The sequence below is a fragment of the Aythya marila genome (genome assembly GCF_965140915.1).
Source record: "Aythya marila genome assembly, chromosome: 4".
Taxonomy (NCBI): Eukaryota; Metazoa; Chordata; class Aves; order Anseriformes; family Anatidae; genus Aythya; species Aythya marila.
Window position 1 is genome coordinate 67,712,542 of NC_139045.1, and position 72,089 is coordinate 67,784,630.

The following is a 72,089-nucleotide window of genomic DNA, read 5'->3' on the forward strand; positions in this document are numbered from 1 at the left end:
AATTCTGTTTTTGTCCTGACCAGGTTCCTGAACTGCCTCCTGCCCAGATGCCAGGAAGTCAGTGCTGGTGCAGAAGCAAAGGTAGGGTTACGGGGGTACACATGTGAGGGAGGGCACATCCATGCTACATGGGTACAAGTGTGAGGGAGGGCACATCCATGCCCTGCGTACTAGACAGGGCTGCTGAACTACAGCATCAAGGGAAATCTAAAAAAGCTCTTTTAGACATTTTAGACATGAAAAACTTGTCTGTCGTTGGTAACTCTTACCCGTTTGTTTTACAGCATTACAGGTACAACAATGGGTACAATAATAGGAACCACATAGTGTTGTTAGTTTTGGTGTTTGCAATATTTAAGATGGGTGTGGCCCCTCTTAATGACCAAGACAGGCTCATTACTTGTAGCTTTGCCTTTGCTGTGTGCATGTCTGCTTACTGGGCCATAAAAACAAAAGAAAACAAAAAAACAGAAAAATAACACCACGTATTTACAGGCAGTACAGCATTCCCACCAGAAGTATCAGAACGTGGTACTGGTTGTGTGGTACAGACTTAGCAGTTGCTGATTCCTCTGCAGCCTGTTGTTACCCCTAGCAGCCTCAGGTATTAGCAGTGCAAGACTACAGCGGGTCATCCAGTCTAAAATAAAAAAAAATCAATGCAATTGTATTGATTTACAAGTTATTTTGGTTTGGCGTTACTAGGTATCAGAAAAATAATACTGCAGTTATTTCCGTGCAGCTCTTCACCTTGGCATTAGCACTCCTTGATGCTCAAACCACTAACCTGTGAGAAGCATGGTACTTGGTTGATGTCACCCATCTGGCATTTATTTGTTCCTTTATGTGGGGTGCAGCCCTTCCATGGAAGCAGTCTTAGGTTGGTTTTCTTACCCATAAAGTGGGAGTGATAGTATCAAAATCTATCCTTCCTTCTTGGCCTGCCTGAATTATTCATTTCTGCCAGTCATTTTGGGGCAGGGCTTGCCTACTCTGGTTACTGGTTTTCATCTCATGCAGACCTTTTACCACAGTTCCTGGACAAAGGTCCGGTTCCTCTGAATAAGCAATGCTTGGATGTGAATTCATTGTGATTTTTTTCAAGGGCCTTCAAAAGAAAGCCTTAATCTTGAAACTTATTTGAGAGACGCTGGCAAAGTGAAAGGCAGTCCCTGCTCAGCCATGCAAGACCTGAAGCAGAGGTCAGGTGGCCATAGACAAACACCAATTACCTTTGCAAAACACCCCAAGAGCTGCCCTTGAAGGGCGTTCAGTCTCACTGACATGTGGGACTCTTCTGGTGCTGGTACAAGTGAGCCTCTGCACACGTAACATTACTACTGAAAAGCTTAGGGGGAATTTTTCTTATAAACTCCTGAGCTTAAATGCCTTTTAAAAAATGATTTCAGCTGTGTAGAGCAGTATTAATAATATGTCATGGCTTATGTGTGGTTTTACTAAAGTTGGTCACTGTAGGTAAGCTTATGCCAAAAGCACTATTAGAAAGTTTATTTTTGTCCTGGCTGCAATTCTGCTCTTTATAGGAGGGAGTTTAGTTTTACTCATTTATGTAAGGAAGGAGAATTTTCCTGAGGATTTGAAAATGGAAACAATCTTTAAGGTGTATATATATACCTGAGAAACATTTGATGGAACAACTACATAGAGAAAGAAAAATGTGTTCTGGTCTACTTTCATCTCCTTCCACAACCAAACAAAATCACATCAGAGGTTTACTGGAACTGAAAAATAAAAACCAGAACTGAAGCACCAGATGGGGAAAAGGCGGAGCAGCCAGATTTTTCATACAACCTATTAAACTGAGAGGCCCAAGTTGGTCTTAAGTTTGAAAAAATATTGACTTTCTATTCAGGGTGGAATAGGAGAATGTTTATACACTATTCAGATTAAATATAAATCTATCCTTGTGGTTCAAGCTAGTTAATAACAGTTTGTGTTATTGCACAAGCTTCTTAATACCACTTGTGTGATAACAAAAGAGAAGGGAGTAAAGGTACAGCGACTGTTTTAGCTAAAAGGAAAGCAAGCAAGCAGCTTTCTCTTTTAATAATGCTACAACACTCTTTACAGAGGTCTGTGTTTGTTTTTCCAAAATGCTTTTCCAAGTAAAGCTGAGTCTTTTAATTGCAATGTCTCTTTACTGCATAAGCATCACATACCTTACACAGACATACGTTCATTACGGGTTGCTTCTATACTAATTCTAGCGTTACTAACACTGCTGAGGTTCTTTTTAGTTACTCTGTCATACACTAGTAGCAGAAGTGCCACTAACAGAAGCTATTCCTTCTGAAGAGCTAGTACCTAAAAACAGACCAAGGAGAATAAAACAAAGAAAGGACCAAAAAAAAAAAAAAAAGATAACAGGGCAAGTTCAAAGTAATGAAAAGGGCTTAGAAACATGAGAAAATTATTTTAAATTATTAGTTAATTATTCTTATTATATACAGGAGAAAATTAATCTTGGAAGAAGCTTTGTAATGTTAGAATAACACATTTTGAATTCCTTTGTATCCCATTTAATTTCCAAAAGGCACATTCTCAGCAGCATCCCCACGGTTAGGGTGCGGCTGGCATTTACTTGGAAAAATGAGTATGAATGCTAGCGCAATGTAAATCAAAGCACAGCAGAATCACTGAGGCCCAAAACAGACAGCTTGGGAGCCCACACCTGAAACATGTTCCCTTATTTGTCCTGTAGGAAAGCCCTGTTCCCATAGAATAGACTATTCTTTTTTCTGTGCTCTTGGGGTATCCTGAAGGCTCGCTACTGGCCTTCAATTGCAAAACTCTGGCCATGCCAAAAAGCTTGCAAGGTCAGAATTTAAGTGCACGTTGGCCTTCCACTACAGGAACCAGCTGGATTCAGGTTGTACACCGAGGGAGTTAATATGATGTGGCTGGTAAAAAGTGAAGCACTCACTCAAACAAGGGTTAGACACCTTTTTTCATCTTCCCATATATGTCCAGAGATCTAATCCTACAGACAATAATTACTGTCATTTTTGTACAAAATAACTTTGAGTTATGTGGAAGTAAAACTACATTAAAAACAATTCTTGCGTGGCCATGCATGTCATAAACCTGAGAGACTGGATTAATTGCTTCCCTAGTAAATATATCCTAAGGAATGAGGTACAGATAGGAGATAGCAATGACTATCCTGCATTTAAGATACAGGAGTGGAAATCCTGGGGGAGTGGATCTGGGGGTTGACTGTGCTACAAGACTTGCTACAGACTCTAAGCTCACTGATCTTTAATATTTGGCAAACTGAAGTGCTAAAGTGAACTCAAATGCTATCTAGTCTGTGATAGTTTTAATAGCATTTATTATTTGGTATTTATTTATTGTTTGGTAAATTGAGGTTTGTTTGTTTGTTTGTTTCATACAAGAACCTATTTAAGAGGCTGTAATCGTGGTCATCTCAAGTGCTCCTATTGCTCAAAAAAAATTACTGTAAGAAGTTGGCTGCTTAGTAAGATACAAACTATTACATCACACACTTTGCTGCTGCTAGGTGAAGTATTTAATGTTCAGAACAACTCTTCACTGCCTCATGATGCCAAGAATTTAAGTGCTCAGATGTCTAACATTATGTAAATTCTACCTCAAAGTAGGTTTTTTAAGAGTAATTTAAACACAGGAATATAAAATACAATTAATTTTGTCATCATCAAGATTAAAAGACATTCAGATGAGTAATTTTGCTAAAGAACATTGCTACGTATGTAAGAAACATGAGCCAAAAGATGTCTTAAGCTTCAAAGACCTGGCTCATCAAGTTTTTGCCTGAAGTTAAGGTTTAATCTCTAGCTTCTATCCAAAGTCATTTAGGAATGATTTCTACCCGACTGCCTTCTATACGCATTTTGTAGCTGTATTCCTGGTGCTGGGGCTGCTGCACGGAACAGGCTGACCAGCAGATGTCACCAAATTCAAACTAATTACACTCAAAGCTTCGGAAATCTTCAGTCCTCTGGAACTTCCCCAAAGCATGAGGAACCCGAGGGCACGAATACTCCCATTGCTTATTTACATGCCTGTACGAACTGTTACGTTCTGAGCTAGGAGATGGGTGCCAAGCTGCTGACACAGAGCAGCAGGATGTAGCACCTGCATTTTCATAGGAAAATTCTCGATACCAGATTCCCTTTTTTTGTCCCTATGATTATGCTACATTGATTGCCAGTTCCTTGTTTAAAACTGTATTTTCCAAACCACATTAATTTTTTCCCCTAGAAAAGTAACTCCTCCGCAATTACCACTTAAAAAGCTTTATTGGAAGTTTAGATGGAAAAGGCAAGACTTTTTCTAAAACTAGTATAAACTATTTCAACTTGCGTGTTACCAAACTCACAAACTGCATTTCTTGGCATGACCAACTACCGCTTTGATGCTCCTCCGCAAACCATTTTAAAGATATGGAGCTTGCAATGTGTGTGTGTATGTGTGTGTATAGATATATATTTTATATATATATATATATATATATATATATATGCAAGAAGCTGATTTGTGGTGTAGAAAAGAGGCAAAACAGGCTAATAAGAAGTAATGGAGACAGACCCTGAGTCACGTGCTCTAGCTGTGCTTTTCCTTCCTACAAACACCAGAAACTTCATCTAATTCTTCACAAAACGGACTAGAAAAATATGTAGGAGCAAAAGGATTCAGAAGAGAGCATAAGTGATTTCAGATTTGTTTGGAACTCTTCTAACCAGTATCTGGAAGGATGCAGGAATAATCTAATATGTCCCTACCTACCTGTACTGCCTACCTTGGATTCTGGAGATAGCAGAGACATTTGTGAACAGAAGGGCTGTTAGGTGCTGGGAAATGGGAAGGCCCTCTTCTCCCCAGCAAGCTGCTGAGGAAGTCCTTTGAAAACTGTTCCTCTGCGACGCTTTTTTTTTTTTTTTTTTTTTTTTTTTAAAAAAAAAAAAAAAAAGTGCAGGTCGTACCTGCACTTTGTGTCCATAGATAAAATGAATGATAAACGGCTAATTTCCACCCCCAGCCACACTGATGACCAGAATGCCCCATTTCTCGTAGTGTTGCTTGCACAAAGAATTGTTTCAAGAGGGCTGAAAACAAATTCTCTTCTGTTTACCACAATTACAAGCAAGAATATTAGAACACATACCCGTGAAGTTCAATGAGACTGCACAAAACCAGGTGAATTGGCATTAGAAGTTTATCCACTTCAGAAATACATACGTTTGTATAAAAAAGGAAATTAACATTTACATATTTGCAAGTCTTCTATTATACAGGTAAAGAAAGTGTTATGTTTTATATGTACTGGATTACATAGGTATTTTTACAGTTGAAAAATCTTGAGAGTATCTGATTGCAAAAAAAATTTAAATACCTGAATCAGGACCCAAAGATATCATTATGACTGTCACAACACAGTGAAGTCAGTTATTCCCAGAAAGAGAACAATTTACTCTGTAAACAGTACTTACAAATACTGTAAGAAACTAGAACTTGCCTAAAATACAGTTATACACATTTTAAAAAGCCAACATTTTTTATGTGCTTTGTAGGCTGAGCTTACTTTACAGAATGGATCACATCAGAGCAGTGAACCACAGGGATACTCATTGAATAGAACTACAAATTATAAATATCCAATGATCTGAAATTTAAGTACTGCACATTCTTTAATTGATGCTCACAAAACCTATTATCGTGGGAGCAGAAATCATACGACTGATATCGTGTATGTCTGTCTCAGACAAAAGATAGGAACCAAGGCAACAACTGCTGGCTCTGTGTATCCTACTATTACATCTTATTACAAAAAATCCCTTAGGGATTAAATCCTATTTTATTGTTTTCATAAACAAAAAGTCGGTAAAAATTTTATGTTTTTTAAGCTGTGACCTTTTAATTTTAACGAGATCAAAACTGCCTTGTATAGACTTTGTAAAGGTAACAGAAAAGTGAATTTTATGCATCTGGATTCAGACTGACAGAAACCAGATAACTTCTCCTGTTTTATGATTTACAGCATTTTTTAAAGCAAGTCTCAAACTTGCTTTATTTAGAAATAAGATCATTTTTACAATCCTTTTGAATTAACAAAGTTATTTTCACAGGTCATTAAAACAGCTTTCTCCTCTTTATTAAAATTCAGGAGTAGGGCAATTTCAGCATGACTATCAAGCTTTGTTTTTAAGACCACCTGTCCCCAGAGTATTGGGGAATTAAAATTACAAGCACCCTGCTAACACCTATCACTTGATAGTGCTGATAGCAAGTTAAAAACTTTTATTTTTCCACACAATTACAAACTGCTGAGTGATATTTTCTCTCTCTCACAGCCATATTATGCATCTTCCTTTCTGGTTCAGATGTAAGGAATGGGACTCCCATAAAGCTAAATCAATATTATTCCAAGCCTATCTCAAGTGTTCACAATTAAGTAGGAAGTGGGATACCATAAGCATATCAGTTGGACAGTTTCCCAATTGATTACTGCAGACACTGTAATCAGAAGTTACATTTAGGTTTGAGGTGGCTTAAATAAAGCCGCATGCATTTCTTGATCATCTTTACCTGTAGTAAACCAAATTATTTGCACAAAAGACTCGTTATTTACACATCAACTATACAAGTAATACAAAAAAAACCTCTCAGTTAAGCACCGATGCTGACTTAAGGAATAATACCTTCAAGTCAGAATATTAGTATTCCCCGTCACAAATGAATTCTGATGTACTTTCAGAAGTTTCTTGTTTCCACATGGGTTGCGTTCACAACACTTCTTTGTTCGTGTGGACATTGTTCTCCTCCACATTCCAAGAAGATTAGTAATAGCAGCAGTTTTAGAAAAAATTTACGAGTCCCGGACAGATTTCACAGAAAAGTCAGTTGAGATCTTTCTCAAAGTGGTCATCAAATCCACTGATCTGGATTGCAAAGTTTTATAGAGTTCATTAAATGGAGTCCTAGTTCACATGAGAACAAGTGGTTGAAACGGACTCAGTTTTTGTGTGCAAACAACAGGAAGTCCAGAAGTGGTAGGAGCCCACACTTAATTCAAGGGCGGTAAGGAACCTGGTTTTCCTCTGCATCAGTGAATTACACCAGCTGCATCACCTTGGTTTAGAGTAACCGTAAGGACACCGAAGAATCAGGCTGTCGTGACTAGGTAAGACGTGAGTGCTGTAGTATTCAACCAGACTCCCCATGTTCAGAAACATGATGTCTGCATCCAGGTAAAACTTGCTTTCCTGTTGTACAACAAAAACATATGCAGTCATTAGCAGTAGTTTCCTATTCAATGGTAAAAACAAACAAACAAACAAAAACAGCCACCACCACCACCAAAAAATCATTATCAGAACTTCGTTCAGACAAGCTGCTGCTTTGCAAGCTTGTCACTTAAACAAATAAGTCCAAATTAAACTCAATAATTTAGTAGTAATTCCTTTAGAATTTGACAAGCTGAAGTTTAGATTTGGACATCTGCAGCTACTTTGTCTTTTGTACAGTATGGCAATTGGAAGGCCCAGATCTGAGTACTCAAACTCTCACCGTAAAACAAATATTTGTAGATCAGCTTATTTTTACTTTTAGGAATGGGAAGAAGTTTCACCTTTGACTTGCTATACACGTACACACACGAGATTCATACGTAGATACACATACTCAAGAAGTGCATTTTTAGCGGAGCTACAAACCTTTTCAAATATTCTGTAGTTTCTCACTTTTTCTGCTGATTGATCCCATACAACCAATACCTTAAAGAAAAATGCAAGATAATCAGTTCTGCTGATAATCTCTTCCAAGTCAATGCATTATTAAGGAATAAAAAATTCACTCAAGTTATGACAGAGTCTCAGATTTTCCTTCATTAAGGAAAGAGCATATCTAAGTTGTTAAGTGCTTTCACCATATAAAAGATACTGCATCTCTAACTCAAAAAAAAGCTTTTAGAGGGTAGATTCAGCAATTGCAAGTTACCTTTCCAGCCTTTGTAGATGAGTTTCTAATGCAGTATAATCCATTTTGTGGCTGTCCCCTTGGGCTAGTAGCTTTGAATGTCCTAAAAATAATACAGCAATTACGTATGTTAGCATTTTCTGAATCAGATAATTAAGGTGTGTAGTTCTTGTAATTCTTATTGAAAATCTCTGTTTTCAGTTATAATAATTCGTAGTATATCATATCTGATAGAATTTTACTGTTCTAGCATCTGAATCAGTAAAGCAGCACAGACGAAAGTGTTTCTGTGCTTTCTGTCCCATTCATCCTGGCAGAACAGCCATTTCCAGATGGAATAAAATCATTTTGCAATTACTCTGTATTCTCAACTGATACATGAGGACTGACCTAACTCCCCCAGAAAGTAATTTCCATATTAAAGTAATTCAAATACTTTTCCTGTGTTTTAAACAGAAGTTACAGATCTCAAAGTTATTTTTGGACTACTGTTCAGTGCAGGATTTGTAGGACTTTAGGCAAGTGTTTTAAAAATCACATCTACCTTTCAACTTCGAAGGATTCAGAGGTATTAAGAAATACTGAAGTAGGCAGCCCAACCTGTAGGAAAATACAAAGAAAGTAAATCTCCACACAGGCCAATGAAAATACAAAATACTAACAACACACTATGCAGATAAGCTACAGCCATCAGTATCTGAATTAGTTAATGGTGCTTTAATCTTTACTTTATGCTTCTTACTCCTTTACATCAAATATTAGAATGCAGAATTTATCAAGGCATTCCTTAAAGCTGAGAACCAAGCAGCATTGTGTTTTCAGAAGGCTCTTTTTTCTCCTGAAATATGCCCCAAGCCACCCCAAAGAAAGCAAGAAAATCAGCCTTTTGAGAACGGATTGTCTGCTTGATCTTACTTTTTCGTAGTCGCCATCAGAATCATCACTCGCTTGATTTGGCTTGGAGGGCACTGCTGGCTTTTCAAATGAGAAGCTTCTAAAACTCTGCCCATCTGGTGGTGATCTCCTGGCAGAAACAAAACCAAAACTGAAGGACACCTCCTCAGGAAAGCAGAACAAATATACACAAAACTGAGGGGCTAATAAAACTAGAGCTAAAGAGGAAATTTCAGTTTAGGACTTGCCAGCCCTAGAATTACAGAATAATTTAGGTGTAAGGGACATCTTTCAACCTAAATTGTATCATTTAGTCCAAGCTCTTGTTCAAAGCAGGTCCAAATAGCTCACTGTATCCAGTCAGGTATCTCCAAGGTTGGAAATTGCACAGCCTCTCCAAGTTGACCATCCACAAGGTGAAAAGCTTTTCCTGATATCTACCTAATTTCCCATGATTTTTGTCTGTTGCCTCTTATCCTATCCCTGCAGATCTCTGAGGTCTTGCTCTGTCTTCTCCATCCCCCCATTAAGTAGTTGTAGAGAGCAGTGACACCTTCCTAAAGGTTGAACTCAGCAAGTTCTCTCAGCCTCTCCTCACATATTACGGGCTACAGCCCATCAGACATCTTGGTGGCTGGAGCCACTCTATTAAATCAATCTCTTTCTTGTGCTGCCTTTAAAGAGTTTTGTTTTGTTTTTAATTATTTTTCATTTCTTTTTTAAAGGTGAATGATCCAATGGGCAAAAATATTTCCATCTGCCTCAGCACCATAGCCAGTCCCACATCCCTTGCACTAAAGATGACCTTAATATGAGATGAAACATTTCCTGTCTCCAAAGAAGCCTAAAATTGTTTTTGTGGTTCAGTGACAGTGACATGAAGGTTTCTTATTCATTGTGATCAAAGGCTTTTAAGTCTAAAGCACACCTCAAAGCAGACTACAAAGATTCGTGTAATTTAAAAAAAAAATTGTCAACTGTTTCTTTCTGAATAATTTCAGAAGTGAAATTCAGTGCAAAGTTTCCAGATAGCAAATACCTAGGCAAACAAGCGTGCCACTGAGGAAAACAGGGATGGTGCTGGGAAGAACAACATGCATTGACAAGAATCTGACAAGTAAACTCAGTGGAAACTTTGATACTAGGTTCTATTTTTGTACTTACTGTAACTGGGGGCCTGAAGGCTTCTCTGGCCTCGGTTTGAATCCAGGATGCTGGTGGCCTGGCACAGGTGGCTTTGGAAGCACTGGTGGCACAAACAGTCCAGGTTTACTGTGTTCTTTTGGCACCTTGCTCTCTGCTGTTCTTTCAGTTAACTGGGACAACTTGGGTTTACTGCTTGGCACTGGAGGAGGAGTTCGTGGTGAAAGGTTTAGAGTTTTTAGCTTCTCGCATCCTTCTGGAGTGTTGAGAATGTGCGATAGAGGCAGAGGTTCTGGAGGCAGCGAGCAAGATTCTTTGCTACACGCAGGCTTTTTGAAAAGAGGTAAAGGGGGCACAGGGGGTGGCTGTTCACTTGGTCTCCAGTTTGAGGATTGAATCTTTAGATTACATTCAGCTCGGGGTTCTCTCGCACTGAAGAAATCCTCTGGTTTGATGTCAGGTAGGCTTCTTTTAGGAGGTGGTGGCGGTGCTGGTCCAGCAGATTTGCCGGCAAAAGATTGTGATCTTGATTCAGAGTAGGCAGCTTTTCTGACATGAGGAACTGGTGGAGGTGGGTAGGCTGGGGGCAGGACCAAGATATCTGCACAAAGAAACATCCAGAAAATGTGGCATGTTGAGGGGAAATAAAACGTGTCAAGAAACTAGGCTCTTCAGGTTTATTTATGTGATTTAATATTATGTTATTAACACCTGATCTGACAGTTCCTGAAATGCTGGATAAACATTCAGCTTTCAGCGTAACTGAAACGTTGCATGTAGTGAACACCTGCAATTTTATTCAGGCATGGCTTATGTCAACTTGGCACAGATTTTTTCCTTTCTTAAAAATAAAGAACAAACCACGCTAACAGCATTACCCCTCTTCCTGACTGATGACCTTAGAAAGGTCCTTCCACGGCAGGAGACTTGCCAGAAACCATGCCCTAAAAGGCACATAACACTTTCTGTATATTGTTACTCCTACTACTAGGCCCTTTTGACCTCTCAAAACGTCAAAAGTATCTTTAATCTCTCTCAAGATTAGATACCTACACATTACTTTGGTTATTTTACCACCTGCATTGCTTTAGATACGACTAAAACCACAACCTGGCATTCCACATGAATATTACCTTCGCTGCAGGCCTTTTGTGGGGCCTTCGATGAAGGGAATAAAGAAATCACTTACCATCTTTCACTATGTCAGAAGTATCTGGTTGCAAGTAAGACTCTTCCTCTTCCTCCTGGTCATAATCTGCAGACAAAATTCAGTGTGTCAGACTCTGACAAGTACTACTGGAACCAAGTAAGAATATTTATTGCTTTCTAACAACTATTTTTCATTAAAAAATGTGGAAAAAAATGGGAAAAAAGTCTACCTCTCTCACATATTACATTTTCCTCCATCTTTCAAATTAAAGTACATTTTCTGGTGAAACTTTCTAGTGGCATAGCCTTCCTCAGAAAAAAATCACATTGGTTACAGAGGCACAGCTGCAAACTGACATACTGGGAAAACTAATTGGAAGAGTAAAAACACAACAATCCAAAAGCAACCCTATCACAAAAACATTTATGATGTTGCAACATGGATGCCTAAGCAAGCCTCATGATCTACAAAACAAGTAGTTGTTTTGCCTTAATCTGGCAACAGAAAGATGCATCACAACAAATAAATTATTTCAGTGCTGCCTTTAACTGGAAGGCAGGATAATCAAGACATAAAAAGCATGCTACTTCTAGGCAGTAATTTCTCATCATTGGCTATGAGAGGAGCCTTAAGGACAATGCATAGTACTTCCCCAAAGAAAAAAAAAAAAAAAAAAAAGAGAGGTTCTGATAAAATCAGTTAGCTGTTCTAATTTTCCTTATTTGAAGCCCTTCTGAGCTTCTTCAAATGTGATTCCCATCGTATACATCCCTTCCATCCCGTAAACACTGAAGTCCTAAACCACAACTCTATACAAAATGCTGATGAGTCTGTTTTCCTCTGCTTTGCAACAATCAAACCGGATTTCCTAAAGAATCAAGCTCCCACTTTTTTTTTTTGTCCTAGTCAGGAAAAAGGGCCAGGAAATTCCTTTCAGGAAACGGGACTACTTGCTCCAATCATCCCTGCCCTTGGGGCAGAAATTTAAGAGAGCAGATGGGAAAACGCCTACTTAAAGGGACTATCTGAACCATGAGGCAAGTCTTCTCATGCTGGATTTTACTGTGTTTCCTGGCTAAGAAGGTAATTGTTGAAATACGCTGGGAATACCTATCTGACAGGCTTCCTATAATAACCTCATCTCTAATTACAAAATAAACACACTCAGCCAGAATTGTTTACTGTGAAGCAGCTCCAGCAACAACCAGGTATCAAACAGAATTGAAAACAGACTCTGCTAAGAATGAGATTCTTGGAGCTTTTCTTCAAAGAGTTACTCAGTTTGAAAGTCTTTAAAGAATGTTATCCTATGCACTTCACGTAGACCATTTGTATGCCTAATGTGAGATCTTCCTGAACTGGGAGGGTAAGCCATTCTCTTTCATACTAAGCAGACTACAACACAAATGAAACAACATCCCGATGTGAATTACTGCTTCTTTTGCAGGACAGGTGAATCAACTTTACAGACAATATGGGAGGCAGCTAGCTCCAAAAGGTCTTACCACATTGTCAAAAGATGTTCTTAGGACATACTTTTAAGTGACTAACATCCTACTATTATAATTATATTAAATTATTGTCAATAATATTCAATTAGCATCAATTATAGCAAAGACTTCCACTACAACCTACGGACGTACTCAAATATCTCATCTTTTTGCTAGATCTACAGACTTTCCAGCATGCAGTCTTAATAGAAAATTAAGATAAAAAAAAAGATTGTATTAATATGGGGTCAGACACCTTGCAAGGCCTGAATTTCTGTAGTCACCCTTTATTTTTTACTACTGGTTTTGATATTAAATTACAGCAATTCTATGCACCGTGTAAAAATAAGAATTCATAGTTCCTGGATGCAAACTGGATCAGATAGTGTGTTTAAGCTACTGGAATGGTATGGGATACTGCAGAATCCACAAGAAAAATCAAACAGCGCTTATAAGTGTCTAAAATTGTCACCTTCATTATCTGCTGAGTGGTGAGAATACTTGATATCAATGGGACGTTCTACTGAGCCGTAGAAACTGTCTGCATCAGAACCAGAGTCACTGCAAAAGAAAAGACAATCCCTTTTGCATCACTGTTATAGGTCTTGAAAAAATTAAGACATCCCTTAGCAGGACTGCAAAGTAACACTGGAAATGCAGAAGCAATCTAATGCTGTAGCAACAGCCAAATATGTTGCTGCTGTTATTTTTATTTTACGCATTTTAATTTCTCTTAGCAAAAAGATTGATGTTCCTATTGGGACTCTTTCAACTCTTCACTAGGTAGGCCTTTCGTTCTTGGGGCCTATTGCACCCATTATTATTTGGCAGTAAATAATTTGTAGGTGCAAAAGCCAAAACCAACAAAATCAAGAGCTAGCGTGAAAGGGAGAAAAAAAGCATATAAGGATTAAGGCTTCATACCTGAATTCTGTTATTGTTTCTTTCTTATCATGGTAGTGATCGATTTCCCTCCTCAGGGATAGCATCCAATTCTAAATAAACAAAACCACAATGTTTAACACATCATTCTTTAAATCATTACACAAAGATGCACAGTATCTTTCCTCTGCATGGCCAGAGTGGCTGTGCAAGTGAAATATTTATGACTTTATAGAGCTATTGAGAGGACTTGCTAGTCAAAATGTTTTGACCATTTAAGATCCTGTATGAATGTATTAAAATATTGAAGTTTTGATTTGTGAATTTAAAGCTTTTACTCCTAAACCCGTGTACTTGCTCATAGTCTGCTTATGGGTAGGAGACTTCACTGAACAGTTTTCATATTTCATCAAAGGTTTACAACACAAATACTCATTCATTAGCTAAAAGTAAAACCAGGAATGTGAAGAAAACTGTGACATCTAGTATGCCACTTTTAGCCATTCCCTAAATTACCACTGGAATTCTCACTCAGTTAAAATTTCAGACATGATTTTCAGATGAGTCCAAAGAACTAGAAATACAGATTCAGGTTACAGCTGCATGTCCAGTTCATATAGATTTTAGGGAAGTCAGGATTCGCTTTCTTCTTTTATGCTTTAATTTTCCTTGAAGTAGAAAGGTACCTTTCTTTCATCTTCAGATGAAGCAGAAAAAAACCACGTCCTGTGCTTCTTGCTAATGTGAACTAACTTGAAAGGAAACACGTTGCTTGATGTTGTCTCCTCAGCTGCCCGCATAACCCTGAGAAATAGAATAACCAATATATTAGCGTCTGAATCTGTAAAGTTAATTCTGCTGTGCAAGTCACAAAGCTCAGAAAGCAGTTTTACCTGCCAGTTATGGCTGAAAATAAGTCCCAAGCCCAAGAAAACACCACCAAAATGCTAATATGTGCATTTGTAGTACTTTTCAAAGTGGTATAAAGGATAACGCAAGAGTGCTGACAGGAAAAAAAGGCTAAACCACCAGACAGACATATAAACAGATGTTTTGACTGGTTCAGTGAACAGTTTTAATGACCTGTGTTAATTTACAAGCTTCACACCATGTCTGTGATCCATATTTCAGAAAGGCAGAGAAGAAATGACAACACGGGTTTTCCAAGAAAACAAAGAGAGCTAATATTAAAATTTAACTTAATTTTTCCACTTCTGGCTTATAAGTACTACCTTACAACACTAGATCAATGCACGTGCTTAAAATTAATATTTTTTTAAAGTTTAATTCAACCTCTTCCACAAACTATGTTAGGTAAATTTTTTTTTTTTTTAATCTTTTCCCCCAAGGATGCTCAAATGAGAAAATTCTGCTCTATCCTCGCAGACACAAAAAACTATTTGGAAATGCATGCTATAAAGCTTTAGAAAAAAAATTAGGAGACTAAAGTATTAAGACTGTGGACAATCTGAAAGTACTCAGCACAAGCCATAGAGAAATCTGATCTAGGTTTTTACAATCATTATTGGAACTTTCCTTCTGTTTCCTAAATTTTTTAACTTGCTGATTTCCTTACATAATACAAGATTTCTGTAAGTCCTAAAGAAGGTGGTTTGTAAACCTACAAAAATTAAAAAGACAGTTGACTTTTGGTTAGGTACCAAATCAAAATAAACATGATTTTGGAAAGAAATTAATAAATAAATAAAATCCCATCAACACTGTAGATGGCACTAAGAGCAAAATTCTTTCAGAATTAGCTATTGCATCTTTTTAGAACCCCAACCCCAATTTGAAATTGCATGCTGTAGTTTTCTGCATTTGTCCAGCCTGAAACAAATCTGCAAAAGGAACTACAAGTTATTTCACTTGCTAATTTAAGACTAACAGGGATGTTAATACAGGAAATACCCATCCTACAGCTGGGAGGGACAGCAATGCTTCCCACATTCTGAGTCACTGGACAACTCAGCACTCTCTCACCTGCTGTCCACTCTTAACATTTAAAGGCTATTGAATGAAACATCCAAAATACAAGTTTAGGGAACCTTAGGGCAATTTGTTTTCACATAGCCTCAATGCAACCACCCAGTCCAATAAATGAGTTTCTTTCATTTCTTTTTCAATAATGTTTATGTCTGTGCATAACACTAACCACGACCTGGTCCCAATTCCAACCAAGGACTCTACAGGTTGCTAAAACATAGATACGTAAAAAGAAATGAGCAAGTCTCTAGCATTCACAAATTCCTTCTCATTTTGTATATAAACATGATTACAGAAGCTAGTATCGTGGCCAAGTTATAGTATAGGTTGCTTAAACAATTTCATCTTTACTTTTTCTTAGCCATAATATCCTAAGCATCATTCCCAGAAAATATGTCGTGCTCACGTAAAAGCCCTCCCATTCTAACAAGAGACTTCTTTATTCCACAAGTTTGAGAACATCATGCAGTGCAAGGATAACATACGTGTATGTAAATACAATAAAACTGCAGGACCAATAACGTGGTATTTCTCTACATTCTGTATCTGATCATTCCTTTCTTAGCATCAGTTGCAACAGCAGTTTCCTAAGGTTCCCATGGCAGGTAGGCTTCCTGTACTCAGGAACATCCTGAGGGTACCAGTTAACTTGAAAGCCATGTATTTGTCTTCAAGTCAAGAAGCAAATATTAAAATTTAGTGTGGAATGCGTGGAATTTAGTAGTGGAATGAGTCAGACATTTTTGCACATGCATTCTCTCATTTGTCACTCCTGTAGCTGATTCAATTTTGACACCAATTAGTGTCATGGAATCAGGAGATCTGTAAGTGTTCCTTTCTGATTCCTTTCTGGTTTTTTTGATGATTATTGAATCATGAGAGAACAAAGATCATTTGTCTTGAAGAATCCACATCTACCTGTCTGTGCAAAGCCTGCATTAAATAAGGAACAAGCACAAACCCATTCCAATGGTTGCAAATTTAACAGCATTACTAGAGAAATTACAAAGGATTAAGGGTATACACTTGCAAAGTACAGAAAACATCATATATGCAGTTTGAAAGACACAGATCTCTTGGAATCTGAGACCACTGCTTAATCCAAACAACAGCCACAATTGAATTTACCTGTTCAAAACGAAAGGCAGCCCCCACCCCGTTAAGAAAAAGGCCCTTAGGTGTTAAGGAAGTTCTTTGGAACTCACCTGTTGTAACCATTCAAAGAAAATGCACCCTGTGGAGATGCAGATGTGCTGCTCTTAAAGTAGTAAATACATCCCTCGTGGATAATCACGAATCTCAGTGGCCCTGAAAAGATAAAGAAAAAAGTGAGCAAGATACAAATTCAAAGGCAGTACTTTACTCAATTCTTACACAGTAACCCTCCCCAAGTTAAGAGGTCCTAATTACTTCTATAAATCTTTACAAAAGGGCACAAGCTATTTGAGTGGCAGCTGGCTGGTGACCAGTCGCATGCAGCACTCCATGCAGAGTTTCAGGACTGAGGGCAGTATTTGCTTCCCTCATTTGAGAGGCAGCTGGTCAAACAGTTTCAAAAGAAACCCAAAAGATGGCAAGGCTGACTTCCACCTGGGCTTTTTTTTTTTTTTTTTTACTGAAGGAACAAGCTAACATAAGAGTGCAGCCCAAAACAAGATGGGAGGAACGTAGCCACAGGCTACAAATACATATTTATGTTCACCCCAAAATCATAATAGCATCTCTTTATTCTCAAAGGTGGCAATACATACATACATAAAGCTGGCAATAAAATGGTTGTTTTTCTTTGTTAAAGCTAGATGAGTGCCAACACTTCTCCTCCTTTTATCAGACAGTAATCTTTGCCCTTAGTTGTATAAACACAGTTCAGTTGTAAACAGGTATAGCAAATGAACAGAATATAAATAAATCCAAAGTCTTAACTTTTCTCCAAGTAAATGGGTTCTGATTCCAGAAGTAATTCCTGCTATTAAGTACAGCCTAATCTCGGCAGTGAGAAAATTTCCACTTCACAATGTCAGTACAAGATAGGGATATTTTTCTAGTATCAAATAATCAACTGTAGGAAAAGCTCAGCACTAATTTCCTTCAGAAAAGAGTATTCTAAATTGATAAATATCCCATGTTTCTGTCTTAAAATCTTACTTCTGAAGGCCTTGACAATAGATTAAACCAAACCCAACAAACTCAACCACAGTATTTATAATCTAAGATTTACAATTCCAAAATAATTTGAGCAAATTCTTTCAATACACATCTTTCATACAAATACTCCAATAAAATTATAATCCAATACAAAGCAAGATGAAGACTGCCTTCATAAAAGAGCTCGTTAACAGGAAATGTGTTTATGGCCCCAAAGGCAAGGATTTAAAACATTTAATTTAGTTAATACCTCGTTCAACTTACATTTCAAGATCTGCAGCTGGGTGCCTCCTTTTTTATGAAGATATCCTGATTTGGTCACTCCTCCAGGCATCGTCAAAAGGTTTTGTGCTCCAATTGCCTTCATTGGCACTGGCCAGACCTGTTCTTCTGAGGCCATCGTTCTGCAATTTACATTAATTAAGAACAGTTTCAAATTTAGATTTTACTTTAGGAAATGAGTACTGAGAACCAAAGCTTATTTCCTTAAGCAAGTTTTCCAAACGACTAACATGGTTCAGCAGTCAAGTATGCACCACAGACGGGGGTGTTCATAGATTCCAGGAAGTTTGCGAGGTATAAAAAACACGGCGCAGAAAGTCCCGATTTATTTTTATGCAGTTCTCAAAAGTGATTGACGGGCGTTGAAACAATAGAAGAGTGTTCAGTAAATATTACTGAGGTATTTATATTTTAAAGTGCCCCAGATGATAACAGAATTAATTGAGGCAAGTGGCTAGAAAAAAAAAAATCAACTTCTCTAAGATTCTCTACCACCACGTGTGGACACAGAATATAATTTTCTGGACAGCGAGGGAATCAACAGTCAGATTTTACTAACTGTGGCATGCAATACTCCTTACCCCTCACACTTACATGTTTTATTCTACATGACAGCATTAGAATATTATCTTATACTGAACGTCTTACGTGACCACATCCAGTGCAAATCAAGTTCATCTCAGATTGCTGCAAACAACCACTTAATTTATATATCAGTGATCAATGCCATACTCCACCAAGCACTTTTGCAGTTACCGCTCTTTCTGCTATCATCTTACAAAAGTTACCAAGAACACTATTTTTTTAAGCAGCAGTTTCTTCTCTCTGATATATCACTGAGCCCCTTCTTCAGCTGGCAAAGGAACTGGGCTAAAAATCCAACTGTGTAATAAATAAAAACATGCACGAACTGAACGGACAGAGTGACCCAGACATAAAATGGTCTCTTATGCTCAGGTGCAGGGCTATAGACCTCTGCTGGTAAGGGGCAAACTAATGAAATTCCTTTGTGAATAAAACCAGTTAATTAGTCCTTAAGAAATTAATGGTTTAGAACTGAAGAGCTTCAAGTGAATCCTGTTTGCTTCTCCTTTCCTGGTAAGGGACAGTAACTGAGGTCATCAGCATAGCTCGGTGCAGGAACCTAAGAGCCAGCAGTAAAGTACACAACCACTGCATAAGCGTCACAAAAGACTGATGTGCAAGTCGATTGACCTTTCAATGGATCAACCTAGGATTTAGTATGATCCTCTCATCCCTTGCTGACAATGCACACGTGGGGAGGGGTGGAAATTACTAACAATTTATACCAGGGGAGTTCAAACTCCATGAAATTCTTTAGGCAGCCTAAAAACTTAAATCACAAACATTAGGTTTTAGTCCCCCAGTTCTATAAAACAGGGTCAAGTGGAAAAGACAGGATGCAAGACTCCAGAAAGGTTCTCACACCTAACACGATGGCTTCCTAGTGTTCCTCCAGTACCTTCCTACTCACCAAGAGTTGTTACCTTTGCTGTATTCAGCTATATCCTTCCTTCTGCTAGAGCTCTTCCCCCTCCCTGGTTTTATTACACAATTGAGATCTTTCCAAGCTGCGTTATGCCTTCCTCCTCCTTGCAGCAGTGTATTAACGGGCCCAAGAAGTGGCTACACACAGCTTTTAAGAATTAATAAAATAGTTAAAGAAAAAAGAAAACTCTAAAACTCTAAAAGGAAAAAAGTCAAAAAGAAAAAAAACCACAAGGAATCCTTCAAATTATTTACTCATATATTGTAGAAGAGTCAAAGTGAGGAAAATAGCATTAATCAGCTGGCTGCTGTCATCAAACAACACTGCAGTGCTGCTAAGAGTGATTTCCTTCAAATGAGGAAGACAAAGGCAAGTCCCGAGCTCCATTTTTCTTTTAAGAGCTGGCACAGCAACATCCAAACATATGAAATTAATTTACAATTAAGTGATTTCAGTTTGTTTCTAGTTACATGCAGAAAAAAAAAAAAAAAAAAAAAAAAAGATTAAGCAAAAATGGAAACTTTTTATTCAGCCAGATACACTCTGAGCTCAGTTTTCTTGCTCTAACCCTAGCATTAGTCTCAATGCCATCCAACAGTTTTGAGATCATTTCAAGATCGTTGTGGGTTTTCAAATGCTGTGTGCTTGTTCTACAAAGAACAAGAAAAGCCTTAGGACTTAGTGTTTGGAATGAAACACTAATCCCTGTGTTATTGTACTTAGGTTGAAAACACATCAGAAAAGGAAGAGTTAAATACCTCGGGGAGGTTATCCAAAACAACCAGCAAGCTGAGATTTCTAGGACCCGATGACAAACACTGGGGACAAGGGTATCCCTCCCTAGGTAAATACAGAAAGCACAAATATTTGAGTAGGTCATGGTGGCCTTCTGCACGGGTAGCTACTCACTGAACTGTGCCTCGGTGCTGCACTTTCTTCACCTGCTGAAAAGCCTGAATATCAGGAAGACAAAAAAATAAATCATGGAAGCAGAGAAACAAAGGCGTAAAGAATCCAGTTCTACGGTGTGATTACAGGATTTAACTGAGCGGGAAGGACGGCAGAATATCAGGTTCTGCTTCCTCTATTCACAATCGTTTTTTTGTTTCTGACTACTTACAAGAAAACGGCTCTGAGAACAGAGACCAAACCTTAACACTTCCCCCTCCCAACTGTGTGAACAAAAAGGTGTGGCTGAACCCCATGCAGGCAAGGACATGTTTTATGAGTTTAAGAGACCACCAAATACCAGGTTTTCCAATGGGTTTAGGGGCAGCTGTGCATAAAAGCATATTTTCTGGGTCTCATTGTGGCTTTTACCACTTCTCATCACATGTGTAGGCTCCTCAAGCACTTTCAGACCAAAATTACACACATGCAGGGAGGACACTGGTATTCAGGATTGAAACATCTTAATTTGGTCAAAGATTGTCTTTTTTTTTTCCTCTTCTCCTCTCCACCCCCACCTTTTTTTTCTAACAATACAGAACTATCCTAGAAGGACAGTAGATGCTGTTTTCCATCATTCTGCTGGGACAAAGCTGTCAGAACCATCTATCCACAGGATCTTTGTTGTAGGGGTGGGATGAAGGAAGAATGGATGCTCTTAAAGATTTTTCTGATCTTAGCATCGCTACTAAGGTCGTCTTTAGCTCTCTGAAATGGCTCCTTCCACTCTTAACTTCCTGTTATAAAAGTTTTTAAAATCTACTGCATGAGGAGCGGATCAATGTCCCATTATGAGCTGCACTAAACAGCAAGCACTGAAGTCGTTGCTGTAGAGCCTGTGCGTTCTGTGGTCATTCAGAACAGAAAGATATTTCCAAGATGTGTTTTTTATCCTGTTACATTCTCGCCCTACAAGCCAAAGACCCCATTACCTATTTGCAGCCCAGGTGCCTAAGCAAAGCCTCTTCCACTGAGCAGACACCAAAGACAACAGAAAGCCCACTACGTGCCATCGGGGCCAAGCCATGTTCTCTGATGCCAGTCCTGTTAACTGACACAAGGTAACATCACTCCTGTTTTGTGCAAGCCTCATTCAACAGCCACCTACTTGATTCTTATTCCCACTCTTGTCACCAAGGGACTAGATGCATAGTTTTAAACTGAGTTTTCCATTAAGTCCCCAATGCATTAGAAATGACTATTAAAAATACCTTCTCCCCCCTGCCCCCCCCCCCCAAAAAAAAAAAAAAGCACTGAAATGAATATCCTGAACCAGAGGAGGATGACAGCAGACAGCAGAAGGGCTTCTTCCATCACTTTGTTTCTCAGAAGATCCACATGGCAATTCTGTGCCTGCGAGGGAGATGGCAGACACTAAAGCATAGCAGGAGAGACACTGTAGGAGTCTGCAATGTATTGCTGATGTGTGAGTAGAGCCAGCCCAAGTCTACCTCATATGAGTGTACCTTTCTCAAACACTACCAGGATGAACTGCTTTTTATTTTAGGTAACAGCACCTTCAAAGTCACGACAGCGTGAAAAAACACGAACTTTCACACTTCATGGCATACACCTGGTAACTCTGGTCTGATGCAGAAGTTTCTCCTAAACCATAACAACACTTACCAAACTCAAACTCTGAATGGAGAGCAGCCTCATGTTGTTGTGTAGTATGCAAATGTACACACCCGTGAAGTAATTTTAACCCATCCCCTCAGTCAATGCATAGAGAAAGCTAAATTTGAGTCTAGGGCATAGCTGCACAGGCTAAAAGTCCCTCCACGAGTACAAGTACAATTCTGCTGCATAAAAAAATCTGGAGCACATTATGGAAGAACACTTACCCCTTCTGGCCTTAAGAGCTGTTGGTGTTCAGCCCAATTAAAGCAAATACAGGCTGATTCAACTAAAGATCGCATCCTGGAAGAGCCATGAGCTCTCAGTTCTTACTGACCTTCAGCACAAAATAGGGCCAATGTGTTCATTCCCATGTCTTGCAGTATAGAGGCACAAAAACACTTTACCCTCATCGCTGAAGCTACAGCTGCCAGAAGTTATATTAAAAGTTCTCACTTGTTACAGCAATATTTATGGTCTGTACTGGAGCCCAGTTTGCTCATGCTGCAAACAAAAAAACTGCCTCTGAAGCTGCATTAAAAGAAATTAAATCTGATCTTAAGTTGTCACAAGAATCTCTATGCAAATTATGTCTGAGAAAACGTTGGATGTTGTGAGATAAAATGGAATTTAATCTTCAAATTCTATTTTGAAAGTAAAACCTAGCAAAACAGGATGCCAATCTCCTTCTGAACGTAACTTACAGTAACAAACGCATTCCTCTTATAATGCAGAGGAAGACTGGAATTTCAGTCTCCACAAAAGGCTTAGCCAAAAATGAAGTAACATTGCACATACAGCAAAACTAAAATAAAAGCTTCTCCAATTTGCTCTCAGCAATTCTGAACAGAAAATAATTCTCCAACTCACCCATCTACGCATCTACCATCTGTTTGTAACACTGTTTTCTGCAAAAATTTCAGGTCTCTTTTCCATTTATTAAATATTGTCCAGTATTGCTAAAATTCTCTTTCACATTTCTCCTGCTTTTTGGGGTTACACGTTCTGTTTCTTAATACTTCTAACAGCCCCTTTCACAATAGTCTCTCAGAAGGATTAACAGCACAGCACAAACACTCCAAGAAGAAATAAATCTTACAGGACAAAGGAAACAGAGAACTCAGCCTGACTGAGATGCATGTTATAAATACATTTACTCAGTTAAACTTGCTTCAACTTGCTTTTCTCTTCAGGTGAGCATTTCCAACCAACACTCTCCATTCCCCCCTCCTCCCTTTCCAGTTCTTTACCCTTGAATTTTCTGCCTAAGACACACAAGTTAAAAATATTTTTCCTAAATACAGTTTTCTTCTCTTAGTTTTAGTCTGCTCTATGCCTAAAAGAGGAAAGAAGACAGAAACACAAGCCAGAAACATGCACTAACCTTGTGACCATGCCCGACCGACACATAGCTTTTCTGCTGCCACTGTCCCCAAACGATTGTTTCCTTTGCGATGACAGCGCCATTAGCAGCTTATGACCCCTCTCAGGCATGACAGGCACATCTCTGCACTTCCCTGCTCTCTGCGAGTGAAACGTTGGAAGTGCCTGCGAGAGCTGCCGTACACACGAAAGAAAAGAAACCGTGCCCCAGCTGCTTGTGCATCTGCGCTGCAGTGTGGCCAGAAGGGACGCCGAGGCAATGACTTGTTTCCTTTGTTACTTCCTGTTTCCCCCCACTGTCAGTGGGCAGCACAGGCTCTGTCAGATTTCCCAATTTCCCAGAGAGGCTGCAAATCAAGCCGTGCACGCATCAAGGCTCCGTGAGACGGCAAGCCAAGCAGCGGAGGGGATTTTCCAGTGCTCGCTTGCTTCCTGGCCACCCTTCAATCAACTGCTTTCCCATGGGAGGAAAAGAAGGTGGGCTTTTTGTCTCGCAGCGTGTCTCACACCAGCAGAGGTATGGTTCAGAAACGCTGCCCATGCTTCTGAAGAGCTCGTGCTTCAGGTATTGGCACCGCACCACAACATTATGATAAGTATTTCACCTCTGTTTTCCCCTCTATAGCTGGAGCTCGTCCTTCCCTCTCCAACTCAATGGCTATTTAGAAAGATTGCACAGCTTATACATGCTTTGGAGCAAGTCTTGTCTGTACATCTGACACCACACAAACCACAAGAGGCAATAAAATTCTTATCCAAGGGGCTTACAAAAGAGCAACAATTCTACAGGACAAGTACCAACAGCTGATGATGAATAATAAATGCCGTTGTTTTACACTGGGAACAGTATTATTTTCACTTGGAGCTCTTAAAAGAATTCATATGTTTCACTGGCTTTGTCTGGAGTTAGCCAACACCCTGGGCTAAAAAGTTCAGTTAAGACAAAAAGAAGTAGTGTATTTCAGAGCGATCAACAAAACTCACACATGCTGATATGCTGAGTAAAGCTCATCTCGTGTAGTTCAGGGAAATGGCCATGACTCTGTACTCCAGAATGGAAAGAAGTTTCTATATAATGTCTTCACTCTTTGTAAACTACTCAATAGCCAAAGTACAGAAGAAAATAACATTTTGGATACTGGCCCTGGCTACATTGGGTGTAAAAGCACCCACATGCACTCCTTCCATAACCAGGCAAAGTAGGAAGGGCAAGGGGTGTGAATTATCAGACACCTGCTGTCAGCTGAAAGGAGCAGTGTATCAAGACAACATCACGATGCTTTTAAATAAGAAGCAATACTCAGCTGACTCAGTGGTTTAATTAACACATCTTTCACAGATAAAAGCTGCAAAGAATACTACGTTTCAGTGGTTTGTGAATTAAGTTCATTTGTTCCACCCCCAGAAGTTGAAATAGGTGATACTAAGACTTAAATAGTTTAAAGCAGTCCCTCTTCTCCCACTTCTCTGCTAAGCATACTCTTCTGAGCTTGCGTGACCGTTTTGCAACCTTTATCTCTACCTCATTAAAAAAGCTATCATCAAAACGGCAGCACTGAGGAGAAGTGCAGACCAGCACTTCCGAACACCAGTTCCTCCTTCCCTTTTCTGGCGTGACACACCTTAACTTTTGGTTTTCCCCCTCCAAAGTTTGCAGCTATTAATACCATGCTCTTTGGCCTCTGCAGCCTCATTTTTAATTGCATTTCATATATCAAACATGTTCTTGAAATACCGCTTTCCCATTCTACTCTTTCTGATGTCCTCTCCCTTTCTTCACATAAGGGCTCAGAAATACAGGGTTTTTCACGTCAACTTCCAAGATCCCCTTTTGATTTTTCTGGTGATTTCCAACAGTGTCAAGAATGAATATGGAGTTAGAACAGAATCCATTTCAAACTTGCATGCACGCAAGCTAGTGTTCCAGTGAGGAACACACAAAAAAAACCACCAACAACAAACCAACAAAGAAACACCAAAAAGCCTTTATGTGTTTCACAGATGACCATTTATATGGCAGAATGGAATTTCAGCTTAATGTTCTAGACCAAACATTAATGGACTGTGTTTCAAAATCGCAAATACAGAGTCTAAATAGCCATGAGATCTTAACAGATTTGATTAACACGTCTGTCAGGGAAGTAAAAAAGGCTTAAATGTCCTCCTTCACAATGCAAAATTCAGTTTTGCAAGGAACGTTGGCATATGGTTTTCAGATCACTAACCTTCATTTGTCCCCACAAAATCAGTGGTGAGAAGAGGCCTTGCCCCAGATTAGCCCAGGGAGACTTTCAACCAAAAGGAGTTACTTCATTTCTTTAACATTATGAGATTGCACTCAGGGAGAACCAAAACATCAGAAACCAACAGACATTTGGTTTTCATTCCAGCAGGACCGCAGCTTGAGCAAGACAGTCAGTCATCTCTGCCAGTGTTAGGAACAGCTCTTGCTCCCAGTCAGAAGTAATCCCACCTCCCCCAGGTTTATGGCAAGCAGGAGCAGTACCAGACATACCCAGCGCCACACTGCCCTTGGCAGTATAAATGCACTAGGCTAGCTGAGGGGCTGAGCTGTCTCTGCAGTGAGAGAGCTTCCTCTTACTGACCACTTTACAGGAAACTGCAAGAAGGGACTGCAAATAAAAGCGGTTTGAGAAAAGCCCAGCAAGAGGCAAGGCAGAAAAATTAACAACAACAACAAAAAAAGTATAAAAACCAATTTCCTTTAGCCACAGCGACTAGTCAGCTCAGTGGTCAGGTTCCACACAGAGTAACACAAAAGTTTATACATTTTATGTCTCCATAAAAGCCTATGGTATAGTAAGACATAAAAGCAGACTACATTCTGGTAGAATTCTACTGACTAATGAGCTTGGATCAGGAGTAGATTATTGTAATTTTTATTTATTAATTTTACCAAACCAGTTTAGTCCCAAGTTTCTTGATCATAGTGGAAAAAAACATCCAGTATATTGAACCAGAATGTATCTGTCAAGAGTACACTCTGCAACCACTAATTGTAAAAGAGTAAGGGTAAGTTACTCACCAGAATCCTTCACCTGCTAGGTAAGGCAGTCCTATGAAAATGTGAATAACCACGCATCAGAATTAATTCTGCCAGGTGACCTGCAGAATAACAGTCATAAAAATCATTAACAAAGGGGAGAAATGAAGCCAGAAACTCCAAAAACCCTCTTTCAATGCCAAACAAGTTACAGTTCTTTAAACTTCTACCATTCCCTCATTCTGCTTACTGAGGAACAGCTTAAGAGGCTTTAACAATGTATTACATTATATATATATAAATGTAACTTAGTTTAAGACATATTTACATAGCATGTCTTACTCTAGACCATTCATATACATGTCTGTATGTATAGGCATATACAGCTACAAAGTGTTGGCAGTATATGCACAGCTTGTAAAAATTGACTGAGAATCTGCAGCTGGAAGAGAAGAACTGTCTGCAAGCTGTCAATACAAGAACATTGCCGTTGACCAGATTCTCTTAATCCAGCTGGCCCTCAAAAATCCTCACTGATGTAAACAAGGATAAGCTGTAGTGATTTAATTTAGCAGAGCTTCCCTGGCATAATTTTCTTTGCTGGTGATTTCATTAGGAGTAACTGTTCAAGTTAAGTTTAACAGAATTACACTGAACCAAACGGCCCCTCAAAACTTGATAGCAACATCCATCCACCTGGAGAGTTACCTGGGTCTCAAGTCTACCCCAGTCAGACCAGAGCAGTAACACTTGACATATGCAACACTTAAAATGGAAGGCAAATTCTTAAATGCTTGCTGCTTTTCACAGTCTGTTTTGTTTTTCTTTTGTTGTTGGTTTTATGATAAATTCAAAGACACATTACCAAGACAAGATTTCCTTTCACATTTACCATTGAAGCCGGATGGATGCTCCTTTTAACAACTGGCTATACTTGAGGTTCTTGTAAAGAAGAGCGTAAAGTAAGTGCAGCCACAGTTACGAATAAGTGGTATTTTTTACCAGCATTTGTAGCACAACTTAAACGTGACTATAGTTAAAAACTATAACTAAATAACTGAAAAGCACAAATGTGATTGGCAACGTCCTATTCCTGCACGCAGTTGTGCTGCAGACAGCTGCAAAGGGAGTTTCCCCAAATATACATGTATATATCCTGAAAGTGGGAGTTTCCACAAATTATTTATTTCCCTGGCAGATTTCCTCTTTCAGATATTATGGCTGAAACCATAATAACCGCTTCGCTATTTTGTAATGAACTGCATACAATTCCATTACTAATGCACTCTATAACCGATGATTTAGCCAGCACTGTAGGACTCCAAAATAAATTCTGCCTATGTTCCAAAACACCTCTCAGTATTTAAGCTAGCAATCCGTTAGTAAATGGAACACTAAAATAAAGACTGTTAGAAATTTACAAGGGAGATTCCAATAGCCATTGCGGATTATAAAGCGTATGGGATAGGTACATTTAACCTACAGATGTCCCACTATTAAATTTGAGTCTGCTGTTAGGAAATATATTTTTTCTTCGAATTTGATTTAAATCAAGGATGTCAAGAGTACAGGTGTAAGGAAGAAAGATTGCAAAAAAGCACATTTGATGCCTACACTTATGTTCACCATTTTCTACTATTTCTAACACTAGAGCATTTCAGCGACAGACAGCATCCTCTTGAATGTTTATCAGCAAAAAAGTGCATTGAGTAAATAGATTAATTCTATCACCGATCCCAGTAACAAGTTTCTAATTGAATAAGGAGCCAAAGTTATGTCATCCATCAAAGCCCTTCAAGCTCTGTGTCCCTCTCCTGGTGGCAGTCGGTAACACTATATTGAATGAATAGACCTCTGCAGGCAAACGGCTGCAACCAGCACCGAAAGAGGAAGCTCAGCTTCTGTCAAACCCTTGGAAAACAAAACGAGACAAACATTTGCTATTTTTGTTTTGCTTATAAAGAGACTATGTGATAAAATTTAAAGACCAAGTGTAACCACAAAGACTTTCTCCATATTTTACTGCTGCACAACGCAGTAGATGGTGCTGGTTTCTAACAATGCACTGAAGCATCTCAGAGATTGCTTTTCTTACACTTGGAAACTCTGACTGTGCACCAGAATCTCAAAATACACTACTAACCATGCAACTGTAATTTATAGAATGAGACAGTCCAACTAGGCTATAATGCTAATGGACAGTCCCCACCTCCAAGAGCTTTGAAGCCTAAGCAGACAAGAGGACAGAAAGAATATATTTGCCAAAAGCTAATTTAATTAACACGTGAAGACGAGTACTGTGCCCCAGACCTCAGGCAGGTAAGTAGGTGGTGCAGAAACAAGGTTTCTTTACTTTGATTCCAATGACTGGTCCTTTTTAAAATCACGATAGGAACTTCTCTTAAAGTAAGGCGTACGAATTTTGCCACTCCCACCTCCAACCACCAAAGACTAAATCAAAGGACTGAAACAGGCTGGAGTATGCATTACAGTACCCAGGATTTAAGGTCACAGTACGTTTCATCACTTCCATGAATACTTGCTTGCCTTTATTTTAAATGCACTGGAAAGAAGATTCTCTGCAAGCCCATGCTTACCTTCTACAAAAGTTGAATTCAACTGTAACCATGTGATTACACATAACTGGGATTTTAGGGGAGAGGGAAGTTGCATAAAATACACCTATAACTATATATAGATATAAATACATATGTATATTAATTCATTTTAAAATGGTGTATAGTATAAACTCAAGCAACCTTACTAGGCTTCTTAGCAAGATGAGCTACAGAGGATACCCCACCCTTGTGCACTGTTCTTCCTAAAAGTTTCCTTTGCAAAGCTCTTTCAAAGCAGCACAGCCAGACCCCTTATGGAGCTGAACTGGCTGTAGTAGAAGTGCACTCTTCCTTACAACGTCCAAAATCTCGTGTTTTGTGCCCTGCCTAGAGCCTGTGGCCGTGATCTCCAAGGAGCCTGTGCAGCGTGCTTCCATTTCCAAGCTCTGGTATTCCACAGAACGCAAGGTTTGGCTTACAGATGGAGCATGTAGTGTTTCAGCAGAAGCTTTTACAGTATTTATGGAGTATCTTGCTTTTAAACACACCCTGGATATTCTTAAGCCCTTATAAATACAAACCTCTTTCTGTACACAATGAAGGACTGAAACTGGATCTCACTTGCACAAAAGAAATTAAGGAATCGGGGTCAGTGGATTAGTCTTGTTTCAAACTAACAAATCAAAGCTGACATCTCTGCGTGCAGTAAACACAGCAGCTCTCCCAGACCCAAGCCAAATGACTGACCGTATGGACCACAGATGCACTGATTCAGCTGCATGTTTCTGGCACCACAAAACAGAAGCTGTACAGATGCTGAGCTCTAAGGAAGAAGCTGCTGTTTCTGCACGCTGTTTAAAACATGGTATTTGTGACACTTCATATAGGATGGAAACCATACAGGCAGATACACAAAGTCCTCTAAAAAACTGCACTTACCAGAGTGTGAACACGTATTGCAAGTGTGTTTGGATCTACAGTCCTGAAAAGAACTCTCAGCTGTAGAGGCATGCTAGGAAGTGTAAGAAGTGCATTAAACACTGCCCAGAAAGGCTCTCCTTCCTCCAGGAAACACCAGACGAGCTTACAGAACACGACAGTCATCTGATGTTAGGCAGTGAGCTGCTATGTTAAATGAAGGGCACTGCCCTGTACCTCTGGGCGAGACCAAAACCTAGCAGTCCTAACGCTTCCAACTAAAATTCCCCCATTACATACATGAAAAATGTGTCTACCAAATTTTGTAACATATTTCCAAATTTGGCATCACGGGTTAGCAAAGGTGCTAATAGTCACAAAGGCGCACAGTTTATGAGATAAACCATTAGAGATGCATCTTTGACAGCCTAAGTAATTTTTGCTCCCAAGAATCACCGTCATGCAAAGAAAAATTACAAAAAGCAGCTGGATTATTTGCTGTGTCTTATCACACCAAAGAAACAAAAGCACCATTACAGTTATCAAAAGGAAATCCTGGAAAATAGCTTGTTTTAGCTTGTAGAACTGCAAACTCTTTCCACCTCCTGCTATAAAAGTTATATTCCATCTATACACGTGCATGTTTATATGCATACACTATGTATATATATTCATATGTAAGAATAAAATCTATTATTTCAAAAGAAACACCTTTAACGAAGAGCAGCATAATACTGCAGCTTTGATTAACAACAGCCTTGCATTTGTGGCTCTTCTGTTTTTCTTGGAAGAGCCGTGAACAGATGGCGGCTAGGTTAGTCCAGCTAGAACATGGGGCCAAATTTTTCTAACTATATAAACAAATACATCCATTTTTATTGGCATCTAAGCAAGGATAAATATTAAGATATCAGAGATGTATTGTTCCTCCTCCACAGGCCTCTTCCCCATAAGTAAAAAAGAAATGAAGAAAGAGCAGCAACTTACAGTTTCATAATCTTCTTAAATAAGTCAGATTCTTCACAAGATTTAATAATAATTGTCTATTTTTTAAATGCAGACAAAAGACAACTATAATAAGTTACTAAAGAATACAAAAAAAGTGTTGTGGTTTGTTTAATGGGCAAGAGGAACATAACAAAATTACTGCACTTCACTTCCTTCCTCTCCTGTGTAGTCTACCTGAGAACCAGCAACTGGCGTGGCACGAACAAAAGCAATGGGCACAAACCCTGTGACAGTTACAGCTTAAAGCTCTTCAAGTTTGGATTTTTTGATCATTTGGAACGCTATGTAGTTTTCTTTACAATTTTCCATTCCACTTTGATAGAGATGCAACCATTTGGTTAGAAATTACAAGGAATCTGCTCCCCAAGGCCCACCATGCCTTTTGGTATTTTGGCTGTTCTACAGAATACCACCCTCACTCCTCATCCCAGTACAAGTTTCCCTCTCCTCTTGCTAGGTGAGGTTGCTGAAATATTGCAACATAAAGCCATCAGACCTTAAGCACTACGTCACACTAAGTCATGAATAGTGGCATAGTTTATCTGCTTCTTAGCACAGGACATTAGGAACACCTCAGGTTTATATTTGCTTTTCACTTGGACTTCCTGCCTGATTATCAAGCCAAGTTCTTTTTTCGTCATCACTGCTCAAAAAGCTAAAACCCCAACAAGAAGAAATTAGAAAAAGGAAAGGAAGCCTGGTGAACATCACTACCGCAAGCGGTACAGACTGTGTGGGAGGCAGGGCTTTCTCACAGGTTGTCTGTGACTGGAACAGCTTCTGCTTCCACGAGGCAAGAATGACACCTCACAACTCCTGACCCATGTGCCAGGTGTACTTCTTCCACATACCTTAACACAGACCCAGAGCACTTAAAGCAAGCTCCTACCAGAGTGCTAGACTACACACCTTGTGTCATTTCCTCAGGGCTGCAAAAATGACAGAGAATAAGTAACACACGGCAGCCTGGTGACTCGGCGTGCTGACCAGAGCGGTGGAAGTGGCACAGATCCACCCATTCGTTCATTTCCCCCTTCCTGGCTGAAATGGAAGAGGCCATCCCAGGAAGGATGGGAATTGACCAGGACCTCCAGCTGAAGAGTTTCAAGCAAAAAGCCTTCTGCCTGCCACATTTTGTCCCAAAGATGCTGTTGCAAATCCCTCCTGCTTGCCTTTCTCTCAACAGGCGGAAAACACTGATCAAGTACCATCCCCTTTGAAGGAAGGCCTCCAGTCCTGAAGAAGATTCCTAGCTCCCAGCTCAACAGCAGGCTGACTGCTGCTAGGTCATTACTCAGCAGCACGACATCGTTGCAGCCCATTAGACCAGAGGTTAGTACATCTTCAGGAATTAACATCTTCACTAATCCCTTGCACCACCTGGCAGCCTGATGTTGCTGGGGAGCTGAATCATGCAGAGCAAGGGCAGAAACAGCATCGGTGGAACTGCCACGTCACCCCGGCGGTCCTGTCGCTCTGCCAGGCTGGGAGGAGGAGAAACACCATGCAGGGGATGCCATGGCGCCGTGGAGGAATGGTTGGGCACCAATCCAACAGATACCTGCAGGGCTTAATCGCTTTGATACCACTCAGTACCGCGTGCATTTGGAAATTCCATCTTATCAGCGTTGCTGCCGCTGTTACTGCAGCGGTTATCTGTACCTCGAAGCTAAGTATGGGATGCTCAGCAAATCCACATGTTCTCTGATAAGCTTTTAATTAGCCCCTTCAGCCACTTAGGTCAGCATCTTTCTGAACTCCAGCCATTTCACCACAGCTGTGATATCTGCCCAGGCAGAGAAATACGGGCTTTTTTTTTTTTTTCCTGGGGGAAAAAAAGTTTTTAAAAATGACTCACTGAGGCTTTGAGCTCAGAGGGAAAAAAGAATTTCACTGTGAGTTCTTCTCATAACAGCTACTCATAAATACAATGATTTCCTCTATAAGTGGCTAGAGAATAGCTACGCTCTCTCCTTCTGTTCTCCTACTTTAACCTTAAAAGCACACTTAGAGCATTCCTCTTTCCCTTCCAAATTTCCCTCCCCCCCCACTGCACAGTCACACACCAAGCATTTATCTAGCATAACCCCAGCACCCTGCCATGCTTAATTGACTGCTGAATAAGAGTACCCACACAAGCTTATTGATGGGATAGATTTGGGCATGGGATAAGTTTGGGCCAGGCTATCCATCAGCCTACTGTTTGCACAGGTTCTCCTAAATCCAGGACCACAACTCCATCGTATATAATGCCACTGGTATTCCTGCTCTTTGGAGAGAAGTACCAATCTTACCCTCGCTGCAAAGGGTATTTTGACTTCTCAGAAAACCCTTTTTAGTTCCTGTAGCATATATTCACCTATTCTTGTTAAACACAAGTCTCTGGTTCGGAATCACAGGTACGTATTGTCCCAGACAGCAAACAGCAGAGACAACACTGGAGTGCCCCATGCTCTGACAGGGGATGCCCACTCCGACAGCAGGAAGCGTATTTCCCCTACAACATGTCCAAGAGGCTGTATACAGAAATCCCACTCCACTCACAGAATTGCACAGTTAAAACTGTGCCGTACTTTGGAAATGCACCTATTTGGCTCAAAAACAGAGACTGGTTAACTGACTGAAAAGGAACAGTGAAAAGCTCCGATGTTTAAGCCTGACTGATTCAAGAAAGGCACTTACCAGTTACAGGTTCTTAGCAGCTGTGCAAAACAGGACACTTTTGCCTAAACATAGCTCAGAGGGCCTCATTTTGATTAGCAAAGTTTACAGATAGGATAAGTCTCGATTTAGCAAATTATAAGCTTTTCCTCTGTCCATAGGACCTTTAGGCTTACAGGCTAGGTTTCTTTGTGCTAGATTTCTCTCTGCATCATTAACAGGACAAAGTAGAAAAATACAAATTTTTCTAGGAATCCAGGAAAGTACAGAAAACAAAGCAAAGGAGGAGACTAGCTCTCACACAAGCCTACATACCTGAAGTATACAGTTTTATTAACACAAGGAAAAATGAGAAGCAGACTTCAGTTGGTCAAAACTGTGCAATTGCTCAGTTTGGATAGAGGCGCACGGTATGAGCTAGCGATGTCCAGCAACAGCCTGGGCTGTCTCTGCAGTCAGGCCATACCGCAGTGCTCCAAGAGAAGGGATGCTCTCGCTTGAAACAACTGCCTTACACCTGTAACACGTCAAACTCAGCATCTTCAGTGTATATAGCAAGTTCCAGCTCGATGTAGAACAGTTATGTGACATGTTGGAATAGGATTACCCTTCAGCACCGTCAGGGTAACAATTTACACTTTTTAGTAGGGTTGTCACAAGATTAGGGAGTAGGAGTTTAAGCCTCTGCTGCTTGGTTGCAGGAACCAGCTCTCACGGTTAGCTACGTTCTCGTTTGAATGCTAACCTCAGCACTTACACGCACGCAAGCAACTTCTGCTGAACCGAAGGGGAACTAAGGAGACCGAGATGAAATTTGTAAGGACAGGGCATTTAAACCAAAGCTTTTTACTTCATAGGAGGGTTTTTAAAAGTTTTGCAAATATTCCAATGGAGAGATTGTCCCTTACTCATCTCAAAATGGTAAGAAGTATGTGAAGTGTTGAAAAGTGATTTAAGAGAGCTAATAAAACGTGAGATTAAGGACCATTTCAAAGAGGATTTAATTTGGAATAAGATTTGCATGTAGATCCTGAAAAGAAATTTTGGATCAAATCTAGTTTCTACTTTTATGCTGTAACGCCCAAAATCAGAGCTCATGAGACATTTAAACTCAAAATGAGCTTTGGGTTTTTTTCTCTCCTCAATAGACTACCATTTATTTAATAGGAAAATATGCAAATATTTATAAAAATGACTGTTTCCAGAATGATGATTAATTTCTATCACTACACTAGCCGAAGTTAAAAATAGAACAGGGAAACAAAGCTTCCTACTGAACCACATTCATTTTTTTCTTCTTCTTTCAGTCTTTCAAGTCGTATTTAACCAGATAACACGGAGGTATTCACAACAATCTACTTCCTCTGCTCTTCTTATTTGTTACTAAATGGTTATTACGTGAAAAATGAAAATGAAAACACATTTTTACATTTACTGGAATCTGCTGCAGAATCTGATACGCTGCCCTAAAGTGCTCCATAAAGAAAAATAGAGACATTCCAGTGACTGACTTCAGCACAGAAAGGCTCTCCTGAAGAGAAGGAAGCTTATTTGTCTGGAGAAGAACTGAACATGAAAGTGGAAATTGACGTGTTAAGCGAGATTTCCCTCCTCCAAGGGTTCTTGGTTTTTGTTTTGCATAGCTTTAAATGAAAACCTCAGTGCTAATACAAGACGAAGCTGGAGTTATTTAAAGTCACTTCAGTGTAAGAACATTTAGAATTCAGTGTTGCTTTTAGGTTTTGTTTAAAGATTAATATTGCACAGCAGAGGTTCATGGTTCATCTGAAGAGGCAGACAGCACATGAATCTACACCTGGCCTTTTTTCCAGTCTGTTAAAGCAGATTAGCACCCAAAGATGCAGCGCAGCTGGCAGCTCCAGGGTGGCTGACCTGAACAACGAGGAGGTGCATTAACACTCAGAGTCACAATGGAGATGGGGTGACCAAAGCCCACCCTAAATTCACATTCTTGTCCTCACAGAGAAAACTCACGCATGCAGACTACTTTCCAAAGATCCAGCATGCTGCATTTTTTGACCATATTAGTACTAAACCTAGGAATCCTAAATCTTCCTACCTGTGTCTACTATCCTCCCTCCTCTCTTTGTTTGGATCTGCCACATACTTCTGAGAAATCTTTTGCTTTTAGTCACGTCTCTGTTATGCAGAGATCACCTTTCATGATGAGTCTTGCAGCACACTTCCCATCAGCTCTTCCTCTAGCCAACAACTGAAACACAAGGATCGTTGAGGCAGCAGCAGATCCAGACATGCACACTGGTGCTATAGGACTCTCAGCCTTTTCTTTCCGAATACTGTCAGAATCAGGGATGAGGAAGGTAATTAATTAAAGCTCCAACATGCAGGTTGTTTTTCAGCAAGATGAGACTAAGAGCTTAACTGGAACTCAGTGTTCAGACAGGGTGCTGGATTTTGCAAACGAGCTGCAAGACAAGAGATGAGCTGTAACAAAGGCAGTGGTCACAACACTAAGAACTGGGGCCTTTAATAAACTTCTGGTCAAGGTGTTGCTGCTCCTGCTTTGCTCTAGGAGTGAACAGCTGCTGTCTTGAGGTACGAGCCAGTTTTGTGGGAGGTTTTTGTTTTTTTATTTTAAAACTCACTTAGTTATAGCGAAACTGACACAGTGCCTGAATTTTAGCAGTATTGCAGTGCTGCTCCATCTGTGCAAACAACACACCAGAGCTGCACAGCACAGTTAAAAATAACTGGTAAGATCAAAGAGTCGATCCATTTCCAGTCTTTCTGTCACCCCGTTCATTCTGACAGAGGAAGGAGAAAGCAAGCAAAAACCCCCACCTCTGCCTGGAGGCTCCGTCACAGCCTGTTACCATTTCTGCAAGTATGCTGAAAACAGCCAAAAGACAGCGATGCAGCAACCAGGCAGGGGGAAGGAGGGAACGGGAGGTGAGCAAACAAATCACCCTGACATGATGACCACCCTAACATGGGTGTTCAATGAGTGTATGTAGCAGAAGACAGATGCTGTGATGGCATCTGCTTTATGGGGCAAAAACAATGCTGTCTACACAGAAACCCTGACTGAATTCTACCTCTGAAGAACTGAAGTAATTTAGAAACTGCCAGCTCTGCAAAAGTACCCAAAGCATTGGAAAAGCATCTTTATTTGTCATGTTTAAGAAGCACAAAATGTTGCCAACCACTAAATTTGAGTCTCAGTTCTTTTAAGGCTCCAGCTACTATGTTGAGAGATTTTAGGATTTTTAAAAGAGCATGTTATCCTTCAGTTGGAGGAAAGACTGAAAACATACAGTGCACAAACCCTGCAAAAACTGAGTAATAAATGCTTGCTTAAAATATATGCAACTCTCTCTTCTTAGAGACCTCACTCATTACCTCTGTATATTTGTCTAGTGTTCCTATCAAAAAACATAGAATTCTAAAATTTGGGGAAATATTACTCAGTGATGCCACCAGATTTCTTAAAAAAAAAAAAAAAAAACAAAAACAACAACAACAACAAAAAAACTAAAGCTCTTATTTTGCTCAGTTGTTGCTCCTGTGTGAGTTCTGATGGAAATTCCATTTTCATGTTTTGAGGAAACAAACAAGACATCTTTCATTCCAGATCGAAGAGCTCTTACTGGTGAGTTCATGATTAAGGGCACAAATCCAAGTTTCTCCTAGTAGTCTCTTATGGTGAGGCTGCAAGGATAATGAAATCAAAGCCTTGATTAAATATGCTCGCTGAGTTTTCTGTTTGGGGATTGCAATATAACCCTGCACTGAAACAATCAAGAACCCCAATGAAGTGTTCTACAGTTGTATATGTGTTTTCTGCATGCGTGTGCTCTGTATCAATGCCTACATAAATTAGAGTCAGACATACTTAAAGGACAGAACTCAAAATTCCCGTCTTCCTGACCTAAAGTATCCAAGGAAATGGTCTACAATCACAAAAACATGTACTTATAAGATACAGTAGAGTGATTGCATGTAACTATGGAAAAACAAATCATTTACCTTTTAAAAGCATACAGATGCAAAGCCAGCTTGAATTAGGAAGTTCCTTATTTCACAACTTAACACTAGAAGAGCATGAGAGAGGGGAAAAAGTTAGAAAGGTACACGCATTCCCTGGAGGATGATACATGCCTCGTGATGGAAGTGCACCTACTGATCTGCTAGGCCAGAATGATCCTGATGGTACGTGATTAATGGTGTACAATTTGACAGTCAGTATCATAATTTAGCAAATGCAAAATATGAAAGCTTTCACGATAATGAGTTGAACAGTGAGAGTTTTCAAACAAAGAGGATGAAAATAAGAGTTTCCTAGGCATCTAGTGGTAGGACTAGAGGAAATGGCCTCAAGTTGCGCCAGGCGAGGTTTAGATTGGAAATTAGGAAGAAATTTCTTCTCAGAAGGAGCAGTCAGGCACTGGGACAGGTTGCCCAGGGAGGTGGTGGAGTCACCACCGTCCTGTTCAAGGAAAGGTTGGACCTGGTGGTTAGGGACAGGGTTTAGTGGGTGACATTGGTAGTAGGGTGACAGTTGGACCAGATGATCTTGGAGGTCTTTTCCAACCTTCCTGATTCTATATTCTGTATCTTGTCATTTTATCTGTGGTCTTTCCAGAAAGGTAAGATTACAAGGAAGTAACAGGTCTGCCTTTCCTACCTCTCTGCAACCACAGATAGAAAGATTAATCCAGAAACAAAATGCAGCAAGCAGGTACTCCTAAAGATAGCCAAAGGATTGCTTCTTTCAGGCCAGCTAGCTAGCTCAGCAATTTACAACAATTTTGGTAGACAGATCCAGGCTGTGCACTTTCACAAGGCTAAGATTTGCCAGAACAACGTTAGGGAAAAACTTGAGAGAGCGCACTAGGTACAGATCGGAGTCCCTGAATCAGTCTGCTTAAACTGGCCTGTGATGGCGGAAGGAAGAAGCGTTACAGTAGCTGTGCAAGCTATTCTCTTCCCGCCTCCTAAATGATAATTAAAAAAAGCTTGTGGAAGCTGCAGAGACAAGCATTGCTAAGGACAGATTTGATTTCTGAGCAGAAAACTGTAATTCCTTCTCTGACTTTCCTGCACTGTACATTGCCTTTAAATATCATTCTGCCAAAGACATCCAGATATGCGTAACTGCTGCAATGACACCTAGGAAAAGAAAAGAACTGGGTCATTACTATAAATGAGCTGGCAAGCGAGTAAACTAAATAGGTTATTTGTTGCTAGCATGGTGGGATAGAGGGAGCACATTCAGGTTTGTTTCCATAGGAAGCCATGTCTCTGCATTCTTCCCTAATTATTACTTGGCCTTGTTTAGAATTCATCCCTGGCCTGAGGAAAAACAGTTTTCAGATTCCTGCATGCGTTAAATGAAACGTGGACTCTTCAACCCCACTTCTTTTTAATAAAAGAAAAATGAGAAAGACAACATAGGAGCTCACGGATAAGAGACAAGAACAAAAAACAACAACCTTCAAATAACTCTTGGAGCAATCCTGTGGAGAAGCACATTGCTCTTAGAAAGCACAGTGCATTGAGAATTCTGTTACATGCTCTGGTCCAGTCATCAGGCTTCAGCAAGCAATCTGATGAGACGCACGCTTGGACTATGCAGCACGGGAAGTAATTCCTTAAGGCTAACAGTGATACCCCAAACCGAACAGAACTTCAGTGCCTTCAATTCTTTCCTCAAAACATCACACAAGGTATAGCTTGCTAGACATTTGGGCATTAAGACCAGTGGAAGAGGTGCTAACGAGAGTTAGCAATGGTCCATAAATATGAAAGGAACTGGCTCTGATAAATGTACATGAGAAAAGAGTGTAAAAAATGCGCACTCCCTTTAGCACTGTATGTATGAAAATGTGCTGTCCCTCTCTTGCTGCCTCAGGTCCCTCTGTGTCCAGGCTCATCTCTCCCATCTTCTCTCCTGACACTGTTGACTCCGTTACAGGTTCAAATGCAAAAACACAGCAATGTCATCAGGAAGTGCATTTGTGGAATAAATTCACCTTAAAAAGGGCAAGAAACATGCAAGACAAGACAGTTCATGACTTGCTATGCAGGCCAGTAATAGCTATCTATAAGGTTGTTTTCTCTCCTACCTCAGAAATCCCCATCAAAAGACTAAAGGCATTGTGGCAGAATCATTGTATCGATACTTTCGCATCTAAACAAAACCAGCTCACTGGAAGTCCCCAGATAAATCCCTTGATAAATTCCCACACTTGTTTGCAGGGCTACCCATCGATTCTACTGAGAGCCTGAGCAACCATGAAACACCCTGCCAGATCTGGTAGAAGTAACAAGCCAAGATCCTGATCCTACAACCATACAGATAATCGGTTTTGCAAGTAATAGGGTACTCACATCTGCAAGTACTTTTAAGATCAGGGCTTAAGCCAGGAGCAACTAATTGACACAATGCTTGCAGGGCTGCACATTCCAAATGACTTAAGAAACTGCTGGATAAACTGGCAAGAGTGAGAGTTACCCAAACAGACTGGACGAAATGCCAGCACCAAGTACACGTCGTCAAGTCAAAGCTCATTCCCCTCCATTACCACAGCCTCATTGTAGTGTAACGCACGGCAATAAGTGCATTAACAACCTGAGGGCTACGGGGTGAGGCACACACAACACAACCACCAGAGGCTGAGTGTCAAAAGGGCTTTTCCTACAGGTAAAACGACAAATGCATACATTTGGTTTACATTTTTGATCATCCATGTTTCTTTCAACGTTACAAGACAGAAGTTAACAGATCTTAATGAGTTTCCATTCTTACTGTTGACTATCAAAGTGGCTGCGATGTTTGGTTTTCCACCGAAGGAGGCTACTACATGTCCATTTACGTAAAAATTTGAAGTAGGAGACTTTTCTTGCTACCTCTTTTTCTGTAGGGTAACTAAGTTTTCTAACAAATTAGATTTAAAGCCTGGTCTTAAAAGACCACAAGTCCAGGGGTTTACCTGCATGTGGCATCTTACAGATTCAGTCAACTGATCAGACTGGCCTCAAACACCCGGTGTTTGTCACTCAGACAGCCCTGCCAGAGATGCCTGCAAGAATTCATCTGTGGATTCATTCTTGGTGGTTTGAACACTTCAAACTTTTTCCAGAACTGGCATCTCTGTATCTCCCTCATTTACAACTTCCAAAAAAAAGCTCTTTGTTAGCTGGATTTTTTAGAATGAAATTTGTCATGCTTTATGGAGAAGTTTGTGGAGAGCTGGGAGATCTCAAAAACGAAAAACACACAAACAGGAAACAGCGTTTAACCCACCGCTAAGCTGACCCAGCACTGACTCCCCAGGAATGGAATATTGGCAAGGGGTATCTATTAATCAGCTCTCTTGCAACAGCAGGATAGCTCCAAAATACAGTAACAGGAAGGGAAAGGAACATGTGTTATGCCTAAAAGAAAAACAGCAAGTTAGGTTTAGTTCCAACTGTAGCTTGAAGGAGGTATCTGAATGAAACAAACTGCAGAGGCTCCTGCTGTACCTGTCCTGTACACATAAAGGTAAGAGCAAACAGAGGAGGTGTATCATTCAGCCATTCATTCGTTTCATACCCTCTTCCCCCAGCCATAAATCACTGAGAGCAGAGTGAAAGTGGACATTTTGTTTCTCACAGTAGGAAATGCACCAGTTGAATGCAACTAACTTCACACAGGAAGCTCAAGTCCTGCCTGCGTGCAGGCCAGCCGGGGCGCGTGCACCAGCAGGAGCGGCTCCGCGGCACCGCTGGCCTGCGACAGGGAGCAAGGATGGTCCCGTCCCACCACTGACCCATGGCAAAGGGGCCTTGGCGGATGGGCTGGGAGGAGGGGAAGCGTGTACCCACTTTCAGGATATCACTATTATTTGTTACCAGTTTCCACTGATCACTTGTGGGTCAGAAGTTGATGAATTAAATAAGCATGAGCCATCTGTCCTTGCTCTCTGCAGACACAAAACCACGCTCCAGGCAGAGCCTACACCTGAAGCTGAGCAGGATCCACAAGCCTCGACCGAGAGGGCAGCGTGAACCAAACCAGTCTTGAAGGAGATGACAAGGCTAAAGAAAACACCGTTGAAGATGCAGTTGCAATCCGCGTTTCATCTTGAAGAGCTCCTGCCTCATCCTCGAGCACACGCTGTGCGTTATCACTGCAAACCCGCTAGGAAACCGCCCCTGATGCTCACAGCACGCCACCAACACCGCGGCTCGGCTGAAACCGGGCATCGCCTTCACCCGGGGAGGTACGAGGGGCTTTGTCCCCCTGCCCCACAGCCCGGGGGGACACGGGGCAGCCTCCTGAGGGAAGCCGCCGGCCGCGGGCACCTGAGGGAGCCGCCGGGGAGATGGCGGCGGCGCCGGGCGCGGGCACGCCCTCACGCCCCACACGAGGGCTCCTCCGCGGCGGCCGTGCCCCGCCAGAGCCTCCCCGGGAGAAACGAGAAGGGAGAGGGGGAAAGGGAGAGAGGAGAGGGGCGAGGAGAGGGGAGCGGAGAGCCGGCAGCACGCGTGGGGCTCCCCCTGAGGCGAGGCGGCGGCCCCGCGAGGGGAGCGCTGAGGGAGGAGGGCGCGGGGGCAAATGGCGGCTGGGTGCTGAGGGGAGCGGGGCTCTTACCTCAGCTGGGCTCCGGCTCGGCTCCGCCAGCGGCCGCTCAGCCCCGCTCCGGGCAGAGCCCGGCCCCGCACGGCGCTCGCCGCGCCCAGCGCCCAGCGCCCGCCCCTTCCTTCACCTGCCGCCTCCCCCGGCCCTGCCCGCGAAGGAGGGAGCCGGGGTGGCGGTGGAAAGCCCCGCCGAGGGGGTCGCGCCTCGCCGGGCTCCCTCAGAGCCGCCGCCATTGTGGCCCGGTGCCCCCCGGCCCTGCCCGGTGTTGGCACAAGTCGCAGCTCCCGGCCCCCGGTCTCTGCCATCCCCTGCGGGCAGGTGCTCCCCACACAGAAGGGGCTTCCCAGCCTTTGGGATCCCCAGCTGATAGCAGGGTGACCCGCACGGACCTTGGTCCCTGCCTGGAGGATGCCAAGGCTGAGGGGAAAGCTGCTCGTAAAAGGAGCTGCTTGTAAAACATCTGCAAATCACAGGTTTGTTAAGGTCGGAAAAGACCTCCAAGATCATCTGCTCCAACTGTCCTACCACCAATATCACCCACCAAACCGTGTCCCCAAGCACCAGGCCCAACCTTTCCTTGAACACCCCCAGGGACAGTGACTCCACCACCTCCCTGGGCAACCCGTCCCAATGCCTGACCGCTCTTTCTGACAGAAATGTCTCCTCATTTCCAGCCTGAACCTCCCCTGGTGCAACTTGAGGCCATTCCCTCTGGTCCTATCACTACTTGAGAGCTGGCATGTGGTCAGAAAGGTATTTGTAAGCAGTCTAAAAGGTGACTTAAATATTGATAAGAAAACGTTCATTTCATTCTCATATATGTTCATTTAAGACGTGATTTTATTTCATTCATACCTCGGGGCTGTTGCTTTTCCATTTTCCTTTTATTACTTCCCAGATTTCTTTTTCTAGCTGAAAACAAAACAGAAGCAAAAGAAATGTTTTTCTTTTAAAACAAGTAGAAAAATGAAAAATTAAAGTGACACTTAAAAATATAGAGAAGAAAAATACAAAAAAAAAAAAATGTTTAGCAATTTAGAATGCATTTTCCATCTTGTAGAAATGACACACCAAGTAGTAGTGCTAGTGTGAAATCAGTATTGTGAGAGGTACACAGCACACACCTTTAACTCCATTTACTTCTGTAACAAGAACAGAAGTGAAAAAGCACTTCATAAAGCATTTCTATCTAAAACACTGATATTGGCGTAATTCTTCAGATTTATTTGAATAAAGAGCGGCAGGTCCTTTGCTGATTACCCAGCTAATATTTTAAGTTAGTTTTAAAGCCCTTAACCTTTACAATAGCAGTAAATGGTTTCTGTGGTCAGAGAACACAGTGGTGCGGTATTTCCCATGAGTGCCATTTATTAGTATTTCTCTGTCATTCATAAATTTTTGAAGTATGAGGCAGCAAAAAGAATCAGACAATCATTTTCTGAACACAAAAGGGATGGCTCTTGGTCTGTGAAACAAAGCCCTGTGCTGTAGGTACAGCAGAGACTAGCAAAAGCTGGCTAGGAAATGCGGGTTAGCGTTGAGCCTTGACTGATTTAGAGCATAAGTACCGTGCTGTTTACACCTACCACCTGATCTGCTGGAGTCTTTATGTAAAGAAAAACATCACTTCAGAGTACAAGGGAGTAATTGCACTGGCAGAGCCTAAGGAAAATGAAGTGCCTTAAGCTTTCCCACGACATGTGTCTTGGCTGCAGCCAGCACCAGCCTTTTCCCCGGCCTTAGCTTTCCTTTGCAGAAGGACTGACAGCTGTGCACAACCGTGGGCAGGCTGTATAACGTGAATAAGTCCCATGAGAAGACCGCAAGAGGGAAAGCTGCTTGTGTGCAACACTTCCACTAAACTCAGCGTGAATTCTGTGTCAGAACATCCTGACTTGTTTGGTGGAAATTACAGCAATTATTTTCCTGTCTGACTGAATCCAGAACTTTTAGTCTCCAGAGAAGACGGATTAGTGCACTGAAAGCACTGAGCTAAAGCAGGTGCAGGGAACCTTCATGTTGTTGGCTGAGTATGCCCAGTGACTTCATTTTATACGGTACAGCCCATGATTAAAATCAGAGCGTGTTATTACTGGACAGCAGAGCATGTCAATGTGTGGTCTGCCAAAGGTGTTGGAAAGGCATGTTTCATCCTTAGCAAGGAAAGTGTTCCGCACCCTGAACTGAAGGCTGACAAGCCTTTACACACACTGTGTTACAAGGTCAGAGGCCTTTTTACACCTTTCTTCTCAGCTAAGTTTTACTCTTGTTCAAGCAAAGCTCTCTGTGTGACCTAAACTGCATGCAGTATTCCAGCTGAGAGGACCACAACACACACTTACTCCTCCTGGAAATGGCTTTTAGGATCACAGTTGTGTAGTGTCAGGAAGTCATCGTTATTTTATGAGCTTGCTCTTTCCGAGTTGTCTCAAAGGGATGAACTCCTTACTTACATCCAAAGCCTTTACTAGCTCACAGCTGACCAATACTGTTGATTTATGGCATTCTGATCACTGAAGCCACCCAGTTATGTTGAATTGTAATCCTCTCCTGTAGCGAGGCAACACCCCAACTTCATTTTATCAGTGCATACAACATTACTTTCCCCTAAAAAATTCATGCTCTTACCAAAGAGGATGGTCAGACTAGTCTGACATGGCCTACATCGGGGAAGAAAAAGTTCCATTTTATTCCATTTGCCTCTACATCCTTAATTCCTTTTTTCTTCAAATGTGTATATAAAATCAGATTGAAGGGACTATAACTGTGATACTGATTTCACTTCTTAAATACAGCATTTGCATATCCCTCGCTATGAAAAACAGCATATGATCTTCAGCTGGACTGGATTCCCCACCTAACAGACTTATCGAAACCATTTGTTTGTGATTTCATCAGCTCGGAATTCTGAGGATGCTGTCCCTCACTGCATCGTGGCCCTGCTTCCTCTTTTTCTCTTCTTTTGTGTGTGCCTGCAAACCCTTGGGGTCTTTGTGATGATTGTCTTTGCCTGTATAATTTGGCCTGCCTTTTGGCAATTCTCACTTCCTGAGCTCGATACATAGCTTACTTTTGCTGATCGGTCTTTCGTTCATTTTTTTTTTTTTCTCAGAATCTCTGTTTATACCTGCTTTCCCATTCGTGGTGGCTTTCTACACGCTTTGAGCTCCAGCTGGTGAAGCTTCTTTGAAAGTTTTCTATAAAAGTTCCTTTCCTTGTTTTCCACAAAGTCACGTGGGGCACAAGTTGTAAGGAGAGCCCAGTGCTGGCTGTCTGCACCAAACCGAGCATCATCAAAAAAGCAACCTGGGGTGGGAAGGCTGCTGGGTTTTGGTTTTGTTTATTTATAATCCTGTCCATTATTCCGTAAAGTGTGTGGTAAAATATCCTCAGTCCCAAGGAACAGAAGAAGCACGTATGTTAAATTTTAGGTACTCTTGCCTTGCCTTGTGACAAGAACTGTGCCAGATTTAAAGCTGGTACTGTGCTACTGGTGAATTTTCCTACTGTAAGAGTGTGGACTGGATTACCTGTTTAAATATGCACCACCAGTGCTTTAAACATACTCAGGTGCTTTTCCACCTATTGCTCTACCCCAGAATCACAGCCAGTTTTGATGTTGCTTGCTGCTGTTTCTTAGTTGCCATCCCTTCCTGGGAATGCAGACTGAAATCACGAGTGTCCAGAGACAAGATCCCAAGAGGCCCTAACGGGGGCCTCTTAAGCCAAGTGCAGTACACAGAAATAATAACATTTGCCCTGAGATGCGCGAAGATTCTGATTGTTCTCCCCAAAAGGCATGTGTTAAAATGACAATATATTTAGTGTAAGGAGGGTTCTTGTCTCTGTTAGTTAGAAGTACCAGAGGAACATGACAAATATTTAGATTCCAAAGATAAAGAGATCTAAAAAAGAGCAAATGTTTTCTTTAACAGTATTCTCTGTTGTGTTTATAGGACTCTTACCAAGCCTTTGGTAAAAATAAAGCCTTTGTGTTTTTTTTTCTTTCCTTCCAATGCTGACAAATACTGCTATTAATTTAAGCTACATAATCTATTCCAGGGCCCAACTGTATCCCCACAGAGACAGAGTAATTCGTAATGGATGGAGGAAGTATGCCAGAAAAAGCAAGGCTTTGTGAAGGCCTTTTGCCTGTTTCTGTCATGATTTCCTGCTGAAGCTTCAAGGAAATAAACTCACTAGGACTTCTGCAACATATTGGGCTGACAGCTAATATGCAACTCCTTGTCTTCAATCTGAGAGTCTTGCTGATGCACAGGATGAGAGGAGAGCGATCTTTCTGGGGTCATTACTGTTGCTGGCAACACAGATGATTACCTTTTTTTTTGCTGATCTGCATGTAAGCAAATTATCTCATTCCTCTCTGCAGAAAGTAGCAGCCTCTTCTGACTGTTTTTCGGTGTGTTTGTGCTGAAGCAGCTCTACTTTGGGTTTGGCACGGGAGATGCAAGGGCGTCCATTTGACTAACGTGTTTTGCAGTTGCACTGAATATCAGAGAAGAAAATGACAAGTGCTTGAAAAACACAGAGTTACAAAAATTCTGAGAAAGAAATCTGTCACATACCTGGCCTTTGGAGGAAATAATGTTGCTCTGGATAGCAGGATTTTCAGCCTGCATAGTTATACTTATTAAAGGTGGAAGAGACTATTACTGGAACCAGAAAAATGCATTTTCCCCTAACTTGTGTGCTCTCATTTGCAGAAAGTATGGTCTTTTCCCACAAAACCTCATCCGCTAACCCATGTTCTGATAAGACAGGTGAAAAAGGGAGTTTTTCCTTACAATCTAAAACATTAATTAGTTTTATACTGAGCACATAAGTAAAAATCACAATAAACACCAAACTTGCAGCGGGAATCTAGATTGCTGCTGTTTTTTCCCCTCTGAAACTGAAGAAACGAAATCTAGCTGTAGCTGCAGGGGCAGAGGATCCCAAATAACACGGCACTAACCCTCCGACATCCGAGTCGTGATTTGAGTGCACCACGCTGTGATCTCCTCCTACTCTTTCCAGTCTCGCAGAAAACTGCACAGTAACGGAAACCATCAGAGCGATTCCAGTCTGCTGCTAGCAAGTAAAATTATTTTCGTGTTGTCAAAGCGATATAACACACACCATTGTGAAGTTTCCAGAAGGAAATTACTACTCACATAACCATTGCCTTTTGTTGATGGTTCATACCAAGAAGACTGAAGGGCAAGACATTAAATCCAGCACAGGAATACGGCCTGTCAGAGCTGCTCACCTCCAGACATGCCTTTAAAGGCACGAGCACCAGAAAACCCAGTGGCTAAGGGTTTTGATATTACGTAGGAGGGTTTAGATATGCAGTCATCATTAGGAAAATAGGAAAGCAGTGTCTCTCAACTAATATTAGGGCTAACTTTAAGAGCAATGAAAGAGAGAGCAGCCTAGGGTTGAAGGCTGCAGCAGCCTCAAAACCATTCTAGCACGAGGGATCGTGGAGCTCTTGCCTCTGTCTGCCTGGTGGAGACAGCTGAAGTTGCTGGTGTGGGTGGCAGCATTGCCAGGGAAACCAGGGCAGTTCCCAGCTTCCTTCTGTACCAGCGAGACGCTGAGTGTTCCTCACCTTATGCCCTTTCTCAAATCTTTCTTTGTATGTGAGCTGTGTGTCTCCCACAGTTATCTCTAAATCCTCGCTCGACTGCATGAAGACTATTTTCTTAACTGCTGCTTTGAGCTTCTTTCTGGCAAGGCTCCTCACTGTAGGCATTCTTTTGAGCTGAACAAAGCTGTAGCAGATTTTTTATCGTTTATCTGTCCTGCAATGGTGCAGAATCTGTTGCAGTATCTCTTAAAAAACTGACACTTATCCAAATGAAGAAAATGATAATAATAATAAACACATTAAAAAGCACTAATAAAGTAGGCCAGAATTATTGCTGAAGAGCAACTGGCAAAACTATAAAAAACAACAGTAAATGGTTTTCCCAATGCATGCAGAACTGGAAGGATACCAGAGAATCAGCAGAGTCAATATGATTAAAGTACACTCTGAGAAGACGAGAGCATAGCAAAACATTTCCAAAAAAAAAAAAAAAAAAAAAAAAAAAAAAAAGTTGAATAAATGTCTTATTTCTCTAAAGGCATTAGGGAAGTTTTCATGTAAGACCCCATCTTTATGGGACAGTTGTGAGAGAACCTGTGACAAACTGAAGGATCAGTAGAAAAGGCTATGGTTTAAATGAACAAGATAGCCACTGAAATGGGTCTATTCTGCCAAGAGCTCTACCAGAATATAGTTCTACCCTCAAACTGTGGTGTATAACCTCCTGCTTAAAGCCAACATTTCACCTGGAAATGAAAGGTAACAAATGTGATGACAATTATTTTAGTAGCAGAGTCGGGGATCTAGAGGATGATAGAGATGACATCTGGGCTGGGGTAAGTTAATAAAGGGGATAATAAAAGAATTAGGAGAGGCAATTAAAAATGTGGGAAGGGAGAGTCAGCACAGCCCTTAGAAAGAGGAATTATGCTTCACAAGTGAATCTGTTGGAGTTCCCCACAGGAGTCATTAAGCATGTGCAAAGGGAGCTCTGGTTGTTGTGTCCCGCCTGAATTTCTAACACACCCGCGGTGCAGTTACTCATCCAAAACTTTTCAGGAAGCTGAGCACCACTGGCAAAAAATGGTTAAAAGGTAGGAAATGGAAGGCAGGAGTTAAAGAGAGAGCTTTCACAGCGAGGGAAGGCATCTTCCTTCCTTGGGAACTGGCACAGAACCCAGGCTTTCAATATAGTCATCCATGATAGGATAAAAGTACTGCAATGCAAAGCTTCTTGTGAGAAGGGAAGTGATAAATGTGCTATAAATGTGCTGATATCGACTTCTTTGGGGTAGTAAAAATAAAATCTGACTGTGAGGAAGGACTTAATAAGACTGAGCAACAGAGCAAGGTTACACTCCGTGTAAATAACTGTAGAAATCTGCCTAACTTAATGTACAAATTGGTGGGCCCTGGGCTGATTATGCTGGCTGAAGAATGAGTCTTGGGCTGCCATGGCCCCAAAAAGCTGGTGGTTCAACGTGTAGCAAGAGTCCAACTGCAAACAGGACATCGGCAGTTACCAGCAAGAGAACAAGAGCAAAGCAGAGAAGAGTGCTGTGCCACTGTGTAAATCCACATCTGGGAAATTGTGTGCAGCGCTCGCTTCCCCACCACAAAAGGAGCAAAGGCACCACAGGAGGGGGCATTGTGTGAGTGCATCTCCTTGCCCCAGGGCACTGCGGATGCAAGGAGCTCAGACAGGTTTCCAGTGAGCCTGGGCAAGCCAAAAACAGCACTGGGTGTTAAAAAGAGATGCATGCCGCTTCTCCCTCCAGGAAGTTTACCACTTTCTAGGTGTTGTAGCAAAAAATACTCAGCTAGATGGACCTTTCATATGACCAGGGCAAACATCTTACATTATCATCACTGCTCTCAAAATACATGTGTGTTTATTTATATAGATATAGATATAGATATATTTCATCAGACCCAATCCATCGCCTCCTCTTCTCAGCAGGAATTTTGCTGGGATTTTCTGGAAGATCTGGATGAAGCTAGTACAAACACTAAAAGCGCCACAGAGGTAGCAGCTCATTTTATTTTTGGTCACGTTAATACACAGCTCCGTGTCTTAAATTAGAAGTATCTGTGCGCCAGGCATTGTGACCGAGTTATGACGGAGCAGTGCTATCAGGAAGAAAGCATTCTATATTGAGAGCTACAGAGAAACTCGCCTCAGCCCTCAGAAAGGTGGTGGAGAGGACAGCAGCGTCTCAAAAGGGCACAGACAATGGAAGAAGAGCCGCAAGCTCCTTAGAAACCAAACCTAACAACCAGAGGACCCAAAACAGTCTTGTGATTGTGACTGTCGACATCTGTCCAACAACTGTGCCAAGAATTCAACTAATAAGCAAAAAACACAGCCAGAAGTGAACAAAGGAGTGTTGTCTCCTTGGGGAAGCTGTCTGGTGCTGCGCAGCCTTGCTGTGAGGAGCACACACTGTGACAGACATAATGCAGATGACTACAAACCCCTGCGCCCCTCCTCAGATCCAGGAATGTATTTCTAATGCAGTGTTTTCAAGGCAAGTTTACCCATCAAACTGTAATGAAATTATGCGAGCCTTGAACTGGGAATAAAGAAAAAAGAGCCATGAGTTGGCATTTCCTATGACTCATCAATTGGAGACGATTTTATTAGCCATAAAGGAACATAGCACTGTAAAGAGATAAAATTATTTAAGCAGTAAGTGCAGGGCATGCCCCTGAAAGCAAAGACAGGTATGATATGAGATGGATTTATGTAAGGGAGCAAAGGAGATGCTGAGTTTTAAGACACAGCTGACGTGAGGACCATGGGTTGTGGGGCATCGCAGTACGAAGTCAGAACATAGAAGGAAAACCAACAAGGAGTAACTGCTCGTCGAGGCCAACCAGCTCTGTTGTAACATCCCTCTGTGCATCAGCACCATAACGGTAAGCAGAAGGAGCAGTCACAGAACACAGAGTTATTTGGACTACTGAAAGTCTGTAGGAAAAGAGTTTTAGAAAACATTCAGGCTACTGAACCTCGGGTAAATCAAAGTAACACAACACAGTGCAGAATAAAATTTCCCTTGCCTGCAAGGTTGATTCCTACCAAAAATCTGAAGGGTTTGAGCTGTTCTCATCACAAACTGATTTGCAGACAATCAGTGCTCATTTTGTTTCCCCACAGATGTATTTTATCACTAGTGTTTCTGTTCTCGGTACAACGATAAGGGAGCTTGCTTGTTTTTCCAAGCCCTATATTTTTCCAGATAAAGCCAACCACATATTTTCAGTATGAGGCAAATTTTCCTTCATCTTCCTTTACATCACCGAGTGTTATGAAGCTCATTTTCTCATTGTTTGTAAAGCAATTTGAGGGCTTCTCACAAAAGATATGATATAGCCAAGTAATTATTCACTAACGTTTGCCTTCTTCACCCAAAGCTAAATCTTCTCTATGCATCAGGGCAGTTGCCTGGTGACATAATGAACCACTGACAAAAAGGAGGCATTTCTCCCCAGTTTTTGTTCATATAAAACTCATTGATGCTGGACAACATTTCCAGTGGCTTTTCCTCAAGGAAAGTGGAGAAAATGTTGCCTTGATCAGCACTGATCTGCCTGCAGACGTAGGAGACGCTCTCTGTCTCTGATGGGAACAGAACGGTGCCTGAAAAAATTGTTGTGATATCTTCTTCTATTGCTGAACATCACTTTACATCAGGAATAAAGGAGAGCAAAGATGAGGCGGCAGAGGCTGTCATTTTTATTACAAAAGCGACTCACAGAGCATTACAGCTTCTTGCTCATGTAACAATCATGTGCCTCCATCACTTCAGGCCATGGGTGTACACGGCCAGGTATGCTGATACTCTCCCCTCCCTGTCCTCGTTGCTCTTCATAAATTACATGAAGAAATTGCAGGTCTTGGTGGTACGAAGGACGGAAAACTGCTGGTAAATTCTGCTTCTACAGAGCGTCTGAGCCTCTGACATACCCGCATGGCTTAAAAGTAAACCACACAAATTATTCCCTACCACAGCTACATCCTGATATGCAATTTGGAGATGTTGGCTTTTGAGCCAAGCAAAGCACAATGTTAGCCTCAGAAATACCAATCACGTTCATCTACGCGAGTCCCTTATCAGACGCAGTGGGCGAGATTCGGCTCCAGATTGAGGCACCAAGATTTACATGTGTAATATTCCTGTCTACGTGTGAGCTAGCTGGGTAATTTACTGCTGCAGCCAGTGGAGTTCCAGGGCTTGATTATAGTTTTTACGTTGCCCACATGGAAATGGCTAACGTCACCTGAGATGCCCTGCAGTACCCGTGACATCTGCAGCAGGACACGGGGCCTGCATCCCCGGAGCAGCAGCCAGGGCCAGGTGACAAACCCAAGGCGTCCAGCCAGCCCCAATGGGGCCCTGTTGAAGCCAGGTGTCTCAGCTCTGCTTCGTCTTTCCAAGGAGCTACTCAGGTCGTCCAAATCACCCACCTGAGCTTGATCAAATGACTCGAGTGCATTCACTCTGATTCCCACCGGTATGAAGGAAGCTCTGCTTGCAAATAAGGTACTTCCACTTAGCCACCTAAATGAAGGTGTACGAATCTGCCTCCCACTCAATGGACTTAGTTCAGTCGCCTAAACATTTGCATTTTGTGCCTTTTGAGATGCCTTAAGGGATCCTGGAGTTTCACACGGAGCTGCCAGGTATGACCTAGGCACTACGAGGCACACAGACATGGCACGACAGCACGGAGCAGCTCAAACAGCACTCGGCGTCTACGTTTAGGCACCCAGAAGTTTCACGTCTGCACGTTCTCCCTTCTTCCCCCAACTATGAATCCATATAGTAGGTACAGGAGAACCACATCAAGCTCAGGATCTGCTACTGCGCTGAAGATAGGATGTGCTAGCCATTTCCTCACATTGGTGGTTTGCTGGTTTTGTTGTTGTATTTTTTTGTTTTACTTTCTGTGGCCTGCGAAAAAGGCCCCTCCACTGCATCCTCCACTGTCACAGTGGTCAGTGAGACTGAGATGAAGGTCACGTTCTCAGGGTCGGGCAGGTTCATGCAAACCCAGACCCTGACCGCAAGGCTTTCTGAAAGATAAAGGGCCAGGTGGCCTCCTTGTTGCAGCCATCTTCAGCTTGTCACGGGATTGTCTGCAGGATCAGCACAGGTTGCATCCTTCCAACAAACAGGTAGAGCCTAGCATGCACCGATTTCCAAACCTGACCCCAAATTATTAAATATGCCCTAGGAAAGAGCCCAGCTGCAAACTAAGACGTTATGCTGTTCAGATGATTAGAAATGGACTGATGCAAAACGTGGTGCCAACCTAACTTCGTAACATACACTGAGAAAACAGACTGAAGCAGTATAGCAAGACCTTATGGACATTTGCTGTCAGGTGAGCCAGGAGGTTTACTTCCTGGGAAGGAGAACAGCAGGAGAAAATGAGATTTGGGAGAGGGGATATAGTTCTTTCTGCTTATCTATGCCATAGGGTACACCACACAGCAATTATGGCTGATAACAGCACTGCATCTGACTCATAAGCCATGCTGTTCGTTTTGCACAAAGAGCCCAACAGAAATAGTAAGTTATACACAACAAACCAAAACCAGGAATGAGAAGGAATTACACGGTAAGGACATGTTTGTAATATGTGAGGAAAAAATGTTGTTTTGTTTTTAAATGCCTCCATTTGGAAATCTGTGCTTGAAATCTCACACAGCCTGCTGGATTGACCCTGCTGTTGAGCAGAGGAATTGAACAAGATGAACTCCTGAGGTCCCTCCCAACCTCAACTATTCTGTGATTCTGTGAAACCACAGGAATTTCTAACATACACTGATAACCATTTTTCAGATTTGTCAAGGAATCAGGAATCCACTGCAGAAAAACAAAGGGCAGTCCAAATATACACAGAGATAAGCATGTACATGCAAAAATACATGTTTCCAAAATCAAGAGAAAGGAATATTTTGGCTACAAGCTTATTCTTAGGCAATGGTGAAGAGAATGTAGTGGTCAGAATTGAAAACAAAACAAAAAAGAAAGAAGCTGTAAATAATGGGTAACTAGGTAACAGCCAACAAAACTAGGAAGTTGTAAAGCATAGAAAAGTGTTAAGAGACTAAAATTATGAAGAAGTTGGGGGTAAAATTAGCAAAAAGATTTTATACATGCATGAGGCATAGAATAAAACCTAGCTACAGTAGAAGGCCCATTAGTCAAAGGAAATGATAGCACTGTTAATAATGCTTCAGAAAATGCAGAAGTACTTCAGGGTTTTAGTTTATATTTGGAGGAAGGGATATGATGTACCCGCATCACATGGAGATGATGAATTAGCAAATGTCAAGTTAGCAAACAAGTCAGATGGTAAAATGCATCTGCTTGGATAAATCCTGCAACATCAACTCGCCTACATTATTTGCATCCAGGAATTGTAAAAGAGCAGGTTGTAGAGTACCTCTGGCCTATTTACATTTCTGGATATATTTTGGCATTAAGAATATCAAATGCAGCTAGAAGGAAATTCCAACTAAACTGGAAGAGTGTGACTGCTGTGCCAAAATTAAGACTGAGCAAACATATGGGGTGAGGGGAAAATCAGTGCAACAGAGGATTTGTTCGTTTGTTGATCTCAGGCAAAACTGCAGAAAAACAAATAGAGAACTCGATGGAAGCACTGGTGTATGTTCAGCGTCCACCAGTGTGATTTGTAGGAAAAAGCTAACACAAAGCCACAAAGAGTGGTTGTCTTCAGCAAACCAGATTTATCTGTGAAATGTTAAGTTTAGGAGACAAAAGCAATTGATATATTAAGATAAAAATTTTGTGAGATGGTTGAATAAGTGCACCATGACATCATGGTACAAATGTGGCACTATAAAATAAATACAAGTGAGCCAGTGCATGGCTTCAGAAACAGCTGAAAGGTTTCAAGATGCCCTCAGTGTGTTCATCACCAAATGGTGTGTTCCTAGCAGGGTTTTATTCTGGACTAACACTCCTGAGTATTTCCATGACTGATATGGAAACAAAATGAAAATAGCCATGGGTAGAATTTGCAGATGACCCAAAGATGGAGTCCTAAATAAAGATGAACCCAAGAGATTTATCTTAGCTGTGTGGAGTACTGACATACACACAGCGTGGAACAGACTGTCTAGGAAAGCAAGATGTCCTGTTGATATTAGGTTAAGCCTGGTTGCTGTTCTGGTAAGCATGCCTCAGGCAAATACAAGACATGCTTCACTCCTCATAGCACCAATTATCCCGTACACAAACACAGCTTATTGCTTACCCACCTTTCTGAATGAGCCTTGACATTTACGTGAACATTTGCACAGAATTACAGCTGTGATTGGAAACTCAGAGCAACTCTCCTAGAACTTGTTTTCTTATCTGCCATCTGATATTTGTTATGCCCTGTTCGGCACCTGAAGCCCTGAGCAACTTCTCTGAGAGTACACTTGGCTAAATCTCATTTCATTATCACCTCTTGGGCAATTTGCTACAAAGTCCTAGAGATTTCTCTGAGCCAGGATGAGCCTTGACACCAGCACGTCCTTCATACCACCATATCTGACTCTGACACTTGTCTGCTAGTCAGAGTCGTGCAGTATCCTCACTTCTGGTGAGGACACAGCATCTTTGGCAAATAAACAGCCAAAAGGACACATCCCATATTTCCTTCAAAAGCATTCTTTTTGCCCAGAAGGCAGATGGATATCTGGTGCATCTTCTTCTCTAGAAAACCATGGTGCAGATTCAGTTTCTCCACCTCTACTGCTTTAGCCTTTGGGTTCACCAACACTCACTATGGTTTTTCACGGAGAATTCAGCACAGTTGGGTGTAAGACGTTATCTTCCCTGGACTGTTCTATGCATTTTCACCCCAGTGTTGTTCCTAAACTGTATTTTACGTTTTTAAAGGACAGCTAGAAGCCAAAGGAAGAATTATTCATGACTAGATATCCTTGTTCAACCCATACATAGCTGATTGTAGCTTTGATGAGCAGCTCTTCATTTTCTTCCCTCTGTGAAGATAACCCACTTGGAAGTACCTTTCTTTTAGCCTACCTTTTAGTCTGCTTTGTACCCTGCCCTGTTTCATCTCCTCATGGGAATGTTTGTCAACACTGACAGCTATACAAGAAATAATGCATAAAACACTTTTATGCTGGTGTTGTGAAATATATCCCACAGGAGCATTAAGGAATTTTCACATTAAAAATCATTTTTAAAATTATCTAAGGTAGGAAGTACAAACTCTACTGGTAAGTACTATGGGGAAAGCTGTGCCTTTTTCTCTTATAGATCCTATATGAAAGGTCTCCAGCACATTTAAAGTTATGAATTAACAATGGCATATGCAAGCAGTAAGGTTCCCACAAGGCCATTTGCTTTGCAGCATTAAGGATATATTTACACAGCACGATGCTTTACTGGGTAGAAATATCAGAGCTGGCTCTGGATGGACTGGCTCAGGAAGCAGAAGCAGAGTGGCTGCTTAAGTATTGCTTTCCATCTTGGCTAATTAGTCCAGCTAATAGGCTAAATAAGCCGGCACAGTGCTCCACAACTCTCCTCACGCTACTTTATTACTTCAGCTTTCTCATGAGAGCCAGCGCTGATGTTGCTGCTCGATCTGTTGTGCCCTAAGGGTGCGCATTCACCACTGAAAAAGGTGCTGTGTGTGTGCAGGGCAATACAGGGGCTCAGGCTCCTGCTCCCAGAGGATGGCACGCTGCACACTCAGTGCCACACCATGCCTTGTGTGGGGAATCCCATGGGCAGAAACTGCAGTCATACACACAGTCAACCCCGTATCCCTTCATAGAATCATAGAATGGTTCGGGTTGGAAGGGACCTTCCCGAGTTAAAGGACCATCCTGTTCCAACCCACTGCCATGGGCAGGGAAGCCACCCACAAGATCAGGTTGCCCAAGGCCTCGTCCAACCTGACCTGGAGCACCTCGAGGGCTGGGGCATCCACAGCTTCCCTGGGCCGCAGAAGGGTTGAGCCCTTCTCATGAGTACAATGGGGGCTGTCATCCCAGGCACAGAGAAAGATTTGAATGTTGGTTTCCCAGTGTCTCTGCAAACACCAGCACCACCAGTACTGGAAAAGAAGATACTGGAAAGAAAGCTGCTAGATGTCTGGTTTCCAAGCAGGCCGCTGCATTGATATCCTCCATGGAAGAAGTTGTGTCCCAGTAATCCTGAGTGTGGTGCCAGGACGTGTGTCTATCAGCTAATGGGAGCATTTCCTGCACTCCCAGACTTGTGAACTTGTTCCTTGCCTCCTGCTGACCGTGAAAGGGGGAAAGGTTCTCCCTGCAGTCTGGCATTTGGAGATCCTCTGTGTCAGACTGACCTTAGCAAATCCCTCCTGAGATTTCCAAACCCACAGTATTGCACAGAGCGTCCCTCAAAGCTGGGGATCTGCTTCATGGGGACACCCGGGGCTCAGGTGGGGTTCCTCCTCATGTTGCCACATGCCAGAGAGCTTCCTCACTGCCATTAGCCACGGGGAGATGCTGCTTCTGCTGGCTGCCCCAGCACCAGCTCTCAGACTGGCCCGTGCAGTTCCTGCAGTGTTCTTCCACCCTCAGGGTGTTGCAGAGCAGCAGAAGGGAAGCTGTGAACTTGCTTGGGGTGTTCCAGTGGTAAGCATTGCCACATCTTTAAAAAGAAACTTAACATCAGCTACTTGAAACCAGCCCCATCTTTGGAGGGAGATAAAGAAATGGGAAGTAAAAATACACACTGCAAGCCAGACAAAAAAAAAAAAGTTCATAAAATATTTGTGAAGAAATGAAAAAATTATGCTTAATTAACACTAAAGATCTCTTCCAGTATTCATTCAGTTCACTGTGGATATCCCTTGACCTGCTTGCTCAGTAGCTGTGCTGCCCTTGACATTTCACATCGGAGGCTACCTCAGAGGCAAAAGATGGCATCTGTCGGAGTCGCGCTCCTCCCCAGGCTCTTACAGGAGTTCCCTTCACACACGATTTGTTTCTGCAAAACTTCTTCACTTCTAACCCATTTTGCAAGGTATTTTGGTATGCCTTCTACACGCCTGTGAGCAGCATCACCCCACGGTGACTCGGGGACAGAGGTGCCAGCTCCTGCCAGCAGCCGTGACTTTGCAGGACGCTGGACTGGTGGCAGGGCGAGCAGGGCAGCAGGGGAAGCAGCGCTGACACCGCTTCTCCCAACAGAGCAGCTGAAAGCTTCCCTCTCCTGTCCCTGGCACTACTTCTGTGAGTAATTCTGCACCTGTACTTGCCTAAGGTGAACAAGCTATCTGTGTCCAATGAAACCTATATTTTATAACTAGGTGTAATTTGAGAAACTTAGTACAAATGTGTATATGGAATTAAAGTGTGTGCTGTCTACTCCCTTTTTAAATGAAGCCAGACTGGACGATAATCTGTCATTCTGCAACGATAAGGTTTAGAGAAAACCCATCCTCAAAATCTATCTCTGAGGGATTTTGTAAGAACCCTCTGCAGGCAGTGGCTCTGATTTCACCCACAAGATAAGCATGCAGATAAAGCACAACGAGATTCTTCTGTCATGAAAAAATGGTTCAGCACTTGGGGCATTTGAAAGCTTCCCACATTTTGAAAACTTCACACACCAAGATGCATTTTGCTACCTCCTTGAGGCCAGGAGACACCCTCATGTCTGAGATACGCAGTTGTATAACCGTGTTTTCTAAGCCTGGAGATAACACAGCTGCTTTGCTGACAAAAGTGCATGTGCCCTGCATGAAAGCAGCTTTCTTGACAGAAACCAAGATCTGTTTCTACCCCTACCTTTCACACCTTCTGTAGCTGAAGCGAGCTCCCACCACAGAGCTGCGCCCTGCCCTGTGCATGTTGCCCGGTGCCACCTCCGACCTCCGAGCAGATGCAGCCACCTCAAAGCCTGCAGCACCTGTAACACCCAAACCAAGCCCATTTTGAAATCGAAAGACAGAAAATCTGAGTAAAAACATGACGGGAAAAAAAAAAAAAAAGCGTGGGGAGAGAATCATTCAGAACTAAATGCTGGTGACAAGGCATGACTAACCCAGCGTAACGTGAAACGTCACAGCACTTACAGGATGTAGGAGCCACATACCGACCTCACGGCTCGGTGTCCAAAGAAACCAGATACAGCGAACAGCAACATTTGCTGAAATGACCACAGCTATGGCCAGGAGATACTGGAAATGTACTCAGCCCACTGCCGAGCTGTGTAAAGGAACCCGACAGTGGACTAGTTGGGAAATGGTTTCAACAGAGTTGGGGGAAAAAAAAAAAAAAAAAGAAAAAAGGTGAAGGAGTCTCAGGAAAAACTGATCTTTGTAAGAGCTGCTTAGGGCTAGTACTTGAGTAGATTTAGAGACTGAATTACTGTCCTCTGCCAACAAATGATCTCTACAGGTTGTGCTTTAGGAAGGCAGGCTGGGCAGTATTGCAGTGTGAGCTCAGGCTTGATGTCCAGAGGGTCAATCCAATGCCTTTCAGAAGGCACTGCTATCACTGGGAACAAAAACGCAAGAGGAAAGAAGTCACCTAAAAGTATGAGAGGAGAACCTAGCTAAAGACATAACTCATAAAATTACTTAGAGCACCCGAGACCAAGGTGAGTGGAGTTATTCACACATCCACCATGACAACCTTGGTAGGAGTTCAGCCTTCAGTCTTTGGAGAGCTGAAACACTATTTTGTTTCAAAGGTAAACCATCAAAACTCAAGCTGTAGGGTTTTGTCTCATGAAGGAGATAGAAACACCAAATAAACCAAATTTCAGAGCAGTTCTGGAGGGTCAGCAAACTCTAAATTATATTCTTCCTTTATTAATTCAAGTTAATTTTAACCCTCCTTCCTCCAGTCCAATCTTTTACTAGACAGGAATGCTTATAACTAGAGACTCAGACCAGCACTCTTTAGTCCTACTTCTGCTACAGCTCCTGCTGAGACCAGTCACAATCCCTAATTATTTGGTGGCCTTGAACTGCTTCCCAGAAAGATTATATCTCTTAAAATGGGAAGGTGTCCCTGCAACCTACCTTTAGCTCAGACCCCAGACATTTTCTTCATCTTGTTCTTGGAGTTGAAGGAAAGACACCGTGGTTCTCTGCCATTCCCACCTGCACCTACTAGGTGTGTGTCCTGTAGAGGCAGGAATGTGTGTTGTGTGCGGGGTGAGACATCTGGGGAGAGAAAGGCTGAGAATGGAGGAAGATGCTGTGACATGGCAGCTTTGCCAGACCCGAGGTGCTTGCCAGCCCCAGCCTCAATGGGTCCTGCTGGGAATGGCAAGGCTTTGCTGAGAGGTTATCCTTAGGGGATCAACAGGATTCAACAAAAACATAAAATTAATGGATCAATGTACAAAAGACATGTACTTTTGAGAGGAGTTACACACATTGAAACGATTGTACAGTAAGGACAGAGGAGATCATGGAGAACTGCCTACTGCAGTGAAGCTCCTGTGGGAGCTCTCCAGGTAGGGGCAGAAGTGTCCCCACGGGGAATGAACGCAGGGTAAAGAGCAGAGTGTAATTTCACTCTTTAGTTTAACTTACCTTGTACTAATTTTCTTTCAAAACTAGTCCTTCTTCTTGCATAAAAACACATGCCGTGTTAGACCACGTTGTTAAACGAGTCAAAAGAAGTACTGGGTTCTTCTATGGAATCCTGGATTAAGGAACCAAAAAACTCTGGAAAAATAAAAAATGTACGGTTACAGTATAAATGATTTACTAATATGTTCCATTCAATTGTTATTATGAAAAAGGAAATGATCAACACCTAAGACACTTTTCACTTGTTTCCTATATTGTTCTTCATTCTCAAAAGTGACTCTATCAAACAATCTTTACACCCACACATCCACATTAAAAAAAAAAAAAAAAAGAAAAAAAAAGCACAAGCCCAGATTTGACCTGCTGGTCTCACTTTTATTATTTGTAGTAACACTTTTTTATTTTTGGACTGTGGCTTATAAATGAGACTAAAAATAGCAGCCACCCCCAGAGCACTGTTTGCGTAGGGGGAATGTTTTGTACACAAAACTATCCGCCTTCCTCTCGTCTCAGTCACTCCTCCTACACCTCTCCTCTGAGACAATTTTCTGTGAAGCTCAGTGAGGCATACAAAGCAGGAGCCCGGTTCTTGGTTAGTCGTGTTCACAAGAGGAAGTTCAGTCAAGCATGGCAGCTTTTGACTCCTCGTTTCGCGTTGCAAATAACAGGACGGTACTTTACCAGTTAGGTCCAACCCTGGAAATAGGCATGCAACCGAACTACTTACTCATTTCAGTAATACAGCCTAAATCAAAGGGTTACACATCGATATATGAGAACGCCCTGGCTGGATCAGATGAATTTTCCAAGGTCTCTAGCAGCGCTCAGTGTTAAAGACTTGAGGAAGGTGCAACAAACCACCAAATGGAAAATTAAAAAATAACCTCCCCGTAATCGAGATTTCCATTGCTAGATGTTTTCGGCATTTTGGCTCCCCTACACCACTGGCCTCAGTGCAATCTCGAGGCAGGTACCAGCACATGCACTTCAGAGCACATCAGCGCGACGATTTGGCGAGTCACCTGCTTGTGGTATTTGGCCATGCACAACACGCCCATGACTAAGCATTTCCACTGCCTGATTTATAACTCTTCTATTCTTTACAGGTTGGTGAAACTACAAAGAGCACTCCAGCTGAAACCATTCTCTTGACTGTGGCACTGTATTTTCCCTCCATATTTTATACACCCCAGAATTTAGGTAATTTTTCTGGCTGGTGCTCCCTACCGAGGCAGCATTTTCATGGTCAACCCAAGGTTACACCTGAGGGTAATTAGCAAGTGCTGACAGTAACTGTAGAAATAATGGGGTAAAGAAATAGGTTACATTATTTCTTCCCCTGTGAAAACCTGCATGTTTCTTTGACCATTTTGTAGGCCATTCGTCTTGATTAGCTTGGTTACTAAAGATCCCAATTGATCAATTTGAGCTGTGTTGAGCACAGTATCACTGAGGGAGACACCAGCAGGACCTCGTATACTTCATCACCTCCCTGCACACCTGAAACGTACGGGTGCTCTGCTGTGCCCTGCATCCATGGGGACGTGTCTCCAGTTGGCAAGAGGCACCAGCTGAGCACCTCACAAGGCTTCTGCTTGAACACAGAAGCCCGTGTCAGCTTTCTGACCCACCAGAGTTCAGGTAAGGACCTATTTCTGTAAGAACTCATGGCTTCTAGTCAGATACCGCCCACTAGTAGTAGGAAAGAAGGGTTTTTTTCCAGTCTCTTTGGTTATATGTGAGATATGATTCAAAGGAAGATGACAGCAGAATAGCAAGGACCGAACTCTTGAGAGGACAAAAATAAGAAAAGGAAACCTCCTGCTGTGTATTCTTGGTGATGGCAAAGCCTTGCACAGCTCTGTGTCCTCGTACTCCCTGATGTGCAAAAAGAGCTCAGTTCCACAGGAACAGCAATGCAGCAATGAAAATACATTGATTTATCTAGCTGAGCCTTAAAGCAGTAGTATTGATTGTAACTGCTCCAAATGAATAAATAAAATCTCTAAATATGTGGCTCTGTATTATATTTCGTAGTTTAAGACCCTGATTTCAGTTCAGCCACATATCTAGATAAGCAGTTGCTCTGGCAAGAACCACAATTAAGATAAGACTAAGGCTTAAGCTTTGGGTTGACAAGGGGTATGATGTAGGTTTAAGGGTAGACAAAGAGGATTCACTAAGGTAATGTTGGGTCTTGTGTCAGGGTGGCATCCCTATTGAATTTTAGGTCTTTATCTTACAGAAATTTTGATGCTAAAAATAACTCTAAGATTTTTGTTGGGAAAAAGTTTAGGCCCTGAGGGGCTGATAAATAAAGGTCTGTACTGGAGTGAGAAGGAATCCTCCCTAAATTTAGGGCTGGCACCAAGAGAAGCATGAACCCAACACCAGTGCTAATCCTTCCTTAATTTCAGCAGAGTGAGCCCTTCCAGCTCCATCAAAACCAAAGAGCCCACAACCATGACCAAATCTTGCAAGACTTGTCAGATCCAGAAGTAAATAACACTTGCTTGCCTGTGCCCCCTTCCACCACCTAAACCTTAAATCCAGCTCTGTTCAAGCAGGCTCTGCCACCCCAGCCATGGCAACAAGCTGGGGCACATCATTAACTTAGATCTGGGGCTGGCATGGCTCATTGGATGCCACTAGGCTGAAGACTCTTCCAGAATCAGGCAACAAGCCCAGAAGTCATAAGCATATATGTTCCTGGCCACAAACATTAAAGGCCACTACGTGGTATTCAATATATACTCATACGAATAAACTTCATGGTGAGACAACCTAGGAATAAAATTTTTTTTTTTTTTTTTTTTTTTTTTTAATAATTATGATATTACTCTTTAAATGACTTAGAAAAATAAAAAGGTTATGAAGTCAAGGACTCAAGAGCTGGGTAACTTTAATGAAAACTAATTCATTAAGTTCATTAAGTGCATGCATGCAAATGCACTGCAATTCTTGGTCGCATGACAACAGTATTTTCATTTGTATTACTAAACGTGTAGGGTGGATATTTCTCCCTGGTATAAGAAGAGCTATACAAGGTTTGGGTAATTAATAACAGTATAATTAGTAGGCACCTACCTAATAGATGCTGAAGAAATTGTAAAACATTTAGTGAATGAGGAAATAATTTCAGAAAGAGAAACAAAAGCATCCCAATTAAAGAAAATAGAGATTTTGAACATGAAGAACCCTGTGTTAACTTACATTAAAAAAGTTTCAAGTCATTAATCCACAAAATGATGGTCATGAGATACCTAAGAGCTGCAGATTAATATTCTAACAACAGGTTGAAGATAATATTACCTGAATTTACAAAAGTGTTGCAAAGATGATTCATTTCAATTGCTGAATTCAGATTAATTCATATATCTGCAGAAGCAAAGAAGTGGCTGCAAAGAAAGGCATCATTCTGCAGCTGGGGAAGGACTAAGTTGGATATATTAAAATGTTTGCAAGAGGAACACAGAAAGAAATAGTGACAAAATACACACTCAACTTATGGGGGAAAACAGCACATGAACATAGAATTAAAAAAAATACCTAGGTGCCCTCGTGTGGATAGTTTGGTATCTTCCCCAAAAATATATAAAAAATAAATAAACAAATAACTTCATAAATAAATAAACAAAACAACCAATAAACCAGCACCACCACCAAAAACAAAAAGCAGACATAAGAATGTTACGGAAAACGTCTAACAATTAGACTTTTTTTTTTTTTTTTTTTTTTTTTTTTTAGTTACCAAGCAGTCATTTCAGTTCAATAAGAAAAAAAAAATCAAAATTCAAAATAAAGCATTGAGACTATCAATGTGTTTAAAATAAGAGAGGCTTCTTTTCCTGTGCTTAATCTGGACCTGAGCAGGGACCTGAGAAATAAACTAGTGCACATTTTGGCACCACAGCAACCTTAGCACCTTTGCTGATGGAATACTTCAGTGCCCAGCACTTGTGAGCTGGGTTTGACTCTCGTAGCCTGCTGTTCCCAGTCAATAAACTCATGAAATCACAAGCACTTTTGGTCCTGATCCTTTCTGAAGTAATTTTCTTTGACGAAAGATCAAACAGGCTCTGTAGTCATTCACAGGAACGTGCTTCATCGGTAATGCCTATGAGGACAAGACCAGAAGTTACTGTGTGTGATTTAAATGGGATTTAACTTCTTGGCTTCCTTGTGAGAGCAATAATACCTTCATTGTGCCTCCCCTGGAAAGTGGTTGTTATAAGGAGTAATTAATGTGTGCCATATAATCCTTCTAATACTGAGAAAATTGCTTAATAAAAGTGAATTCCTGAGGGGTTTATGACCATGACTTGCTCACTTCGGACTTTCATTAAATAATAACAAAAAACCACAGAGAACAGGAGATATTAAGCTGCGCTTCAAAGGACAGCATTTGCAAATCACGGCACTGAGCATGGATGGCTATTCCGAAAAATGTAGGGAGCCACAGCTTTCCAGCAGCCGTTGGAGCAGCAAGAACACTACTAGGAACTTTTGGTTCCTATGCATAAAGTAATATGAACTTTATGGCAGTAATACTGCCATAAATATTAAATATCAGTGAGAAAAAACAATTTTACATTCTCGGTTACTGTGATGAAATATCTTCTAGACATAGACAGCTGTTTCATCTTTCTGATTTACTTTAAGGATGAGAATAGCATATAGTCTGCGGAAAGTTCCTACTCCTCTGTAAATCTCACAGAGGCAGCTCCATAGCCTCAAACCTAAAATACTCCTTCAATTCTGACATGCCAGAGTATTCTCAAGCAAAAAGCAACAGAAATTTAGCACAGGGGAAATTTGTTGAATTTCATTTTTCTCTGAATTAAGCAGAGCTGCTTTAGTCCCCATTTATGAAGTCAGGTATTATTATTCTAGATCCCGTACAAAAAGAATGGTTCCTGTGTCAGTTTCACATACAAGTGTGACAAGAAACATGGCAGAAGGATAAAGAGAGGAAATACAAGAAAATCATTAGGCAGTTGGTGCAAAAGCTTATCCTGCCAGTGTCCTGGCTTTGGTCTGTTCCTTGGGGGAGGCAGCACAGCAGAGGAATGTTAATGACGGCTGGCAGGAAGATGCTGATGTATCTTGGCAAGCAATCACAAGATGCACAGAGTAAACTAGACTAAAGCCACTGAAAGATGTAATGAGAAGGCAAAGGAGGCACATCACAGGTCAGCTGAAAGCAAATCCATACGTACATATGCAGTGTTGCTATTACACCTCGGTTTAAGTAAGGCCAACACCAGCTGGAGTATCAGGGAAAAGTGAGTCCAAAGGTAGTGTGCTGTAACTTCACTAGCTGTATTTTAGGTTTGCAACCTGTTTATCCTGTAAAGTGAAACACAGCATTTCCTGGGGATTCAGAAAAGACCAGAAATGCACTTCTGCAGTCACGTCAGGAGACTGGGAGAGGACAGAAGGCTTTTATAGATCACTCTGTCCTAGGGAGGTAGTGCCATGCAACATCAAAGAACTGCTTTCTATGCTATTTCCCTATCCTGCTTTTAAACTAAATGTTAGAGAAGATTGCTGCACATTAGTTACGTTTCTCAGGACTAATAAGAGACTAATTATGCAAACGTACAGCATTACCAGAGTGATTACAGCTAAACTCTAAGCAAAGCCTGCTTTATTAACCAGCGTGACTCAGAACAATTCCAGCGTCCCTTGTGCTGTCAGAGCACTTTTGGAAGCCCAGCCGCCAGGTGCCCTGTGCCCTGTCCAGCATCTGATAACTCCTCAGACCTGAGGTGCCTGCGCCACCACGTCCACGGGAATTTGTTCTCACAACAGTCTGCTTATAGGAGCAGATAGCTGCAAAGGGGCACGAAGTTAGCAGCACTCCATGAACTTGTTACCCTTCTGGCTCGGGAATTTCCTGAGCTCACACCTGCGATGGCATTTACTTTCAGTGCCTTATATAAGAGGAGATGACGCACCAGCCAGCTGATTGACTCACAGCCACAATGACTCGATAAAAGGTCAGCCTGATCCCATGTACAGGCAACATTAAGGCTTCATCCCACCAATAAAGAACTCAACAACGAAAGTCCCGTGGACTTCAAAGTGGCAAGGAGGGAGCTTTTACTCTAGGATGTTTAGCAACACGCCAGGAGATAGACAAACAACTGCCCTGCTACCAAAAGGCAGCGCTGCTCTGCTCATGAATATCCCAGGCTGTGCTCAGTGTGGTTTTACTGCAGGCTGATGACATTTTGGCCACTGAGCAACAACAGTATGTCCAGAGGGCCCTGGGATTCTGCAGGAGGAGATATAAAGAGCCAAAGCAATTCAAAAAAATAAAATTAATAAACATTCTTATCTACTGACTTTATTCCATACATCAGCACATTAAATTAAAGGAAATAGAGGGTTTAGAAACAAGATTGTGTACTCAGAATCACAGAATCACAGAATTTTCTAGGTTAGAAGAGACCTCAAGGTCATCGAGTCCAACCTCCGACCTAACGCTAACAGCCCTCCACTAAACCATATCCCTAAGCTCTACATCTAAACATCTTTTGAAGACTTCCAGGGATGGTGACTCCACCACTTCCCTGGGCAGCCTGTTCCAGTGCCTCACAACCCTTTCAGTGAAGAAGTTCTTCCTAACATCTAACCTAAAACTCCCCTGGCTCAACTTAAGCCCATTCCCCCTCGTCCTGTCACCAGGCACGTGGGAGAACAGGCCAACCCCCACCTCGCTACAGCCTCCCTTGAGGTACCTAAAAAGAGCGATAAGGTCACCCCTGAGCCTCCTCTTCTCCAGGCTGAACAAGCCCAGCTCCCTCAGCCGCTCCTCGTAGGACTTGTTCTCCAGGCCCCTCACCAGCTTCGTCGCCCTTCTCTGCACCCGCTCAAGCACCTCGATGTCCTTCTTGTAGCGAGGGGCCCAAAACTGAACACAGTACTCGAGGTGCGGCCTCACCAGAGCTGAGTACAGGGGGACGATCACCTCCCTAGCCCTGCTGGTCACGCTGTTCCTGATACAAGCCAGGATGCCGTTGGCCTTCTTGGCCACCTGAGCACACTGCTGGCTCATATTCAGCCGACAATCCACCATCACTCCCAGGTCCTTCTCTGCCTGGCAGCTTTCCAACCATTCCTCTCCCAGCCTGTAGCTCTGCTTGGGGTTATTGCGCCCCAGGTGCAGGACCCGGCACTTGGCCTTGTTAAACTTCATGCAGTTAATGTTAAACTTCATACTGTTAAGAGGTTTGTTTGTTTTTGTTGCTGGTTTTGTTTTTTAATTATTTTTCAGCTGCTCTTACCTCCTCCTGCTGCTTGTGTCACATATTTCACCAACTTATGTGCAGGTGACACTTCCATCCCTCCAGCCCAAGTGCCTTATCGCCACCACGAGGAGACATCTGTGCTGCTCACGTCCAGCTGCTGGGAGCGACATCATGCATTAAACCACAACTGAGATAAAAGGAAGCACTGCGGCCTGTGGGAAGGGAGGCTGCACTCCCAGCCCCACAAACCCGACATTTGGGGTCCTTTCCAGCCCCCAGGCATTCCCCCAAGGAACCAGAGCCGAGCTGCCCCTGCCTACAGAGGAGCGGGGCTGTCCCCGGGGCAGCGGCTCCCCCTGCTGCTGGCAAAGGGCATGGCCCTGGGCCCCTCTGCAACGCCTCCCGTCCTTTCCTTCTTCCGATTTAGGGAATAAAAATAGCAACCATTTATTATATAATTTATATAATTACCCCAAGCCCTGCTTCACGCCGCCCAGCGCCTGGAGCTGGGGCCTGACGGGTGCCCTGCTCAGCCCAGCTCTGCTTGCAGGGTGCTTCCCAAAAAGGGAGACCACAGTGCTCAGAGAAAACTACCACCTAGCAGAGGAATTAATTAAAACCTTACTGGTGTTTGTTGAACCAATAAATAGTAAATTGATCACGGGTTAACAACTGTAGACTGATGAGTGATAATTAGCTTAGGTTAAGGACCCGAGGGAATGGCATGGAGCTGGGACAGGGGAGGGTCAGGCTGGGGGTTAGGGAAAGGTTCTGCACCCAGAGGTGGTCGAGCACTGGGACAGGCTCCACAAGGGACGTGGTCAAGGCACCGAGCTGCTGGAATTCAAAAAGCAAGAGGACAATGCTGTCAGACACGTGGTTGAATTTTTGGGTGGCCCTGTGTGGAGCCAGGGGCTGGGCTCAATGATCCTTGTGGGTCCCTTCCAACTCATGACACTGTGCTTCAATGAAATGAGATTAAATCCCCTCAGCTGGGTGTGCCTCCACTCAGGTAAAAGCTTTCTGACACGGGGAACCCATTTTCTTCTCCCAGAGTCTGCAAGAAGAGACCAAGTCTTGCTTTACCCAGCCAGCTCCTGTACTCCCAAGCCACCTTTCCTTCCAGTTTTTCTTCATCATTATCGCTTTCAAAGAATGCAAATGCTTTGCTCCTTTTTGAAGAGGTGTGCATGACAATTCCCGCTGGGATCAGGGGTGTACATGTGTATGAGTATCTGAGAGGAATGAGATAAGGAGAAAAAGTGTGCCTGAGAACAAGGGATGTTCTGTTTTTGAGGAAATCAATCTTTGATTTGGGGAATCAAACTGCTACCAAATCTGTGCTATCTTCCCTCTGCACTCCAGGTGTTGTCCTCTTCTGTCTGATTCTCACTGCAGCCTCAGTGACGTTGGCCTTAGCTCCCAGTCTCTTCCTCCAGCCCCTGGCAGAGTAATGAATCAGTCTGGTTTTCAGTTCCTTCCAATAAATACCCACACTGTGAAATTTGGTGAATAGCTTCTATACACAAGCTCTGGCAGGAAAACCGAAGATGTGTTCTGACTTCTTCTATCACTTCATTTATGTTAAAAAAAAAAAAAAAAAAAAAAAAAGGAGATGAAACAGCAGGATTGGGACCTCTTGCCTGGGAAATCGGTAGCAGTTACCATAATAAAGGAATTCCTAGGAAAAAATAATGTTAGAAGCCAAAAGGAAGTTGCACAACTGTCAGTGGTGAAAGCAGCAGTTCTCATAACACAGCAACAGGCCAGAGACCTGACCTGAGTAATAACATCTCATCAAGATGTGTCTGAAAGCCTTGTTAGCACAGCCCCTGGTAAGCAGTCAAGCCCTGTGGGCTGCAGACGGATGAACTGCGTAATTACTAGGAAAGCTGTCACAGTGGTGTGGGTTTTTTGGTGGTTTTTGTTTTTTTGTTTTGTTTGCTTAAAGTGCTCAAAAGTCCTTAAAAAGGCTTACCAGCCCTGCAAATGAAGGCAATTATTATTTTCTCTACTTGACATACCAGAAAAATGAGATATGGAAAACTTAACTGACATATGCAAAACGTTCCACGTTTTAATTAAGAGATCAGAGCTCCTACCTTCGGGTAGCTGTTCATCAAGCTGCTGCACGGCTTTATGTTCTTATGTTATGTAAATTGGATTATTTTAAAGAAAGTTTGAAATGAGGCTCGACTCCTGAATTATCCTCCTGGTTCTGTCACTGGTCTATTTAACAAAATGCAAAAGGATATGTAAATCAAGCCACACCTGTTTGACACATGGTAGTCTTTACCTGATTAAAGGAGACTGTGAAGCTTTCTGAGTTCCTGTGATGAAAAATACCAGGAACTATCACTGCTATTATATATATATTTACATTTATCCAGAAGTATGAACGTCAAGAATTGGGAAGTTTACTCAGGAGTGACTAAAGCAGAAGGAAATGGGCAAGGGACTTTACAGAGTTTCTTGGTCTGTTGAGATATGCTAAGTCTGAAAGTCACATTTCTGATTTTGCCTGAAAGCAGCCTACTCCGTGCATCTACTGCACTGCAAGATTTGAAGCAATAACACAGAACACGCTGTTCTAGGAGATGCCAGAGTTTGGGTTACTGCATAGAGTGGGAAAGATTATTCCCATTCACACTGCTCTAAATTCACATGATGTTGTGGATTTTCTGTTCCTTTGTTCAAAAAACATGAAGTATTAACATGGGCTACTCTGATACATGACTTTCTTCTCCATGACAAAGAGAAACAGCTGCCCTTTTGTAATTTGTTCTCTCATCTGTATTAGAAGAACAAGATGAATTTTGAACCAACATATTCAGGGCAGCTGTGAGATAATCTGTCAGATGGTTATAATTCAGAATGCATGATCCAAAGGTCAACAGCCTCCTGACAGATGGAAATCTTCTACTAGCCACCCCCATACCCCTTTTTTCTGACTTACCATGTAATTAATCAGGCTGATGCAGTCTATGAGCACCTGTACATGTGATTTTTGATGCAGTGAAAGACAGCACATACTTTTCATGGCCTACAGCTCCAGTACACTGCGCATGGAGGGCTCACGTGTCCTGTGACCTGAGCCCACCTACAGAAGCTCCAGGCTCCTCACTCATCCTGCAAATGCAGGTGGGATTTGTTAAAGAAAAAGCCTCCTTCAGGCAGCCCTAGGAAAAGTCATGCATCACCAGAGACGAGGCAGTGCTTGCTGTGACTTGTATGACCAGGATAAGCACAGCATGATCTTTTCTTTTTTGGAAAGCCAACGTGCAGAGCCCCATCAGCAATGCTGCTACGAGTCCCAGGATTTTACAGCATTAGCAAATGCTTACTGTGGAAGTAAGCGTTGGCTAACACTGGCCTCGTGTACGTCTGTGAACTTTTGAACTTTTTGCACCAGTCAATGACCAAGGCAAGAGTAAAGAGCCACTGTGTCCTAAGAGCTGAACACCGTAATTGCAAGGATTGCAGTGACGACACTTACATCCAGAGCTGGGGTGGGAAGCTCTGTACTGATGGTTATGACTCACGAGGAACGGATTTTTTTCTTGCTATGAGCTAGCTTAATGACAACGTAAAAGCAAATATTCTGGAGATTAGGAGAGGCAACAAAAAGATCCGTGCTCTCAAATGGGAGCCTTTGGCTGTGACATGCAAATCAAGGAGGAATTCAAAGCTCTGCACACAAGTGGCTTTTCACAGAATACAACATAAAACATATATTTGTATATATTGTTTGCCATGCTTCCTGAAATGTAGCTAATGTATAGTGAAAACATAAGAACTGGGGGCCTTTCAGTACCAGTGGGCAGATGGAGATTTCCTACCAAAAAGTGCCTCTAAACATAGCTGCATTTCCCCTTGTTTGAGGTCAAAAGACACGATCAGCTTTTCAAGTGGCACATGCACTGGTGGGACAGAAACTCCTGGTGTTGCAGGCCCTACAGGCACCAAAAAAATGGGCTCTGCACCATTTTAGCAGGTCACCTGCATAGTATTGTAGTAGATCATCATTCTCAGAAACAGTAATACAGGCTTATGAGTAACCAAGTATTTTATCCTGAGGGCTCCACTGCTGAGAAGTGAGGTCTTTGCCCATGCAAGAGCAGGGCCTGTGCTCCTCCCTTGGAGGGAATATGTGACACAGATGTATGGGGAGTGCAAATCTCAGAGGGTACATGCAGCTTCAAGTCAGAAGCTAGGCATGTTGCAGAAAAATGTAATGAAAATTACACTATTCCATGATCACACAAAATAAAACCTGAAAAAGTAATAATAAATAAATATATAAAATCATCTCGCTGCAGAGAAGCTCAAATCAGTTGCAGGCTGAGCAGTGCTCACACTGGAGAGCGTTCTCCAGACTCCACATCCCACATTTTTGGTACAAGGCAGGCTGAAGTATGGGCATAAGCTGCACATACGCTGTGGTTAGAGCTAGTTTCTATCCTGGGTGATTGCATGCACGTGTAGCCACGCTGT

The 72,089-nt window shown here is 41.9% G+C and overlaps 1 protein-coding gene across 3 annotated transcripts; it reads right to left on the reverse strand.

Annotated features, from left to right (window-relative positions):
- Nucleotides 1-4,933: 4,933 nt before the first annotated feature.
- On the reverse strand, nucleotides 4,934-42,208 carry SH3BP2 (SH3 domain binding protein 2). Of its 3 annotated transcripts, XM_082759077.1 has the most exons (14): nucleotides 42,177-42,208; nucleotides 26,454-26,533; nucleotides 17,932-18,071; nucleotides 16,728-16,830; nucleotides 14,223-14,340; nucleotides 13,579-13,649; nucleotides 13,127-13,215; nucleotides 11,204-11,269; nucleotides 10,036-10,615; nucleotides 8,893-9,001; nucleotides 8,522-8,577; nucleotides 7,999-8,080; nucleotides 7,716-7,775; nucleotides 4,934-7,265 (listed from the first exon to the last, which is right to left on the reverse strand). In XM_082759077.1, the coding sequence occupies exons 3-14, from the start codon at nucleotides 18,065-18,067 to the stop codon at nucleotides 7,128-7,130; spliced, it is 1,608 nt and encodes a 535-aa protein (XP_082615203.1). In that variant the 5' UTR covers nucleotides 18,068-18,071; nucleotides 26,454-26,533; nucleotides 42,177-42,208; the 3' UTR covers nucleotides 4,934-7,127. The 3 variants fall into 3 exon arrangements, with proteins under 3 accessions (XP_082615203.1, XP_082615202.1, XP_082615201.1); XM_082759076.1 differs by lacking the exons at nucleotides 26,454-26,533; nucleotides 42,177-42,208 and adding an exon at nucleotides 23,409-24,102 and having other exon boundaries at nucleotides 8,893-8,998; XM_082759075.1 differs by lacking the exons at nucleotides 26,454-26,533; nucleotides 42,177-42,208 and adding an exon at nucleotides 23,409-24,099.
- Between the last annotated feature and the right edge of the window lie 29,881 nt (nucleotides 42,209-72,089).

Bases quoted from the DNA above. Each gene is read 5' to 3' on its own strand.
- SH3BP2 (XM_082759075.1), bottom strand. From the start codon at position 23,518: ATGCCTGAGAGGGGTCATAAGCTGCTAATGGCGCTGTCATCGCAAAGG. The intron at 18,072-23,408 runs GTTAGTGCATGT...TGTAAATTGCAG, and splicing joins CGGTCGGGCATGGTCACAAG to AACGATGGCCTCAGAAGAAC. The intron at 13,216-13,578 runs GTATGAAGCCTT...TTTCTTTTGCAG, and splicing joins GAAACAATAACAGAATTCAG to TGACTCTGGTTCTGATGCAG.